Here is a 71,423-nt window from a genome sequence, read left to right as displayed (position 1 = left end):
AGCCAGTAACAGTAATAGTTTCCACATTATCTTTGTGCAGAACTTTTTTTTTAAAGAAAGAAAAAGCCTCCATTGACATTTTGTGGCTACTAGCTTTTTTTTCCCTTTCATTTTGTTTAGGGTTTCTGGTCCAGTTTTGACTTTTTGCATGTCCAGAGAACCATTACCTGAGGATTTTACTTTAGAGCAGACCAGATCGCCCTGACTGGTGAGGCTCAGTTGGCTGGGTGTCATCTCACAAAGCGAAAGGTTGCCGGTTCAATTCCCATCAGGGCACATGGTTGCAGAGTCCGACCCCAGTTGGGGCACATATGGAAGGCAGCCAATCAATGTTTCTCTTTCACATTGATATTTCTCTCCCTCTCTTTCTCCCTCTCTTTCTCCCTCTCTTCCCTTTTCTCTAAAAATAAATAGATACAATCTTAAAATAAGAAAGAGAGAGAGAGAGAGAGAGAGAGAGAGAGAGAGAGAGAGAGAGGGAGAGAGGGGAAGGGAGAGAGAAAGAGGGAGAAAGCAACCCTGGCTGGTGCAACTCAGTAGTTGAGCAACGGCCTGCGAATCAAACTGTGATTCCCAAGTCTAGGGCACATGCCTGGGTTGTGGGCCAGGTCCCCAGTAGGGGATGCACGAGAGGCAACTGCACATTGATGTTTTTCTCCCTCTTTCTCTCTCCCTTCCCCTCTCTAAAAAATAAAATTAATAAAATCTTTAAAATAAATAACTAAATAATGCAAACCAGATCTGTAGTGCTCCAGATACCTGGCAGAAGTATGTACAACATTCCCTGGAGGAATGTACCCTCAGCCTAGACCTGGGAGAAATTTCACAGAGAAATTTAAACAGAGATAAGCCAACAACCCCAATCATGTAATATACAAGGAAATACACAAGCCATCATGAAGAAGATGCAGCAAAACAAATGAACTAGTCCTAGAAAAACTTCAGTATGGGAATTACTAAATAATAGCCACGCAAAATACAAGGCACTTAGTTAAATTTGAATTCCAGATAAGTAATGAATAAATTTAAAGTAAAAATATATTTCATGCAATATGTGGGACATACACTAAAAATGTGGTTTTAAATGAAATTCAAATATACCTTGCATTCTGTATTTTTATTTGTCAAATCTGACAACTTTAGGTAAAGAGATAAATACAGTGGAACCTTAGTTCTCAAACTTAATTTGTTTTAGAAGATTGTTCAAGAAACAATTTGTGCCCTGGCTGGCGTAGCTCAGTGGATTGAGCATGGGCTGTGAACGAAAGTGTCGCAGGTTCGATTCTCAGTCAGCGCACATGCCTGGGTTGCAGGCCATGCCCCCCAGCAACCGCACATTGATGTCTGTCTGTCTGTCTCTGTCTCTCTCTCTCTCCCTTCCCTGTCTAAAAATAAATAAATTAAATCTTTAAAAAAAAGGAAACAATTTGTTTGAAAACAGAATCATTTTTTCCACAGTAACATACAGGTATCAGCACGAAAGGGTTGTCTGGTCCAGAACCAAAATTTTGTTTGACAACCAAGATGCTTTTTTCGTGAACAACTTGGTTGAGAACCAAATTGTTCAAGATGGGAGGCATTCAACAACTGAGGTTTGACTGTATGTCAAATAGGTAAGAAATAGCAGAAGAAATTGGAAAGATGAGGAATGAGCAATAAAACATTAGAAATGACCAGAAAGATGTGAAAAAGAAACAAATGCACCTTGTAGAAATGGAAAATGTAAGTCAAAAAGAAAAACTAACTGGGAGAAGTGGAGTTAAGTGTACCGGTGTTGAAACTTACTTTGATAGGCACAACGGAAGTTGGATTCTTGGATGCATCGAGGGGTGGGCAGATAGCCAAGCATGCAATAAAGCACGTGTAGTAAGTCGTCGATTGTGGAATATAGGTGGTGGGTGTATGGGATTTTCATGTAAAAGTATCTCAACTTATCTGTGTTTTAAAACTATCATAATAAAGTATTGAGGAAAAAAAACAGAAAAGTTAAGCAGCATAATGGACAAAGTTTAAACACTGAACTTGGGAGATAAATCTGGAGAAATTTCAAATAATGCAGCCCAGGAACAAGAGAGAGAGATTACAAAAGGCTAGGTAGGTTATATGTTAGCCAAGTGAGAAATTGCCATCTGTCCTGACAGAGTTCTAAAAAGAGATAAGAGACAGAAGGAGAGGCAATATTCAAAGTAAATAGGCTGAGAATTTTTTGTAACTAATGAAAAAATCTGCAGATTCAGGAATTCCAGATACATTCCAAAAAGGATAAACTAAAAGAAATTTACTTCACACTGAAGGAATTTCCAAAGGATGTGCTTCACAAAGAATGAAAGTGATCCTAGAAAAAAAATCTGAGATGTGAATAATTGTAAAAAAAACATTGGTTTTTGTAAAGCAGTAATAATAATGTTTGATTTGTAGGGTTAAAAAAATACTGAGATAAAACAAAGTGGCTGCACCACAATAATGATATAAGCCCGGAAGGGAGTTGTTGAAGTTAAAGATTATTTGGAGTTAAAGATATTAATTATACTTTGAATTTTTAAAGGTAGGTAGTCAAGTTAAAATTCAAAGCGTAACTACCATAAGAAAAAAATTTAATTTGTATCATGAAAACCAATAAAGGGCAAATTGGAGAGATTTTTGTAAAACTGTGATTTATTCTTTTTTCAGATAAAGAAATATGTCCAAATATATTAGTGATAATAAATGTAAGTAAATGGAGTAGTGCCATTAGTAATCACAGATTTTCAGACTGGATGTGGCTTAGCTGCCCCGCTCCCTCTCCCCAGCCCGCCACTCAGAGAAACGACTCCCACTCCCACAGGAACGAGTTAGAGAGGGGATGGGGGCGGGGGCATTGCTGCTCTCTCAGGGGCCCTACATGGTGGGAACTGGAAGCTGCAGAAACCCAACAACTTTTGTTGCCTTTAGGTTCTAGATATGGTTCTTTCTGTCTATATGTTACCTCATAAAATTCAATAAGAAGTGAACTTCAAAAACATTTTAAAATGGGAGGGAAGTGGGGAGGGTGGGAGAGGGGAATGGATTGGGATTAAAAAGGAGAAAACTGTATTTGAACAATGATTAAAATATAATAAAAAAAGAAAAAAACATTTTAAAAGCTCTTATAAAGGGTAAGCACTAACCATACAGAAAATCTTAGAGAAATATCCATATTCTCATACAGGAAAAAATGAAACCCTTGCCAAATAGAATAGTAAGATTCTGAATTTATGTAGTTCTAGTCTCTTCTTCGAATTCTTTTTTCCCATTCTTATTTTCTAAATTCAATTTTTATAATTTCCAGGATAGTAGCATTTAAAAGCAATAACAATATTTTCAATCATTAGTCAGAAACATTGTAATACATTGTATTTCATGATAACACTGAAATGCAAAAATGTCTTACTATGTGTTTTGGAAAATAAAACTATAGACAACACTATGCTTGGTGCTTCAGCATCTACTCACTTCACCTCTCCCCAGCAGCAATGTGGCTGGGGGAACTGAACCCAGCCTAAGGGGTGCGACTCAGTTAGCCTAAAGGTGTTCTTATTTGGCTCCATGCTTTGCTCAAGAAGCGGCATTTTGTCCCATTTTTGCCAGTGAGACACTAGGAGAAGTTGGACTGAAGGTTTCTGGGACAGTTCTTCCTCGTTCTAAGGGAGGACACTAGAAAGCCACACTCATCCCCTCCCTGTGGATGTGACAAAGAAACATTTAGTGTCAGCATTTACCAGGAACCATCCTGCTTCTGGACATCAGCAGTTAACCTAATCAAGATCTCTGCTAGTTAAGCCAGTAGAAAACCCCAGTTTTCTATTACTAGGAACCAAAAGATCCCTAACTTGTGTAATAATTAAGCCTTAACATTGAGACATTATTGAAATACTCTACTATAAAACCACTGCTGAAAGAACATGCCCACTTCTTAATGAAGTTGGAGAGCTTGGCAAAAGAACTACCTAGTTTGCATACTAATGAAATTAGAATGTAACATTCCTTTTCATGTTCAAGTACATGTGGCAATCATATGACAGGCACTGGTAGTGGCCTTCTCAATATCCGTTCTCCTTCCTTAGTAACAGAATTCAATTATGTTCTGGATACCAAAATGTGCCCCTAAGATGACATATTCCAGTTTTTCCTGAATCTAGGGATACCATCGATGAGCTGCAAGAAGTTACTGAGTAGGACTTGCAGAAAAGTGCTTCAGAAAGAGGGGAGACACTCACATGCACCCTTTTTACTTCTTGCTCTCTGAAACGCAGACATGGCGGTTGGAACTCCAGGAACCATTTTGGACCATGAAGTAAACTTGAAGGTAAAATTTTCAACATACTCTTTTAAAACCTATGCCTCTTCTCAAGAACCCTAGCCTCTCAGGATATGATATTGCCTCTGACTTCATAGAGAATATTTGGATTATTAAGAGTGAACCCCCTAAATGTCTGGTGCTATACCAACTGTCTTCTTTCCAGGCATTTTCTTTTTGCTTCAGGAGCTAATGCTTCCACCTATAATTTGGAGACAATTCCTCTATCAACCCAAAGATCTGGGCTCATGATACCCCATTTTCCACTCTTGCCTCTCAGCTTATATAGACATGCTCAAATATCAGCCATCTATAAATATCAAGACAAAACAAATTACTACCCTTCTTTGATCCTTAGTACACCTGTAGCTGTGGACCCTTTTCTGCCACCCCCACAACCAAGCCATTTACTAACAGCATATCCTACATTCATTATAGCCACTGCTAAACATCATCGGCTGCCCTTTACTAAATATTTACTATGTGCCAGATGATTTACATACATTATCTCCAATCTCCAAATCCATACCACAAAATAGGGCTATTGCTCCTCTTTGTTATGAAGCAGATAACCGATGCTCAAAGAGAATTAAGTTACTGTTTTCTAGCTCAAACAGCTAAAATGTGACGTAATTGGGTTTGGAGTCCAGGTCGATTTGAATGTAAGCCCTGTTATTCTATCAGTAGTTCTCAGGGCAGTAGTACCTGACAGGGCATCAGAGTCATCCAGAGACCTGAAACAAACCAACCCAACAAACAAACAAAGAAACAAACAAACAAAAAACAGGTTCTTAGGCCACCACCCCAGATCTACCAAATCATAGTCTCTCTTGAAGAGCCAGGGATCTGCATGTTTCAAGCTCCCTGAGCGAATCTGATAACAGCCAGTTTGATGTAGGTCTTCCTTACACTGCCTCTCACAGTTGAGTGTTCCTCAGCTCACCCCAGTTTGACCCTAGTTTCAATCCTCAAGTCACATTGCTCCTAGAGACCCCCTTGTGGCTAGTCTACTGGGAACTTCAATATTCCTCTTGCTTGACTTCTTAATAACATTTGACAAGCTGACCAATTTCTAATTTTCTTTGGCTTCCAGAATTTATTTCTGCCTTCTTTCTGATCCTTCCTTCTCTGTCTCTGTCTTTTCTGTGATTTTCCCACCTCTGGCCACCTCCTAAATGTTGGCACCTCGCACCTCAGTGTCTGACCTCACCTCTTCTCAATCTAACCACCATTTCGTTGATCTCATCCACTCCTGTGGATCTAATTGTTGTTTATATATTAATGGCTTCCAAACTGGTATTTCTAGCCTCACTCTTGGATGCTTGATCTGTACGTCCACCTATGAGAAATTGCCAGTTTAATGTCACTTAGGTCCCTTAAACTCAACAGATCCATAGCTGAATTCATGATCTTCCTCAAACAACCTTCCCCCAGATCCAATTATATTGATAATTTAAAAAATAGTGTTACGTTTGAAAAATCTAAGTTTCTGAGGATCAATAACACTTGCTTCCACTGTAAGGGTCCATAGTCTCCTTCCATTTTCCGAATGGTTGAAGCTCAATGCTCTGACTGGAGGTGCCAGACCTGCTACTACACTTGCCCTCACAGTATGATGATGGCTTCAGAGGCCTGAGTAGCCGTTGGCAACAAAGAGACCTTCCAGAGCTGCAATACAAGTGATCCATGAATGATCTGCAGCCTTTCACCTTGAGTTAGGTACAGGGCCCGCTACTCCTACAAAAGAGTTCTAATATTTCCTCAAATATCAGTCTTGTTTTGTTCCTCAGAAACTTGGAAAACATGGAACTTTTAGATAATCTAATATTCCCCCCGAATCAGATTAGAAAAAACTTTAAGCACACAGAAAATTTGAAAGAAATGTACAGTGAACACGCATAGATTCCACACACCCCCTAGATTCCACAGTCAGAACTCAATTTTTATTAGCTACAATTAGTATTTGCCTAACCCTCTGAATGACGTTGGATAGAGTGATAGCGCTGCCATAATTACATAGCAAGTATTCTGTTCCTACTGGTAAGTCCAGTGCTTCGTAAGAGTTCTGTACTGCAGCCAATTTCATGAGTGCTTTAAACAAGCCAACACAGGTCAGCTGTTAGCTGGGTGGAGGAACTTCTAGAGAGTTCTTCCCAGCTTAACGAAACAGAATTTCAAAGTCATCTGGCTTGCAGCCTAAAAAGACACCTACAGCTTCTGGCTCTTAGAAGCAGGTGCTGTCTGTAGGTATAACCTAGGACTTCCTGGTTGTGCAATAAGAAAGCAATCGCCACTGCTTTGGGCTCGGAGGTGACAGGGACAGTGGCAGAGAAGAGGGTGTAACTGGGATTCAGATCCCCTCACACTGATTTTCCTGGAAGTTCTGCTCTAAGATTAGTGGCAACTGTCCCCACAGATAGCCCAGTGCTCTTCCCCCGCATGCTCTCTTCTACAAACTCACACAGCCTTCCCTGTGTGAGGGTTTCATACCACGAAAGCCTTTAAAGGGAAAAGGAACTGTAATTCCTTGAAATCTAAGGAAAGCAGTGGCAATCATCTCTACCAAATGTGATATCACAAGCTATGTATTTCAACTCTTAATAGCTGCTTCATTCTGGCAAAACATCATATGAGTATATCCTTGGCTTCCTTCTTTTCCTGGAAGGTCTTCAGTTAAGAACAGACTCCAAAACAAAGGAAATGTGTGCTCACCAGTCAGCTAGCTTCTTCTCTAAGGAAAAAAAAAAAAGCACTGTGGCTGAATGAAACATATATAACTTTCTCAGGGTCAAAGCCCTTTGAGGCAGCCCTGAATGTACAGTTTTGAGAAGGAGTGGATCATGGGCATGGACAGGAGTGTGATGATCACTGTGGGTAGGGGGTATCAGGGGACTAAATGGTAATGGGAAAAATGTAATAAAGATTAAATTTAAAAAGAAAGAAAAGAAGTGGAATACTTGAATGGGTATAAAATAGCACTTTTAGAATGGGCATCATATTTTTAAATTATAAAAGTCCTTTCCTCTTTTGTCTGAGTGCATGACCTTAACTCTAGACCTAAACAGTTTTCTGTAGAGAGCCAAATGCTAAATATTTTAGTCTTTGTGGGCCATACAGTCTATCTTACAAGTACTCAACTCTGCCATGGTAGTACAAAAGCAGTTATAGACAACACATTAATGAATGAGCATGGCTATATTCCAGTTTTACTTATGGACACATAAATAAAGACTGCATCAGTCATTCATGAAACGAAGACCTTCTATTTACTCTGCACAACCAAGCTGCAGCATGAGATAAAAAAATTACAGGCCCACTACTCTATATACAACCAATGTTTCCTTAAATATAGTCTAACTCTTAATAGATACCTTTTATGCAACTTGTGAAGCCACACGATTAGAGAGTCATATTGAGCCTTTATTTTCACCATAATTTAAAAAATAACATGAAGAGGTTAAGAACACAGGTTTTAGAATTAGTCAGATACGAATTCCAATCCAGGCTCTGCAGCTTTCTTAGCTGCGTGATACAAGGTAAATCAAAGAACATTTCTACATTTCTTCATTTTTAAAATTGGCTGTTTGTTTGGAAGATTAAAAGAAATAATGCCTGTCAAACTCTTCATTTTATTTTATTTTATTTTGTATTGTTGTTCAAGTATAGTTGTCTTTATCCCCCCACTCCCCCCAACCCCAGCCACCCATACTCCCCACCTTTGATCCTACCCCTCTTTGGCTTTGTCCATGTGTCCTTTGTACATGTTCGTGAAAACCCTTCCCCCTTTTATCCCCATTATCCCCTCCCACCTCCCTATCAAACTCTTCACACAGTTTTTGTTAAGGCACACACTAAATGCTCAGTGGACGTTAACTTAGCATGGTCCAGTACATCATTGCTAAGTAACAATTTTTACTTTTATCTGTGTGGAAAGATCATTCGTGACATTGGGGTTCCACAGTCCATTTCACTGATTATATACCATTTTGTAATTAGGAAAATCACCCTCATGTAATGTCATAATTTGTTTAATTTGGAAGCCCAGTGATTAATTTGTTATAATAATAGATGAATTATACAGCTGGCTCCCAGAGGGGTGTATTTTCCTGTTTGACTTGCCACTGTGACTAACTTTACACATCTGGGACTCCATGGTGTTTGTGTGTACATGTATACTTTTTAAAGATTTTATTTATTTATTTTTAGAGGAGGAGAAACTTCGATGTGTGAGAGAAACATCTATCAAAACCGGGGATAGGCCCACGACCCAGGCATGTGTCCTGATGAGGAATCTAACCAGCAACCTTTTGCTTTGTAGGATGACACCCAACCCACTGAGCCACACTGATCAGGGCTGTACATGTATACTTTTAAAATATTATTAAAGCATTTTAAAATGAAAGTTCCAACACCTTATGGATAATTCCAAGTCTCATTTAATAGTGTTCAAGCAAATGCAATGTTAAAGTTCCCTTTAAAAGTTACTTATTGTTTATAGGTAATACATGGTCCACAGGACAAAATTGAAAAGGTACAAAAAATTACATGATGAAAAGGAAGTTTACTTCATGTCCCCATTAGAGCCTCTATCCCAGTTGCCCTCCTAATAAGCAACCCCTTCTGGAGATGCAAACACACACACACACCCACTGATGTGTGTGTGTGTGTGTGTGTGTGTGTGTGTAATCAGAAGGATGTGCCCCACATTGTTTAACCAGCCCCCAGGGACAGGGACAGACTTATTGGGTGTCTCCAATAGGTTGTTCTTACCAGCAAAATTGCAATGGTGCCTTTTAAATCTTTATACTGTGATTTCCTCCTTTCCCTCCCCACCAGGCTGAAGTGATTCTGTGGGGCTTTGGCGAGTCCCCTGAACCCAGACCTTAGTAAGTGTTTGTGAAGTTACTGGTTCTTCTTCCAGCATTGCTGTTGCAAGTCTCCTGCTCGTCTGTGTGCCTCCTGGCAGCCTGGTGGGAGCCGGGTGTGTCATTAACCGTGTGTCAGGGTTTGTGTGTCTGAGCAGCAGTGAGCGCACGTGCCCTACACTGATTTCTGGGACATGTGTGCGTGGGAGGGAGCAATTCTGAGTGCAAGTGGCAGCTTGTTCCTTTTGCAGTGCGTGGAGCCAAGGTGGTGTCGCGATCTGTGGTATGTGGTCCTGGCCTAAAGCTCCCGAAGACGCTCTCCCAGCTCTGGGCCACTTGTCTCCCCACGACCAAGGGAGGTGTTTAAAGGTGTCTCTTAGGAACAGGCACAACCCGGGCAGCCCGACTCCAGAACAATGGGTCCTTTCAGCCACCCCCTTTAGAAGTATGGCTCGTCACCATGACAACCACCCTATTATTTAAAGTCGGAGCGGTCCTGCCTCAGACACTCTCCCTCAGGGCTCCCCTCCCCCTCCGACCCGCCGTATGGTGTGTGTGGCACTGGCAGCTGTTGTCAAAAGAAGGCACCTCTTTGTCTCCAAGGGATGAAAGACATTTGGTTTGCATCGCCACCCTTTCTCTCCGCCCAACTTTTTTCTCAGCGCACTGCACCCTGTCCCCCGAAGGTGCCCCTTGGATGCTGGAGTCCAGCCCCGCCTACCCACCCGTAGCTTAGGTATCAGTTTCCTCTGGGGTCGCTCTTCCCAGAGCATTTCTGCCTTTTCCTCCAACTCTCTGAGTCACTGGAAGTCTCGCCCTCAAGGGTAGTGGTCCAAACTAGGGGAAATCACTTTAGAAATCCCGGGTTCCTTTTTTTTCCATTCTCTGTTCTAGTCCAAGCCACTTCTCCCCTCAGACCCAACAGCACCACCTTCTGTAGCCAGGAGCTCATTACCGAGTCTATCCCCGTTGCTCGCGCAAAAGCTCTTTGCCACGCTAGTTTAAAAGTTGGGCCTGCTGTTTAGAATAAGGACTAAATGCTTAACTGTCTTAGGGATCTCCCACTCAAACAACGGGGCACCTTCTGGCTGAAGAAAAGGCGACACAATTATATGAACAATACGACCTGTATTTTTCTGAGACTTCACATTTAAATGTACTATTAAAATATTTTTTCAAGTTTTGTATTACTTTGAATGAATACCTAAATATGGTTTACTTTATTTTGTCTGTGGAGGCACTTTATGAAAATTAAATTGAATACTGAGAAAACATCTTTGGCTGACAGTGTGTCTGGGATTTGAGGTTCAAAGACTATTGCCCCTAAGCCTGTAATCTGCACTAGGGATCCTAAGATCAGAACAGATGGTGTTTTCCAGACCTAACTGGAAATAAAAAAGGTTACAGTGGTGAGAGAATCAAGAATGGGGAGGGATGCTGTGGAGAGAAAAATGCAGAAGCCTGTAATCACCAGTTGGGACAGAAGGAAAGAGGGAGCAAAACCGGGTGCACTGAGTTATTATGAAGATAAAGACACACTTCAGGATTCTGTGTGGGTGGGGAAAATAGTAAGTATAAAATGTTATCTAGTACTAAAAAAGGTAGATGCTAGAGGCAGAAGTTTGAGAAGAACTGTTTTAGGCCTCAGTGAGTCTACCTTTAAAAAAGCTCTTTAAAAAAAAAAAAACTTTGGGAATGCTAAAAGAACGACAAGTAAAAGGGAAAGGAAGTTCAGCAGGTGACTGGCCAGAGGGACATTTTTTCTGGTCTTTGCTTCCAGTTACTAACAATTACTTTTGATAAACAGGACGCAGCCAAGTTTGGCACACAGGAAACAAGTATTTGCAAAATGAAGGGTTTTTTTTTTTCCATTTGAGAATAATCTTTATCTAAATACCTATCTAGAAAATAATAAGCATGTCATTCTGAAAACATACCCACAATCCAAGCTCCTTTGTTCCCCAACATCACTGAATAAGTTGTGGGGGGAATTTTACCATTTTTCTGTGATATTTGATGAGTATTTCCCCAGTTATTTCAAGTGAGAGTCACAACAGAGTATCACAACTGGAAACTCTGGTTATTTAAATTAATGATTATTAAAGTGCTTAAGATTGTTAACAAATAAAAGCAATTTTACCTTTCTGACAGTAATACTCATATCTGTAGTCTGATTTTTACCAGTAGATACATCGTTTTACTTTATTCAAGTTAAACGTGGAACCACGGAGAAATGTGCTCCCTGAAGCTCAGGGACCATCACGGGGATTAGGATTGAGGCCAAGGAGACAGAGGTCTAACATTCTGACCCCTGTGTCATTCACAGCAGCTCGGCCTTATCTGTTTTATCTGTGAACTTTCATTCCTCTAAAATGTTTCAGGGCTAGACAAAGTTAAGACCATTGTTACAACAGAAACTTAGAGTTGGAAAAGATCTGGGAGATAATCTCTTCCAATCTTTTCATTTCACAGATAAGGCCATTGAGATTCCAGGAATTTATCACACCATCAGTGAGATCACACCCTGTGACCACAAGCCGTCCTTCCAGCCATTCCGAGCAGGGCTGACCACAGTACTCCCCCCTGAGCTATCACTCGCTGGATCTTCTTTTTACAATGTTTTTGTCTTGTCTTCTTATTTTAATCTATCTTGTGGGGATTACATAAAAGTGATCCCTGGAGCTTTTCTGTTTTCCAGTCTGTCTTCCCTAAATCCTTGAATTCCAAACTTAATTTATTTAAAATATCCAATCTATTCATTGATTGCAGCTGCTCTATTTAACCCCACTGTCTATGGACAGCTATTAATTATCTATTCAATAACCATTCTCCTGTCTTTCTTTTTAACAGAGTTCTATTTTGGGGGTGGGAGTAGTAATGTGCCCAGCTGAAAACATACTTAAACAATAGAGCACTAGTGGGACTTCAGGAAAAGCTCATTAAAGGAAACTGATTCACTGGCTCATACCCATTTGCTCTTTCTCTTTCCTCCTTCTTTCTGCCTAGAAAATAGCTTGATGACTGGAGCCACAGCAACAATGTTGTGAGCATGAGGGTCAAAATGTCACCCTAGGAATGGTGGAATGGCAAGCTAAGAGAAACCTAAGTCCTTGATTTGAAGCTGCTATTTCAACCCTGGGTTTTCTAATTCTTGACTTCTCATATGGTAAGAGAAAAATACCTTGTTCAAGGCAATATTATTTGGGTTATTTATTTACTTTCATGCAATGGAATGCAATTCCCACTGTCTCCCATTTAGGACAAGAACAAAGTAGATTAGGACTTCAGCTTTATTGAATGATCTATTTTTGAACACTAGTATTTTTGAATACTAGTTGCTCATATAGTACTTACATACACCATCACAAGGCTGTAATACTAAACACATATTTCATTCACTTAGTCATGTAACAAAACAATCTCCTCCCCTACTCCTTACCCCTGGCTATGTGGAAACATGTGTGTATGTCTCTTGTCCTGATGCTGGGGACATGTGTTGCAAGATCTAAAACTGCAAGCGCTGCCTTGACATCTTTGAGTATCGCAGGACCCAAAGGCCTAACCCTCAGCAGCAGGAAAGCCTCCCTGCCTGGCTAGTTCCTTTATTAGAGGGGCCAGTCGTACTCCATGAATTGCTCGAACTAATGGATTTCACCTCTCTGTCAGCTCTCAAAATTATTCAAACAAGCTAATTACATAGCCTTGCAGGAACCAAGGATCATCTCATCCTCTTGTCACTACAAAGGTCATCTCTCAGAGGCCCTGCTGGTTCACTCTACTCCAGTGTACAACCTCCAGGAGGCCCTATATGGTGTGCAGTGTCCTCCTCCCTGGCCTGTGAGTATATGTCACTAATAACCTGCTGTCAGCTTCACCTGTCCAGTGTTGGGTGCCATGTGTTTGGCCATTTCATACTATTTAAAGCAGTGTTTCTCCCTTCATCAATGGGGTGATAAGGGTGTGATCAGAACAGTCCATTCACTTAATAAACTGTCATTGAGGCCTCTTGAATGCTAGGTACTATGTAAGGCAACGGCCTGCACTCAAGATGCACATACTCCAGTGGGGAAGACTGACAAAGAAAAAAGACAACAGAGAAATAAATGCAGTAATTACAAGCTGTGGCATATTACTAAGCATAGAGAATAGCTTAGGGTGACAGAGGAAGAGGAAGATGGAGGGGGTGAATTTAGATAAGGTGGTAATGCAAGACTGACTCCCCAGGAAGGTGACAAAAGTAAGACTTAAAGGAAGAAAAGGAGCTAGCTGTGTTAAAACCAGGGAAGAGCCTTTCAAGTGGAGGAAACAACATATTCTAGGGCCTAGAAGTAGAGGGGAGAAGCTGAGCAGCCTGAGATTCCACGAGAGAGATGGGAGGGAATAGATAAAAGAGGTGTGCCTTAGTCCATTTGGGCTGCTATAACAAAAATACTATAGACTGGGGGGGGCGGGGCTTAAACAACAAATATTTATTTCTCACAATTCTGGAGGCTGGGAGGTCCAAGATCAAGGTCCCGGGGGATTCAGTGTCTGGTGAGGACCTACTTCCTGGTTTGCAGACAGTTGTCTTGTTGTGTCCTCACGTGGTGGAACAGGCAAGGTTGCTCCCTGGGGTCTCTTTTGTAAGAGGTGCACTCAGAGGGCTAATCCCATTGATAAGGGCTCACTCTCATGACCCCATCATCTTCCAAGGGCCCCACCTCCAAATAGCATCCCACTGCACATCGGAACTTAACACACACATTTTGAGGGAACACGAGCAGTCTTTCACAAGGCGGCATTTGGATTTAATACCGTGGGGAGGTATTGAAAAACTCTAGCCTGCAGGTAAGTGTTTTCAGTTTTAAAAGCTCACTTTTGCTGCCCTATAAGAAAATGGATCAAAGCAGGTGAGAGGGGAACTGGGAGAATCTGTAAATTGATTTGGGTAGTACGGACATTTTAACAGTATCAGTTCTTCCAATCCATGGCCATGAAGTATCTTTCCATTTTTTTGTGTCTTCTTCAATTTCTTTTCTTAATGTCTTGCAGTTTTCAGTGTACAGGTCTTTCACCTCCTTGGCTAAATTTATTCCTCCATGTTTTATTATTTTTATGTAATTATAAATGGGATTGTTTTTTGTAATTTCTCTTTCTGACAGTTTGTTATCAGTGTTTAGAAATGCCACAGATTTTTGTGTATTGATTTTGTATCCTACAACATTACTGAATTCATTTATTAGCTCTAAGACTTTTTCCTGGAGTCTTTGGGGTTTTCTACATGTAATACCGCATCATCTGCCAAGAGTGATAGTTTTACTTCTTCCTTTCCAATCTGGATGCCTTTTATTTCTTTTACTTGGCTAATTGCTCTGGCTGGGAATTCCAATGATATGTTGAATAAAAATGGCAAGAACTGGGCATCCTTGTCTTCTTCCTGATCTTAGATAAAAAAGCTTTCAGCTTTTAGCTATTTAGAGTGATGCTAGCTGTGGACTTACCATATATGGCCTTTATTAGGTTGAGGGGTATTCCCTCTATACCTGCTTTGTTGAGAGGTTTTGTTTTATTATTATAAATGGCTGTTAAATTTTCTCAAATGCTTTTTCCTTGACATATGTCTTGGCAGTAATTTTTTCCATGTGACACCAAAAGTAAAAGCAACAAAAGCAAAAATAAACAAGTGGGACCACACAGCAAAGGAAACTGTCAATGAAATTAAAATGCAACCTACTGAATGGAAGAAAAACTTGTAAATCATGTACCTAATAAAGGGTTAATACCCCAAATATATAAAGAATCCATACAACTCAATATGTAATACCAACTCATAGTAAAAAAAAAAAACCCTCAAACACTTTGACTAAAAAATGGAAAAATTATCTAAATAGACACTTTCCCAAAAACATACAGATGGAAAAATGTACATGAAAAGATACTCAACATCATTAGTCACCCGGGATATGCAAATCAAAACCACAATGAGCTATTATTACCTTATACCTGTTTGAATGGCTATTTTCAAAAAGACAGAAAATAAAAAGTGTTAGTGACAGCACAGAGAAAAGGAAAACCTTGTGCACTATTGGTAGGAATGTAAACTGGTGCAGCCAGTTTGAAAAACAGTATGGAATTGACTCAGAAATTTTAAAATAGAGCTACCATACGATCTAGCAATTCGGCTTGCAGGTATTTATCAGAAGAAAATGAAAACACTAACTCAAAAAGTTACATGCACCCAATGTATTGCAACACTCTATTTTTTAAAAGGCTTTATTTGTTTATTTTTTGGAAAGAGGGAAGGGAGGCAGAAAGAGAGAGAAAGAAACATCAATGTGTGGTTGCCTCTCACACACCCCCTACAGGGGATCTGGCCTGCAACCCAGGGATGTGCCTGGACCAGGAATGAACCAGCAGCCCTTTGGTTCACAAGCCGGCACTCAATCCACTGAGCCAGCCACACCAGCCAGGGCTATTGCAACACTCTTTACAATAGCCAAGATACGGAAACAACCTAAGCATCCATCAAAGGATGAATGGATAAATTGTGGAGTGTATATATATAATAGAATATTATTCATCTATAAAAATAATAAAATCATGCTGTTTGTGACAACATTGATGGACCTTGAGGGTATTATGCTAATGAAATAAGTCAGAAACAAGTCCCATATGATCTCTCTTATATGTGGAATCAAAAAGGAAAAAAAAAAACACAAGCTCACAGATACAGAGAATAGATTGGTGGTTGTCAGTGTGGGGAGTAGGGGTGGAGAAGCCCCTGCTAGGGGTGAAGGGGGTTCAAATAAATAAATAATTAAATCCCAAGATTATAAACACAATTTTTTCTTTAACCAAGCACCCCAATTCCAAAATAATTGCTCACAATTTATCTTTCTTCATATGCTTGTTTACAATGGAGTCTTCAAAGGGAAATAATCACAGGCATAAAATGTTTATTGTCATCATTTGCATAGTATAGGTGTTCAACAAATATTTTTTGCCTAAATATAATAATAATAATAATATTTTTTCAGAAGAAAAAGGGAAACAATCATAACAGTTCACACATTCCATTTGTATGAACTGTCCAAAACAGGCAAATCTATAATGACAGAAAGTAGTGGTTGCCTGGGGCAGGGAGGTTGGGAGGAAATGGAAAGTGACAGCTAATGGGTAGAGAGTTTCTTTTAGGGTGATGAAAATGTGCTAAAATTAGATTGTGGCAATGGTTGCACAACTCTGTGAGTATACCAAAACCATTTTTAAAAGAGTGAATGTTATGGCATCTTTGTTATGGCTTAGTAAAACTGATTTTAAAAAGAACAAAATTCAAACAAGAGCTCACTTTTGCTGCTGTATAGAAAATGGACTCACGCAGGTGACAGTGGAACTGGGAGGGTTTTTAGTCTTTGAAGCAAGAGGTGATGGTGGCCTGGACCAGGGTGGTGACAGTGGAGGCAGAGAGGATGGTTTCCTGATCTACTTCAGAGACAGAATCAACAGGGTTTGCTTCTGATTAGACCAAGGGATGAGCGTAATAGAGGACTCAAGGATGATTTGTGAGTATTGGTCTGAGTTGTGGAATTTACTAAGACGGGGAAAGCAAGGCAGAGTAGGTTTGGAGGAGGGAATAGATTTGGAAAAGAAGCTTGAGTTCCTTCCTGTTCTATTGAGATGTCTGTGAGGCACCTAAATGGAGATACCAAGTGAGCAGTTGGATACGTTGGTCTGGAGGTCCATGAAGAGGTTGAGTCATCGTCACTGAAAGAGAACTTACACTCACGAGGTCATCTGGGCAGAGTGGAGATACACAGTGAAGGCGTGTTTAGTAAGAAGACACAGAATAACGCCACGCCCCTGAGGTGTGAGCGGGACCTCACAGTTGGATGTTCCTGGGGTTCATTGTCTAGGGAAGGGGCTTGGTGTGACGATTACTTTCCTCAGGAGACTGGAATCAGTTGGCCAACCTGCAGGTGCCGGGAGAGGGATGCTGCTCTCTTCTTGTCAGGCAGGGTTTGCATTTCAGGAACTTGAGATGGTTTTGCTGGAGCTTCTGAGTAAGAGGAGCTACAGAGAGCCTCCGCCGCCTGGGAGCGGGTGTGTATCCCAAGATACCCTGATTACATCGCATCTTGTGAGCTACATTATTACTTACATGTTACTCTTTCTGTTCATTTCCCTTTTATTATCTCCAAGTCTTTTGTATGTGTCCACCCTGGTTCTTGCTCTGTTATGGAAAATTAAAGAAAAACTAATGTATCTACCATGGTATTGAAGAGTTAAAGGGATACTGAGCCTCCTAAGTCCAGCACGGTGGAGATGACAGCCAGTAGTGGGAGGTCCCAAAGGGGAAGATGGGTCTCTTTTGAGAGTAAGAGTGTCAAGTTCAGGCTCTCCCTTTCATAATGTCAGGTTTCTTCCATGGCTAGCCTTAAAGGAGCTGGTTTTGATAATTTAAAGGGAACTGGTCTTTCTTTATATCTTTTACCACATTTCACTATAAGCTCCTTGAAGACATGCCTTAACTGTTTTTGGCCCCTCAGTCCATGCTCACGGGGTGGTAGGCCCTCCATAAATGCTTGTTTATGGTTTCCAAAGAGTTTACAATCCAGTTGTGGTGATCAGGCTGCATACATGAATGCGTGGCAGGTGTCAAAGGCACCGTAGGTTACATGAAGGAGCTGTGAAAGGCTATGTAATCACGCAGGAGGGAGAAATTACTTCCAGTGTGGGGGTATCAAGTTTGGGACAGACTTTGTGGGGGAGAAAACATATGGCTAGGCCTTGAGGGCTGAAGAGAATTCCACAAATAGGATGAGTAAGAGACGAAGGCATGCCAAGCAGAGGAGTCAGTGAGAACACAGACAGACACAAAGGGGAGGCATTCCTTTTCTCCAGTGTGTGACCAATAGAGAGGTGGCATGCATGGACAGAGCATGACATGTCAAAGCCAGAGAGGAGGGCTGGGGCCCTGCTGCAGAGCCCTGTAAAATGTCTCTCTCAGTGAGCAAGGGCTCTCTTGTTTCGGACCTGCCCCCCTCCCTGCTAAATTAATTAAATAATCATTCCCAGGGAACTCTGTTAGCTGGGACTGGTTTTTCATGGGAGAAAAAAGTGCTCAGCAATGAGAACTGTTAAACATTAGGATGGCTTACTAGTGGCAGCTTTAGGAAATCTTTTCCTAGAGAGTTTTATGCATAAAAGAGACATACCATTTGTCGATGACTTCTGGTGGCCTCTCTTAAAACCATGAGAATGTACTAGACAAGCTCCCCAATTCTATGTTGTTGGGTTCAACTTAACAAATATTTGAGTGTCAACTTGTATGTGACCCTGGGAATCCCTATGACAAAATTCATGCCATCTCTCCCTGCTGTCACTGTGCCTCTCCTCCAGTGATTCCCATCTCAGTGAATGGCACTTCTAACCACACAGTTGCCAAGTCAGAAACCTATGAATACTCTCTGATCCCTCATTCTCCCTCACCCCTCACTTTCAATTGATCCCCAATCCCTATCATTCTACCTCCAAACACACCTCTGGAATTTGTCTACTTCTTTCCAATCCCCCATCCTAGTTGTAGTCATTAGCATCTCTCATGTGGATTACTGCAATGGTCCAAACGACCTCCCTGCTCCCAAGCTTGGCCTTCTCTAATCTATCTCACATGCCTGGTCTTTCTGACATGTAAATCTGAAAGCATTTTACTCTCCCACTTAACATGTCTTCATTGGGCTCCTGGGCTTGTGAGAGCAGCAAGAGGTGTGCACGGTGAGCCAGATTGCTTTAGGCTTCCTGTGTGCATGAATTCTCAGCTGCTCACCTACTTACTTGACCTTTGCCTAGTTACTTATGCAACCACAGCAGTTTTCTCACCTATAAAAAGGGATCATAAGTAATTCATTTTAGGATAGTTGGGTGGATTAAATGAATCTGTATCTTCCTCTCTTCTATGAACTCTTTTTAAAACATTTTATTTATTTATTTTTAGAGAGAAGGGGAAGGAGGGGGAGAAATATTGATGTAAGAGAGAAACATCCATCAGTTCACCCCAACTGGGGACCGAACAAACCCTCAGCCCAGGCATGTGCCCTGACCGGAAATCAAACCAGTGACTCTTCACTGTGAGGGATGACTTCCAACTAACTGAGCCACACAGGTCAGGGCTCTTCTATGGACTCTTACATTTGGAGTGCTCTAGGCTCTATTTCTCCTCTTTCTCCATGCTGACTCCCTTAGTCATTTCAACTGGTCTTGTGGCTTTAAATATCCATATAGTATATGGATAACTCCCAAATCTACATCTCCAGTTCAGACCTCTCTTCTGATCCCTAGACTCACATATATCCAGGTGCCTTCTCAACAGTTAGTACTCCACAATTAGTACTATAATGTCCTTATTTGAGAAGTGAGGGGCTTGAAGTTTAGAGAAGTTAAGGTACATTCAGGACGTAAGTGTTGGTGCACTTAAAACGCAGGCAGTCTGGCACCAGAGCCCCTAAGCTTGCTTACAAGATGCACATCATTCAGCCATTTTGATCTGGGGTTTTCTTTTTTACTTAGTTCAAAATTAGCGAACAATCTGCCCTTAGATAGGATTGCAGAGAACAAGCCACTCCATCTTTGACAGACATTTACCATGGTCCTGGATAATGAGCAGCCGCCACTCATGCTCCATTTTACCAACATGGAAAGTAAAGCACAGCAGGGTGATACCCTCGTGGCCTAGGTAGACATCATTACCACCATCACCATAGTTTACCATTTTACTGAACACCTACGATGTTCCAGGAACCGAGGCAAACACTTTCTACACCTCCTCTCATTTGTTAACTAATTTTTCGTTTAACTGAAGTTGAGACTTGTGTTCTGACTTCTCCACGGTTTTCTGGATCACAATGACTCAAATCACTTAAAATAGTAGTATCAAAGTCATTAGCGCACCAATGCAATTTGGAGAGATACCTGTCTAACACCCTACCCTACCCCCAATTTCAGGTCTGGGAACTGAGGTTCTGAAAAGTTAAGTACCTTGCCCAAGTCAAGCAAGTGGTGGTTTAGCTGGGGCTGGGAGAAGCCTCCTGAATCGAGGTCCTGAGCTCTGGATATGAGGCAATACTGCTTATCACCTTTTCTTTACCCAATGCACATAAATGAAAGGGCATCATGCCTCTTTTTTAAAATGGAGGGTAGTTATTACTGTTCATGATTTATTGTTCATGATTTATTGTCCATGATACGGTATTCGATAAATCATGATCTGGAAGTTACACTCTTTAGCATCCCTTCCAGGCACATTCCGCGGTTACGGTTACACAGGTGACAGCCACAAGCGGCCAGGCCTTTTCGTGACTGGCGGCCAGGGACTGTTCGCGACAGCCAATCAGGGCTTGGAGTCACAGACCTGCACCAATTGAAGATTTACGAAACCTCAACAAGGACCAGCTGGAGGACAGTGTCGGAAAACGTGCTGAGCCGCAAACTGCGATCAATCAGAGGGGAGGAGCGGATCACTGACGCCCAATCCGCAGCTTTCAGACCTTGGTCTCTGGCGCAAGGCCCGCAGGCCGGCCAATCAGCGAGCGTGCGGCGACAGGCTTGAGATCAGGGGGTTTGGGCGGGGCGGGTGGGGTGGGGAAGGGTGGCGAGGCGGGGCTTGTCCGCGCTGTGGAAAGGTGGGCACTGCGAAGAGCAAGGCCGGGTAAGGAGGTCTGGCGACCTGGGTCTGGGAGGGGGGATGGAGAGCTCTCGCTGTCGACCGGGGTGGGGGTGGGGCGCGCGGGTTGAACGGGGGCGCGCGCGGGTAAGGTTACGAGAAACCGACAGACTTAACCTCCGCGCTGCGGGAAACGGTGGGGAAAGGTTAGAGATCGAGCACGGGGCTGCGGAGGTGGCCCCCTTCGGGCGGATGGCTGAGGGAGGAGAGGATACTGTTGCTATGGCAACGCACGTGCGCAAACTGGTGACTCTTCACCTCCCAAACGTGCACGCACCTTAAATCCGCCCCCTTGTCCACCTTGCCCTCAAACGTTGTGGATCATCTATGGCTCACAGGCGGCTGGGCTGGGACCAGCGCAAAAATAACCCATTTCGGAGGCCGTCTCTCCCTCATCCACATCCTAGCTAGTCTCAGCTTCCCCTCCCTCCGCCTGTCTTGTCCACCCGCAGAAGGATTAAGCTCGCGCTGGGGCACTTGGTAGACAGGCCTTTGCGGTATGTATAAAACCTCCTGGGCCAGTTCGCAGAATGGACACAGTTGGGGTACAGTGCGGCTGCCTCATTCTGGAAACTGGTACCATAGAGATGCTGTCGCCTGAAGAATCAGGGTTATTCCCCAGAGAGATTTTTTTCTTTTTATTGATTCTAGAGAGAGGGGAATGGAGGGAGAAAGAGAGGGAGAGAAACATAGTTCCATTGCGTCTTGCATGCTAACCGACTGGGGACCAAACCCGCAACCCAGGCGTATGCCTCAATGAGGACTGAACCTCTGTCCAGGGCCAGAGGGATTTTTCTTTTTTAAGGCATCCCACACAGAACCTTGTGCATAATATATTTAGAGAATGGGAATTGACTCAATGACTAAAGATTACAATGACAGCTTTCCATTCCATGGACAAGCACTGTCCAATAGAAATATAATGCAAGCCACATACTGTTTACTAATTTTACATTTTCAACTAACCAAATTAAAAAAGGTTAAATAAATTGTAATGTATTTTATTTAACCCAATGTATCTAAAATATCAATATTAGTATCAAAATTAATTTAATTTATCAATATTAAATTATTGGTAAGAGATCTTAAAATCTCATTTTCATACAAATCCTTCACAGTCTGGCATGTATCTCACACTTACAGAACATCTCAGTGTAGACCAGCCACATTTTAAGTGCTCACTGGCCATAGCTGGCTAATGGTTACCATATGAGACTGCACAACTATAAATATATATGTGTGTGAGCTGTGACCAAATACATGAATTTCATTAAAATTCTTTGAAGCCCTCTTTATGTAAGAGAGCACTGTGCAGTGAGGTAACAAAGAACATGAAGCATGTTATTTTTCTCAAGGAGCATAAAGTCCAGTTGAGAAAAATGCACATCCACAAATTAAGTTGAATTTTAAATAGACATGAATCAGGCACTAGTACAGATAACTGGGCAGTATGTGATTGATTGGCAAATAAGATAGCTGATAATTATCCTTAGGAATTCAAAGGAGGGATAATTCAATCTCACGTGATAGAGGAAGGCTTGAGTCTATTCTCGAAGGATGGATAAACTTGGATTGATGGAAAAAAGGTGTTTTGGTTCAATTGAATTGATCATAACTTCTTTTGTTTTGTTTAGGGTTGGGAATTTGTTGAGTCCTGAGGTGTTCTGACTGAAAAAGACTTTCCTCTTCTATTGGCAATCTCCACCATGATTCATAGCCTTTTCTTGATCAACTCCTCAGGAGATATTTTCCTGGAGAAACATTGGAAAAGCGTGGTCAGCCGTTCTGTCTGTGATTACTTTTTTGAGGCACAAGAGAGAGCTACTGAGGCAGAGAACGTACCACCAGTTATCCCTACCCCTCACCACTATCTCTTAAGTGTATACCGGCACAAGATCTTCTTTGTGGCTGTGATCCAGACGGAGGTCCCGCCTCTATTTGTCATTGAGTTCCTTCACCGAGTAGTGGACACATTTCAGGTGCGTGAATGTGACAAGGTTCATACATGTAAACGATAAAGTATCTTTCTTATTCTGTCTCCACTGTATTTAGTCCAATTAAGAAACATTTTTAAAAAATTGAAACTCTGACCTTGCTCACTTCCTCCTCATCTGGTAAGATTCTTGATTCTACTTATTGAGTTGGCTGCATCTAGCATGATAAATTGAGTACTTTTGAACTCGTTGCATGAGAAAGCCACCCTACTCTGTATGATTGTGTACGGTCATTTTAGTTCTGGAGATTGGAATTGTCTTACACTTTGTTCACAAATCAGAGGACTTTAGTTTTTGGAGGTTTTTTAAAATAGTGGACTTGATGCTAACCATTGTTAATTACATGCTTTAAGTTGCATCAAAAAGTGATGAGTGTATATATATATATATATATATATATATATGCTAAGTAAGGCTTGTTTTCACTCTCCCTGGCAAGGTAATTTGTGAACATGCACTTCATTATGGGTTTAGGGTGCTTATTCACAGCATAAAAGCTCCTTGTTGCAAACTTGATATTGAAAAATCTTCTGTACCCAAAAGAATTTAAGCAACACACTTTACAAGACAGTTTTCATTGTGAGTTTTCCCTTGAGGAATAGATTTGAAGATCTTGGGGAGTGGGATGTCAGCACCATTTATAGCACAGATTTTGAGCTTTGCCCAGACTCTGGTTTTAGACAGTGGAATCCTCTCCTAAACGTCTTGCTCAGCTTCTAACTGTTGTGGTATTTGTATAACTCAGATGATAAATGAGGAGCAGGGGCTCTTTGGTTCAACTTCAATGTCATGTGAAGTCTGGAATTAGTCACATGAATATAGAAATTGTGGAACTGGATGAGAAGAGAAGGAGCACCCAAATGTTATGATAAATAATGAAGAATAAGTCAAAGAGTTCTTTCATTTGCACTTATGTCTAAATCACATGTTTGAAACAGCTTTCATTCCAAAGGAATTATATTTTATAATTTTTCCACAAATACTTTCTGGTAGTGTTATTCTGGGATTCCAGTTTTCACATGGTATGTAGTTCCTTCACACAGTGAAAACCTGAGAGTTATGAAGCCCATTGTGTGGAGGAACTGTAAGTGAAAGAACCCAGTAGTTAGGAACTTAAACCGCTCTGACTGGGCCCTGTTATGATTTCCACATGTGATTCTTTACTCCATCCTAAAATTAACAGTCCCATTGATGAAACTTAATGTCAGCTGCATATTGCCATGCTGATCTTATGTAACTAATTATAAGACAGGAAATGAGAAAAGTTGTTCAATCTAGTTGAAACCACAGAATAATTTGAGAAAATAGTGAAGTTGCTGGTTTAGAAGTTTAGAACTTCAGAACTTGTTATTTTTGATGCATTTGTTAAAAGTCAATGGATATGCCCTGGTTTGGGTATCTTTCTGATATATGTTCTTTCTGGCTGTATTATATTTCTAGGACTAGAAGATAACAGAAGAGTTTCAGCTATAGAATTGCAGGCACTTTTGCTCTAGCAATCCATCATATTTACAAGTCTCCTTTCCAACTGCTGAGTTCACATTCTGCCTAATTTATAAAATATAGTGATATGTTTTATTTATATTTCAAAATAAAATCACTCTTGGGAAGGAAATGTGTAACTTTTTTGCCCTTAACTTCTTGATTTTAAAAAAGAAATCATTTTGTTTTAGAAACATATTTCTAAGTGCGCTTGGATATTGGAATGACTTCAGTAATTGACATTATCTGATGTAATTAAATCACATCTGGAGTCTGTCATCAATTTTGAATATCACAATATGAAGAGAATACAGGAAAACTGGAGCATATTCAAAGAAATGGCAAGAGGGTAAAACGACCTAGAAACCATACCATGGCACGAACAGTGGAAAAATCAAACAGGAAGTTTGGCCCTGAGTAGAAATACTGAAGCCCTGGCTCCTGTGGCTCAGTGGCTGGAGCATCATCTCATAAACTGAAAGGTTGTGGGTTTGATCCTGGTCAGGGCACATGCCTAGATTGTGGGTTCGGTCCTCGGTCTGGGCATGTACCAGGGGCAACTGATTGATGTTTTTCTCTCTCATTGATGCTTCTCTCTTTCCCTGCTGTCCCTTTCTTTCTCTCTACAAGCAATGAGAAAATGACCTCAGGTGAGGATAAAAAACAATTGAGAAAAATATATTGAAATGAAATCCTGTAGTTGTCTTCAAATAGCTGCGGGACTAGTCTATAAACTTGTTCTATTAGGAAGATTTGGGAAACAAATGTTAGTTTAGCAAAAGAACTTTCTAATACTCAAAGCTGTCCATGAATAGAATGGGCCTTCTCAAAAAGGAGTCAGTTTCCCTTCAGTGGATGAATTCAAGAAGGTCATGTAACCATCTCAGAGGTCTAGGACAAGGCATGATTGGCATTGCTCAAAGTGTGCACCAAATGACCACAGATATTTTTTTTCTAAATCATTTTAGCATCATGCATTGCATTCTACATAGTGCTTTATAGTTTATAAAACACTTTCACATGTTATCATTTAATCAATCATGCTGAGTTCTTACAGCATCCCCGTGTGTCCAAAGGTATTATCCTGATTATTACTGTTAAAGAAATCAAGATCCAAATTAGTTAGCATGACTTAATCTAGTAATCTAGTAAGTGACCATTGTAACCCAGGTCTTGATTTGGAATCCAGTGCTTTTTCCACAACCCAGATAATTTAGTATCTACGTTTAGCCTTTGGTAATAAAAGGACAAAGCATTCTTAGAATCATAGCATCTTAGAGTAGAGATGATACAAACTGATTTTCTAGTGTGCTTGCTCATACCCCTCATTTTATTTTATTTCCCTCTGAATTCTTATTTGCTGCATGAATGTTAAGCAGTAGCACACAGAGAGATTAAGAAGATTTTCACTTCCAAATTCATATCAAGTATTATAGTTTCAAATTCTTGTTCATAAGCACATATAGTAGTTTAGATTCAGTTTTGTATTCTATATATATTTTTTAAAGGTTTTATTTATTTATTTTTAGAGAGGGAAGGGAGGGAGAGAGAGACAGACAGACAGACAGACACAGACATCAATGTGCGGTTGCCGGGGGTTATGGCCTGCAACCCAGGAATGTACCCCGGCTGGGAATCGAACCTGGGACACTTTGGTTCCCAGCCCGCGCTCAATCCACTGAGCTACGCCAGCCAGGGCTGTATTCTATATATTTTATGTAGTTGAAGAAACCAACCCAAAGAGGCTAAATGACTTACTCTTGTTTATAAAAGAAGCTAGTAATGATACTGGTACTACAAGTGTTCTTTTTAAGAGAACGACGGTTATGCCTCATTCCCTTGTTGTAGAAGAATATCCTAAACATTGAGAAAATACATACAGGCAGAACTAAATCCTTATTCTCTGGGAACATTCTCTGACTTAATGACAATCCCTGAGTGATAAATGTATACACTGTCTTTTCATCAGGATTATTTTGGAGTCTGTTCAGAGCCGGTGATCAAAGACAACGTGGTTGTGGTTTATGAGGTTTTGGAAGAGATGCTTGATAATGGGTTTCCATTAGCTACCGAGTCAAACATCCTCAAAGAACTGATAAAGCCTCCCACCATTCTTCGAACGGTTGTCAACACCATAACAGGTATGGACAATGGGCAAACCCACAGAAAACTGCTGCCATTGGGGGTGTGGCTTAGTCTGGTCCCTGCATTGTTTAGAATGCTTATCTTTGGGGATCTCAAGTGTCCAGGTGATTTAATTTTGTTCTTTATAGTCTTGAAGTATGACCTGAGAGAGATTTTAATTATGTAGAAAATACCCTGATTTCAAAGACAGAATGAAGTAACACAATTGAAAAACAACTTTTTTCTGATTTCAGAAGAAACACATGATTATTGTAGAAATGTTGGAAATACAGAAGAGCACAAAGAACATGAAATTAATTCTTAATCCCATCACACTTTTAACATACTTGTGTATATATTTTTATCTTTTCTAGATAGATAGATAGATTATAGATGGATGGATAGAATTTTTTAACTACTCTTGTACATAGATTAAAACTTACCTTTTATCAATATTTTGTGAATACTATTTCATTATGATAACTATCCTTCTACATAATTTTTGGTGACTTTACAATTTCCTGCCATATGGAATAGACCCTAAATTATTTACTCAGTCTCTGTTTATGTTTCTGAGTTTTTGTTCTTTTAAATAACAAGAAATCGCCCTGGCTGGTATTAGCTCAGTGGATTGATTGAGCGCACATTGCAAACCAAAGCATCGTAGGTTCGACTCCCAGTCAGGGCATATGCCTGGGTTGCGGGCCATGGCCCCCAGCAACCACACATTGATGTTTCTCTCTCTCTTTCTGCCTCCCTTCCCTCTCTAAAAATAAATAAATAAAATCTTTTAAAAAATAACAAGAAATCAGCATTCTTATACTTAAATATTTGTGCACATCTAGGATGGTTTCGTTTCAGTGCTAGAAATAGAGGGGCTGGGCCAAAGCATGTGCACGTTTTATGGACTTGCATACATTATGCCAACTTGCCTTCCAGAAAAGTTACACCAATTTATACTTTCAGTAGCAATTTCTATGTACCCTAGCCAACCCTATCATCATCATCACCATTATTATTATTAATTTTAAAAACCTTGGATATTTGATAGTTTAGTGATATCTTGTAATTTACACTCATTTTTATATTACTAAGGATATAAAAGCTGTTCAAATGTTTATTGACTGTTTTTCCTCTATAGTGAATTACTTTTTTGTGTCCTTTGCCCATTTTTTTATGTTGAAATGCTTTTCTTTTTTACTCTAAAATAATTCTTTCATTTAAGGATATTAAACTACCACATACAGGGTCTAGCACAAATAATACTCCTTTTTTATTACAAAAACATAACAATATCACACTCAAGCACACCATATGACATTTTAGGTGGAATGTTCAAATTGCTTTCCATCTCGTGCGAGACATTCATGTACCCTACTAACCACACTCAAGCAGGCCTTACTTCTGTTGGACCCTGTATATTGGAAATGTACATGTTGGTTTGTGGGAGTTCTTTATATATTTTGAATATTCTGTTACAGGTATTTTCTCACAATCTGTCTTGTCATTGACATTTTACATGGCATTGTTTGTATAGCCACATTTAAAAATTTTTGATTTAATGAAGTTAATCATGCTTCATTAAGGCTTTACCTTTTGGATCTTGCTAAGTATATAAATAGGGTCTATAAGGAATTTGACAAACCAATTGAAAAATACATTTTAAAAGGAGTAAATATGCACAGTAGCCAGGATGATTTTGAAAAAGAATTACAAAAGGTTGGAAGGATTTCCCTGTCAAATAGTATCAAGATATACTAAGTTCATATGGTACATGAGACAAAAATTTATAGAATAGATTTGAGTTGTAAAAACCAAGACAGTTTTGAAAATAAACATTAAAAGAAGAGCAAGAGAGTGTGTCCTATCAGGTACAAGATATATCATGAAGTTTTGATCATTTTAAAAATATAGTATTGGCCCAGTAATAGGCAAATATGATTGGCATAAAATAGAAAGTCCAGAAACAGATCCTTGTATTTATAGAAATTTGGTATATATAGATGTAGTCATATATCAAATCAGTGGGTCGGGGGCCAGTTGTTAAATATATTCTACTAGGGGAATCAGCTTTGATATAGAAAAAAAATGAAGTCTCCCTGCTTATTCTATACAGGAAATAAGTTCCAGCTAGATATAAACACAAACTCTGTAACTGTTAGAAGAAAACATAAGAATGTCTTTTTTTTTTTTGCCTCCCCTCACCCATACTAAGAGAATGTCTTTTTGATCTTGGACAAAGGGAAAGTCTTTTTTAAAAAGTGTATTTTCTTCTAATTCTTTTACAGTTTTATTTTTGGATTGAATTACTTAATCTATTTGGAAATTGTCTTGGTAATCAATATAAAGTAAGGCTCTATGTTTATTTCTCCAAATTATCAGTCACTTTTCCTAGCACTATTCCTTGAATAATTTATCTCTTCCCCTCTGCTTTCAAATGATATTTTTATCTTGTACTTAAATCATTGTGGATTCTTGGTCTTTTTTTTAGGCTTTCCTGCCTTATTATCATGCTTATTTAATTATTATAGCATGATGACATGCTTTAATATATAGCACACTTTTTAAGAAAACATTTGTTGGGTTTTTCAATATTTTGAGCTCATTTTAAACCTTACAAAGCTTTATTAGCACCTGATCATTTATGAATATTATTAAGTCATTTTCCAGAATTGAACTTAAATCTAAAAAAAGGTATCTGAGAACCATTTTGAAAAGCTGAAATGTTTTGGAAACATGATGAATATGTGTGGGTTTAATGTTTATTTTCTTTAGATTAAAAAGATCCAGGTTACAGGAGAAGGAAATTTTGAATTAGTTATAATATTTCATAATTTGAGTATAGAGCCTTTGAATTAAAAATATTTTTGGTGCTTTTGAGGGAAAAACAAGTTGAAGAATTTATTTATAACTCCTAGAGATTGGGGAAGATGTAATTTGCATTCTTTTTCTAAGTTTCAGTATCAGTATGAGAGATATTATGTTGATGTATACATTTTAATATGTCAACATATGCCATATGTATTATGCTATAATACATATAGCATAAATGTACTTAAGAATCTACCTCAAACTAGAATACTGTTTTTACCCATGAAAATTTTATATCAATATGTAGATTACCATCTCTGCTGAAAGCCAATACATTATTTAAGCTGCAAGCTATTGTGGAATTTGAGAGACCAAGTTCAAGTTACTTTCAAAACCAAAATATGATATCTGTTTCTCAGGTAACTATTTTAACCTTTATTCTGCTTGAGAAGGCAGACCAGATGGCGACAAGTTTTTAAAGTAGGCTAGGATGCCCATATAGAACTTGGGAAAACTCCTGTCTGTTTTTTTGAAAAATTCTTTAGTTGACTAAATGAATAGTGGAAGCATAGAAACATTTAGGGAAGTATTCTATGATTATGAGATAATTGATTATATCTAGTTATCAAATTGGAAATAAATTACAGTAATATTCGTTATCTCAGGAAGCACCAATGTGGGTGACCAGCTTCCCACTGGGCAGCTGTCAGTGGTGCCATGGCGACGGACTGGGGTGAAATACACCAATAATGAGGCCTATTTTGATGTGATTGAAGAGATTGATGCCATCATTGATAAATCAGGTAGGTGCTTGTAACCTGTTCTCTTAACTACGAAAATAGAAAGAAGCCCCTTTCATGCAATGCTTGCTATTAGCAAAATTATCCCCCAATTCAAAATCATTCATTTTAACTTAGTGCCTACTTTGTGTCAAGTACTGTGCTAGGTACTAGAAATGGACTTAAATGTAATGATGCAGGTGACATGATCATATATGTAGAAATCCCTAAAGATTCAACAAAAAACTCTTAGAACTAATACATTCAATAAAGTTGTAGTATAAACAATCAACATACAAGAATCAGTGGCATTTCTATATGCAAACAACAAACTATCCTAAAAGGGAATTAAGGAAACAGTTCCGTTTATGATAGCAATAAAAATAATAAAATATTTAGGAATAAGAAATAAACTTAACCAAAGAGAGGTGAAAGATTTGTGCATTGAAAGTTATAAAACATTGATGAAGAAAATTAAAGAAGATGCAGATAGATAAAGAGTCACCTATATTCATGGATTGGAAGAATTAATATTGTTATAATGTCGATAATACCCAAAGTATTCTACAGAATCAGTGCAATCCCCATCAAAATCCCAATGACATTCTTGGTAGAAATAGGGAAAAAAATTCATATGGAACCAAAAGAGACCCCAAGTAGTCAAAGCAGCCTTGAGCAGGAAGAATCAAGCTGGGAACTTCATACTTCCTGATTTCAAAATATATTATAAAACTACATTAATTAAGACAGTATGGATTTGAAATAAAGACAGATATAGAGACACGTGAAGCAAAATATAGAAAATAAAACCACACATTTATAATCAACTGATCTTCAACAAGAGTGTCACGCATATACAATGGAGGAAGGATGGTCTCTTCATTAAAAGTGTTGGGGAAGCTGAATATCCACATACAGGCCAAGCACATTGAACTCTTACCTCACCATATACAAAAACCAATGCAAAATGGATTAAAGATGTAAGCATAGGACACGAAATCATAAAACTACTAGAAGAAAAGATAGGGAGAAACCTTTTTGATATGTCTGGGCAATGATTTTTTTTAGATATGACACCGAAAACAAAAGCAACAAATGCAAAAATAGACAAATGGGATTACATCAAACTGAAAAGCTGCACAACAAAGAAACAATCCATAGAGTGAAAAGGCAACCTATAAATGGGAGAAAATACTTGTAAACCATGCATCTGAAGAGGGATTAATATCTAAAACATAAGGAATCCATGCAACTGTAGCAAAACAATACCAAAAATGAATAACCTGATTAAAAAGTCAGCACAGGACATGACTAGACATTTTTCAGAAGACATAAAAATGGCCAGAGGGTATATGAAAATGTGCTCAACAATTACTAATCATCAGGGAAATGCAAATAAAAGCTATGAGGTATTGCATCGTACCAGTTAGAATGGCCATTATAATAAGACAAAAGATAAGTGTTGAAAGGATGTGGAGGAAAGGGAACCCTTGTACACTGTTGATGGGAATGTAAATTGGCACAGCCATCATGGAAAACAGTATGGAGGTTACTCAAAATCTTAAAAATAGAACTACCATATGATCCGGCAATCCCACTTCTGGTTATATCCAAAGAAAGTGAAATAAGTACCTTGAAGAGGTGTCTGCCCTTCCATGTTCATTGCAGCATTATTCACAGTAGCCAAGATTTGGAGACAACCTGAATGTCTGTAGATGGACGAATGGGTAAAGAAAAGGTGAGCTAGATCTGCACACACAATGGAAGATTATTCAATCGTAAAAAAGGAGGGACATCTTGCCATTTTCAACAACATGGGTGAACCTGGAGGGAATTACACTTAACTGAGATAAACCAGATACAGAAAGACAAGTACTCCATGGCCTCACTTACGGGAGCAGAGAGAGCAGAAGGGTGGTTAGCAGGAGTTAGGAGGAGGGGCAAGTAAGGAGGTGTCAGTGGAAGGGTACAGAGTTCCAGTTATGCGAGGTGAGTGAGTTCTGGAGACTTAATGTACAGCAGTGACTACAGTTGCATTGTTAAAGGATTCCCCTCTAGTTAAATGAACACAACTTCACTTCACATATGTTTTATATACTTGAAATCTGCAGAGAGGGGAGATTGTTAGTGCTCTCACCACACACACACACACACACACACGCGTGCAAATAACTGAGGTGATGGATATGTTAACTGGCTTGATTTTGGCGATCATTTTACAATGTATATATATATCAAAACCTCAAGTTGTACAGCTTAAATATATACAATTTTTATTAGTTAATTATACCTCAGTAGAACTGAAAAAGGCAGTAAAAACATGGCAATGCAGACCAATGTTTGTCTCATACTTATTTATTTTATTTTTCATTTACTTTTTTCCTAAGTACTTTATTTTTCAAATTACATTTTATTGGTTATGCTATTAAAGTTGTCCTGATTTTCTCCCCTTTGCCCCACCTCCACCCAGCACCCCTCACTCCCTCAGGCAATCCCCCCACTTTTGTTCATGTCCATGGTCATGCATACAAGTTCTTAGGCTACTCCATTTCCTACACTGTACCTTACATCCTCATGGCTACTCTGTAACTCCCTATTTGTACTTCTTCATCCCTTTATTTCTTCACACATTTCCCCCACAACCTCCTCCCATCTGGAAACCATCAAAACACTCTCTGTATCCATGATTCTGTCTCTGTTCTTGTTTGCGTAGCTTGCTTTTTAGAGTCAATTGTTCATAGATTTGTATTTTTGCCATTTTATTCATAGTTTTTTGATCTTTTTATTAAGTCCCTTTAACATTTCATGTATTAATGCTTTGGTGATGAACTCCTTTAGTTTTTGCTTATCTGGGAAGCACTTTATCTGCTCTTTGATTCTAAATGATAGCTTTGTTGAGTAGAGCAATCTTAGCTGTAGGTCCCTGCTTTTTATGACTTTAAATATTTCTTGCCAGTTCCTTGTTGCCTACACAGTTAACCAATGCCACCTCAGTAAATTTAATAAAATTTTTTAAAAAAAGATGAGATAGACAAACTCTCAAAGAGAAAAGTAAGCCCAGTAACTAAGTCCCTGAATACCTATTATATTCCTATTCTGAATAATATAGGAAAACAACAATTATTTGCAAATAATGAAGAGAGGCATGTCATTCAGAGGGACAATTGGTCATTATGGGGCTGTCACTCAACATGGTGGTGGGGATCTCATCTTCCCCATGATGAGTCTTCAGAGATTCTTGTCAGTAAATGTGGGTGAGTGGCAGCTGGCTTTTGGTTCAGTGATGGTATTTTCAGCATTTTTTGACTAACAATTTCTGAGTTTTGCCACTAAATCTTTTTGAAACCCTAATTGTGTTCTGAATTGTGTTCCATATATAAACTTATGGACCTCTTTATGAAATACCTTTGTTGTAGCTTCTGCTGTTGTTGATGATGATTATAATGTCATTTTGTTGTTGACAGTGAGGTTATACAAATAAAGGAGAAAAGGGGGGTTACAAAGAGAAAGAGAAAGAAACACAGTCCATGACTACGGAAGCTTGCTGAAAGTCTAGTGGAGGAAAGAAAGGTAAAAAGGTGGACGATAAGAGAGGTATCCCACTCACACAGAACAAAATCTAAAGAGGTAAATTATTGGGAACTACTGTGCCTGGTTTCAGAAACCGTAACCCCCCTCTCACTCAGCTAAGGCTGAGTGAGAGATCTTGAGACCCTGAGCCACTAAGGAGACAAAGCATATCCCCCTGGCAGGAGCACCACCTCTGCCTACTTTACTTCAACCTGCCTGGCCCCCAGTGCATGAGCGCTTAGCCAATGATGGGTAAGATTCCTCAAGGAAGGGATGACCTAAGACAGGCATGGTCATGAGGGGGCCCTAAAGGAAGGACTTGGAGCTATGGAGAAAGGGGGTGATGGACCCTCACCTTTTGGCTTTGACATAACCTGAGTCCACATTCTGTCTGCAAGAAATCTCCTAATCTCTTGGCTGCCTTACTTCTCCTGCCTAACTTAAGCCTGAAACAATGCTGGAGGTGGGTGCAGCCCTGTGCTAGAAAGGGTGGGTTCCCCTGGGCAATCAGGTCTAAGAAAGAATACATAAAATCCTGTGAAACCTGCTTTGCTAATACCCTCAATTTAAATGATAAGGGTCCAAGCATGAAATGAGTTTGTTTCCCCCAAGTTTTATGGCCCTTTAGCTATTTGACCCTGGCTCAAAATAAGCCCTCAGAGTTCTTTGATTGTTATCTGTTTGATCACTACTGCCCAACAGTGATTGATGAGCTTTCCATATACACCCTATATTCCTATGCAAATTAAAGCCAATAAAAGCCTGTCAAGGCAAGGGTCTGGGCACTCTCCCCTTGAGAGAGTGGCTGCGCCATCCCTTTTCCTCCATAGGACTCGGTAGTCTGCATGAATTTGTCTCGTCTCAGCCACAACACCACAGACACTGCTTGTCAGTGTCCATGTCAGTGAATGTTTATGCTTTATCAGTGGAATGAGTAGAAGTTATTAAAATGTTCATGTATTTTGGAGCTAAGAATGTGCAAACACTTAAAGATAAGAAAAATATTGTTGGGAAATAAAGTAGTTTAGTATGACTGGATTGAGAAGCACAAAAAAAGAAAAGTGTTGAGGCTTTAAAACTAGGCATAGCAGCTTTTCATATTAGTCCAAAGCTGAAAATATCCCAAATATCAATTAGTCATAGAAAGGTTAAATAGATTTTGATATGATCTAACAATGGAATACTATACAATGATGAAAAAGGGTAACTACTTATACAGCCAACAACATGAATGAATCTCACAGTGTTGGGCAAGAAACTTGGATGTGTAAGGTTATGTACATTTACATGAAGCTTGAAGACAGGTGCAACTTCATCTAAGTTAATAGAAGTCAGAATTTTAAGGACTTGGACTAATTAGGTTGGGCAAGAGGAACACAGTAGAATGCTAAAAAGGTTTCACATCTTGATGTGGGTGATATTTGCATAGGCATATACATATTTAAAAATTCATTGAGCTGTACATTTAAGATTTTCACATTTTACTGTAAGTTTTGCCTCCATTAAAAAAAATAATCAAAAGAACAACTAGATGGCTAGATCATGAAAAGACTTGTATGCGTTTTTAAGGAGGGTTATTTGGAGCAATGAAAAATTTTTAAGTTGGGGTGTAACTTGAACAGATTTGTAGTTTAAAACTATCAGTCCAGCCACAGTGTGAAGAAGGGCTTGAAATGGGGTAAGACAGAAGGTGGGGAAAACAGGAAGCTGTTACTTAAGTCACAAAATACAGATGTCCTCAACGGTAGTGAGGGTGGAGGGGAACACACAGATGAGTTAAAAGGTAGGAGTCATACAAAAGAGAGGAAATGATCATTGATTGGCTATGGGCAATGAACAATTAGAGGTGGTTGAGGATATTCTGGCTGAGCAACAGGATGGATGGTATCACCATGAAGATATGGAAAATAGAAAGAGCAGGTCCAGGAATGAAAATAATGAATTCACTGTCACGTGTAGAGTTTGAAGTGCCTCCAAGACATCTAAGTGGAGCTGTCCAATTGGCTGAACTGGAAAAAAGATTAGGAAATAATTAGCCATCAGTGAAAATTGAAGCCTGGAGCAGTAGGTGAAATAACCCAAGGGGAGCATGTTGAATGAAAGAGGAGAAGTTCAGAACTGGAAAGTCAGAGACATTTAAAGAATGTGAAAAGAAATTAGTCTGCAGAAGGCACTGAGGGAGACAGGTACAAAACCGGGAGAGAGGACGATTTGGAAAAGAAAGAAGGGGGTCAATGACGACAAACGCTGCAGAGGAATCCCATGAGATAAAGGCCAAAAGTGTCCATTCAGTATAGCAGCAAAGCTCATCGGTGGCCATAGGAAAAGCAGTTTCTGATAAGGAATTTTCTGAACCATTGGTTAAGATTATCATATTCTGTGTGATTCTGGTACTAGATTGAAAACTCTTTTAGGCTAATTATCTCATTATTTTTTTTATTCCCATTACTTCATCTAAGTATCTCATACTTGATACATAGTTGATAAATGTTTGGAAGGATGGTCAATGTTACGTAGATTAATTGGATGGATAGAAAGAAGGAAAGAAGGAAGAGAATGAGGGAGGGATAGAGGAAGAGATGGAAGGAGGGCAGGAAGAAGGAAATGAGTTGGGAAGAACAGAGGGGAGTTCAGTAACCTCCTACCTTCCTTTTGTCTTGCTCCGGTCTCAGGTTCCACCATTACCGCTGAGATCCAGGGCGTGATTGATGCCTGTGTCAAGCTGACTGGAATGCCAGACCTTACGCTGTCCTTCATGGTAAAAGCCTGGACCACAGTTTTAGTTCTTGGGAGGGGAAATTAAATGCTTTTGGAAAGACAGAGTTGTGAGAATGAAATGGAACAAAAAGGTATAATTAAGGCCCTGGCTGGTGTGGCTCAGTGGATTGAACACCAGCCTGTGAAGGTCTCCAGTTCGATTCCCATGCCTGGGTTGTGGGCCAGGTTCCTGGTGGGGGGTGTGCTAGAGGCAATTGGTCCATGTTTCTCATCTAGATGTTTCTCTCCCTCTCTTTCTCCCTCCCGTTCTTTCTCTCTAAAACTCAATAAATAAAATCATGCCCTGGCTGGTTTGGCTCAGTGGGTTGAGTTCTAACCTGTGAACCAAAAGATCTCCTGTTTGATTCCCAGTCAGGGCTCATGCTTGGGTTGTGGGCCAGGTCCCCATTTGGGGATGCGTGAGAGGCAACCAGTTGATGTTTCTCTCCTTCTCTCCTTCCCTTCTGTCTCTGAAAACAAATAAGTAATCTTTAAAATAAATAAATAAATAAATAAATAAATAAATAAATAAATAAAATCTTTTAAAAAAAGATGATTAAAGACATACACACAGCTGTGTCAGGCTTGACTTTTCTATAAGTAACTACAGAATTTGTGTGTGTGTATGTGTTTTAGTAAAAACAACATCTAAATTGCTCCCAAAAGAAAGATGGCTATTTAATTACTACTTTTTGCTTTTCCTTGCCTGGGAACTATAGAACCCCAGGTTGCTGGATGATGTCAGCTTCCATCCTTGTGTTCGTTTCAAGCGCTGGGAGTCGGAGCGTATCCTCTCCTTCATCCCTCCTGATGGAAACTTCCGCCTGCTCTCTTACCATGTCAGTGCCCAGAAGTAAGCAGCCCTTATAATTAAGAATGGAATGTGTGTGTGTGCGTGTGCGCATGTGTGTGTGTCATATCCATAGTGATAGAGCTCTGGCTCTGGAGTTACCTGGGTTCAAATTCCAGCCTCTGCACTTACTAATCAGGTAACCTCGGCTGAGTTGCTTACCCTTTCTGGGTCTGTTTTCTTATCTGTAAGTTGAAAATAATGAAAGTGCCTTGTTATGAGTGTTAAATAAGAGAATCTAAATAGTGCTTATCACAAAGTTGGTGCTCATGAAGTTTGCTGCTGTTATTTTTGTTGTCACTACTATATGTCTAAATAAGAACATTGTTTTTTCCTCAAATTGGAATCTGAGTACACCTGTATTCAACCCCCCAAACCAAAAGAAGCATTAAATTATGCAATGAAAACCATGAAATGCAGCAGTTTTTGGTCTTGGACTTTCTCTGCAATGTGAGTCTAAGGGTTTTTAGCAGCAGGAGGTGTATAGTAGAAGGTGTGTGGACTGAAGAGAGCTACAAGACCTCAGAGCCACCACTACCCTTCTGTGTGATTTGGAATAAATGGTTTATAAAGCTATCTGAGTACTTGAGAGCAAAGGCTCTGGAATCAGACTGCCTAGACCTAATTCACACCTTCAGTATTTATGATATGTGACCTTGGGCAAGTTACTTAATGAGGTTAAGCATATCAGTATTCATCTGTGAAATCAGGACAATAGCAGTACCTACCTAATACTTATTGGAAGATTAAATGAGGTAACAGAGATAAAGCATTTAGCATAGTGGCACTCAGGGAGTGCTTAGTATATGTTAGGAACTGTTACTATTCTCTGACTTTTCTGTTTCCTCTTCTGTCAAGCCACCCTACTTCACAGGGTTTTTATAACGATCACACAAGGTCAAATGGTAAAATGTCTCTCTCAAGAAATTAATAAATGTGCATGACGTATGAATATTACTCTCCCAAGTACAAATAATTATCAGTTACATGTCACAAAATAAAACAGAAATATGATGACTCCTAATTTTTGTTTATAATGCCTTTCTCAGAGTAGACTTAGTATACTCTTTAATTTTGTGGATATTATTCAAAAAGTCATTAGGAGAATTAGTTTACTTACTAGACAGCATCTTAGCTTTACAAAAAGAAACACATAAAAGATTATTAGGGGCTTTTCCCTGGGCGTAATTTTTAAGATGAGTAAGGAAGTAGACAAGGGAGGGAAAGTTGCCAGCAGGGCAGACGAGGAGGAAAGGGTGCCATTTGGGCAGCACATTAATGAAATGGGCTTTCGTCTATCTCTTTTCCAGCCTGGTGGCAATTCCAGTGTATGTCAAACACAGCATCAGTTTCCGGGACAGTAGTTCGCTTGGACGCTTTGAAATAACAGTGGGACCTAAGCAGACTATGGGGAAGACCATCGAGGGAGTGATCGTCACCAGCCAGATGCCCAAAGGGGTCCTGAATATGAGCCTCACGCCATCTCAGGGCACACACACGTTTGACCCAGTGACCAAGGTAGGAGAATAAGCAGGAGGTTTTGAATTGCTGATCTCGGATAGAAGTAACCTGCTGGAGCTCTCCACATAGACTTTATACCTTGTTGAAAGGGGTGATTAGTCAAACGGACCTTGTTTTTCTCTTGAGACAATTTAGGGTAACAAATAGGGTTCTTTGTTGGGAAACACCCTAGAGGCAGGCTATAATATGTGAACTAACGACCTGAGGTTAGAGCTCAACAGCTGTGCATGAAAGGTTCCGCTGTAACTCTTTCTTTCTTTGAAGATGCTGTCTTGGGATGTAGGAAAAATAAATCCCCAAAAGCTACCAAGTTTGAAGGGGACCATGAGTCTTCAGGCTGGAGCTTCCAAGCCAGATGAGAACCCCACAATTAACCTGCAGTTTAAGATCCAGCAGCTGGCCATTTCTGGTGAGTGCCCACAGCAGAGGTGCCTTTGAAGAGAACGGAAGTGACTCCCTGCTTATCAAGTTTGGTTTCATGGCCTGACATGTAATCTTCAGTGAAACCCTTTCCAGCACATTTCTGGGGAAAGTTTACAGTCCTTGCTTTAAAGTTGGCTTCAGGGCCCTGAATAAAAGTCTAAGACACCGATGAGAAGGCAGAAGTGTTCCCCGGCAGTTGTTGAGTCTCCTAGGCTTGCCGCTTTGAGGTTTCCTAGGTCTTCAGTGTGGAAACGCTTCTGCTCTCTCAGCTGGTGGCTAAAAAGAATAATTTCCCCTCTTTTCCCTCAATTTCAGGACACTTTCACATGTGTTTTTATTATCGTGTAGAACCCTTGGGCCTACACAAGTTGGTTGGCTGTAGTCTACACCTACCTCAGGATGACAGCAATAATAGTTACCACTTACTGGGCATTTACTGTGTACTGGGCACTGTTTTAAGCTCCTTTCATCTCTTATTGAATCCTTTGAACAATTCTGTAAGATAGAAAGGAGATTATGTGAAGTTCCTATTTTTCTTTACCAACAGGCCTTGTCTAAAGTACGTGATTAAAATTCACTTAAATTATAAACCCTTTTCATCTTAAAATATTTAATAAGCTTCAAATTTTATATGGTATAAGATTTTATAGCTTAGTATAGTGAGAATAGTTGGAAAGCATTCATTTATTAATTATTTTCCATTATTCATTCACTTGACTATAATTTATTTCATTATTAATTTGTTGATTTGGCATCATTAATTCATATACTCAGTACAATAAGTAGAGAAAAACATACAGTGGTCTTTTTCTTTACCCTCATTTCAGTCTGTGTATAACTTTCTGATGCGGACACCAGCCACCAGTGTCTGAGCTGTTATGGATGAGATAAGACAAATTCATGTGGACTACCGAGTCCTGCGGAGGAAAAGGGTCGGTGCAGCCACTCTCTCAAGGGGAGAGTGCCCAGACCCTTGCCTTGACAGGCTTTTATTGGCTTAATTTGCATAGGAATACGGGGCATATATGGAAAGCTCATCAATCATTGTTAGGCAGTAATGATCAAACAGATAACATTCAAAGAACTCTGAGGGCCTATTTTGAGTCAGGGTCAAATAGCTAAAGGGCCATAAAACTTGGAGGAAACAAACTCATTTCATGCTTGGACCCTTATCATTTAAATTGAGGGTATTAGCAAAGCAGGTTTCACAGGATTTTATGTATTCTTTCTTAGACCTGATTGCCCAGGGGAACCCACCCTTTCTAGCACAGGGCTGCACCCACCTCCAGCATTGTTTCAGGCTTAAGTCAGGCAAGGGAAGTAAGACAGCCAAGAGATTAGGAGATTTCTTGCAGACAGAATGTGGACTCAGGTTATGTCAAAGCCGAAAGGTGAGGGTCCATCACCCCCTTTCTCCATAGTCCCAAGTCCTTCCTTTAGGGCCCCCTCATGACCATGCCTGTCTTAGGTCGTCCCTCCCTTGAGGAATCTTACCTGTCACTAGCTAAGGGGTCATGCACTGGGAGCCAGGCAGGGTAAAGTAAAGTGGGCAGAGGTGGTGCTCCTGCCAGGGGGATAAGGTTTGTCTCCTTAGTGGCTCAGGGTCTCAAGGTGTCTCACTTAGCCTTAGCTATAGGGGGTTACAGCTTCTGAAACCAGGCAGGGCGGTTCCCAATAACTTTTTGCCCTTTCCACTTAGAAATAGGTCTTCTAATAGGATAGCTTTTGGTTGCAGAAATTTTTTATTATCAGTATATATATTAACAATGAAGAAACTATCCGTTTCATGTAATTGATGTAGTAAATGAAACTTTTTCTGGTTCATTGCTACTACTATCTTTATCCCACTGATCTCTTTGAATGGAAATGAATTTGAACAGCTATGCTACCTGCTTCCATGAATTTTGCTTATGGCATGTTCTTTCTTCCTTTCTCCCAGGACTCAAAGTGAACCGTCTAGACATGTATGGAGAGAAGTACAAACCCTTTAAGGGCATAAAATACATGACCAAAGCTGGAAAGTTCCAAGTTCGAACCTGAAGGGAGAGTTTTGTGAAGGAAACAGTCACGAACACTTATTCCTTTCTTACTTGTCTAAAAGTAAAAAAAATATCAGCCTGTCTCCTAGGTCAGTCCCCTTCTGGACCCACCCACTCCCTTTTTTCCTTAGCCTTCAGTGCCTGAAACTAATCAAGGGAGAAAAGGGTCGCCAGGGAGGATGGGACAGAACTGAAACACGGTCACCACCAACTCAGTTCTCAACGAGGAGCTGTGTGACGGAGGCCAGAGATACGTGATACCATATTTAACTATTTTTAACATGGTCACCCTAGGAAAACACTAGCACTTGTTACGTGTTTGGCTTTATTATCTAAAGCCAATAAAAGACTTCTTTGTTATTATTTTTTAAGGTGGGTAGGTAGGTAGGATGGAAAGAAGGTAGGAAGGAAGGGAGGAAAAAAGGAAGGAAAAAAGGAAGGAGAGAAGAAAGAAGGAAAGAAAGTTAGTTAGTTTGGAAGAAAATGAATGTCAGTGAAGCAAAGGCCAGCTCCAGATCTGATCTAGGAGGGGAAGAAAGTAGAAACAGTGTTAAAGAAGTCTGAGGACCCAAGGTGAAAGTGGCAAGGAAAGCAAATTGCACATGGAGGGTTTGGAAGAATACAGCTGAGTTTGTTTATTTCTGATCCCTCTACTTTCATATATCAAAAAAAAATTGTACTTCTAGAAATGAACCGGAAAATTCTAAATTCAAGCCCACTATTGATATGGAGAACCCCAGTAGAATCCGATTTTCCCTTGAAGGCCGTGACTATCTGACCAGTTTCAGATACTATCTGCTACTTGCCTTTAGGACTCGGTCTGTCATCTTCAGTGAGAAGGTGACTTGCCCTTTTCCTGGTGGTGGCTGCCAGGAACTCCTCTTTCCCTAACCCTAGAACAATTCTACTCACTTTACAGAATTCACCAGCCTTTTCCTGTTACCTGAGGTGTTTCGGGAAAGCCAGTCCAGGGCAGCTGTATTTTGTATGTCATAGTATTGGAGTGTAGACGGCCAGCTCATTCCTCACGAAGGTGTAGCCCACATGTAACCCAGTGATTCCTTATTTTCCTTGGTCAGTGCTGTGCTGCTCCGGGGGTCCAAGCCACCCTGTCTGAGACTTTTCCATCCATAACCCGAAGTAAACAGAATGTTTACCATTGAGGGTGTGGTTGGTTCATTCCTGAAGCTGCTCGGTAAAATTATTTCCTCAGTCTTTTTTTCTCTATAATATATTTATTAAAAATAGATATCTAACAGTCCATTTTTCTTTTTAAGACCACCCCCCCCCCCGCACAAGTCCCCCAAATCTTTGAATGAATCTTTGAATGATGCTGTAGGAAGATGAGCCATGTTAATAATGTGTAACCCAATTTCAGAAACATGGCAACTAGAGGATTACCTCGGGCTTTCCCAGTGCGTGATTTTTATTCTAGTTTAGTGGGTCTGCTTACCCATTTACACGTTTATATAAAAGACAGGTTTTTAAAAATTGTAGCTTAAGTAGTGATAGTGTGCTCTACTTCGTGCATGGAGAGAAATGAAGACCTATAGTCTCCAAACCCTATGATCTTTCTCCAAAGCCTTATTTCCAAAATACTTAAGTGATTTGTTTTTTCTAGTTTTAACTTCCTACTTGCTGGACTTGTTTTTGCTGCAGAGTCATGTTGCTTCGTGGTTTTCCTCTGGGATACACTGTGTTTCAGATTCCGTCACTCCAGAATTGGTCGTGATTACTGCGCCCCATATACTCACCTACTGTGGTAGGGAAACATCTTTGCCTGCGGGTTGTAGAATACTTAGCATTACTTCTCCCGAGGGCTCTGGAGGATTTTAAACTTTCGCAGAAAACAACCAAGTCTGTCCCTGAATATTTTTAGTGTTTTGAGTCCAGCTGTTTTAGTTCCTCCAGGGTAACTCATCCTAATCTCAAGCGGAGAAGTTAAGGAGGAAAAAACGTGTCTAGGGCTACGGGACCTGCAGGCCTTAGCACAGAGGTAACGATCACAGCGCCTGGGTAGCAGACCTGTGCAGTGCAGCGGAGCCACATCGCTACCACCCGCCACGTGTTAGTGTAACGGTGCAGGGTGTCTGGATCGAGCTGTGCAGTTGCATGTGTTTAACATGTGCAGAAGCATCTTCTCTGTTTAAAGTCTTAATAAAGTTGAGTTTTACCAGTCCTCCGTGTGCTAAGTGTTTTGTTATTAGGACTAACAATGATGCTGTGCCACATGTGCCTCTGCAGAAGCAATAGGGAATAATTCAGGAGCACCTTACTGTTGTGCTTTTCAGCCAACAGACCTAAAGCCATATGTATAGTTTGCTTCCCATATATGCCCTGACCAGGGATTGAACCTGCAAACTTTTGGTGCATGGGACAATGCTTCAACCAACCGAGCTACCCAGAGAGGGCCGTATATACAACATTTTTAAGCTTGTGAGAACAAAGGTCCAGATCAAATTATTTTTCCCCAGTGTGTGAAAGACAAAACCATTAAAGCTGCTGATGTCTATTCTAATGCTTTCTTCATTCTCTTCATCACCATTGATTAATTCTGACATGAACAGGGCTTCAAGGTCCTAAACGTCTTAATCATAGCAGAGATTCCAAGGAAGGTAAGAAAGACATTGGGAGTTTTGATCAAGTGTGGAACCTAGTGGTTATTCCATAGTTGTAATCATTTCCTTCTGTAAGTCCCTCACGGCCATACAGAGATTTTAATACTTCTTTCTGTGCACTTACCACGGTATTTAATTTCCATTCTAGCTAACTGAGTCATTAATATCTCTTCCCTTGGCCTGGCTCTTTGCCTAGCTTTGGGGTGTGACCAGGTATATTTTATACTTGTACTTTGCTTTCTGACCAGCAGATGGTGACTCAGTGTCAGCAATGAGATTAATTTCTTCTTAGAATTTTGAAAGGGTAATTGAATATGAAACTAAAAATTTCCCAAGGATTTTTTTTTTATAGGATCCCAAGTACTGGAGATTGTGTGAGTCTTTGGCTTTCTAGGTAAACCTGGAACCAAGCATTTCTGACACTTTGATAGCCAGCCTTAAGGGTGGGGCCCTAGGAGGACAGCAGTTTCAATCATCTGAGATCCTCAAGTCTTTACCCATTTAGACTAATTACACGCGATTACCTAAGAGTCTGTCTTGTTCTTCCAGTCTATTAGCATCTATTTCTTTTGTTAACTGGCTGGGGATAGCGAGGGGAATATTACATGATAATCCTATTTGATTTCGTCTTGTGTCCATTTCCGTCCCCTGACAAGTTCCAGACATTTTATCCTGAATTTCCCAACCCATCCTGGTTAATGATGCACTGCTCTTTGAGTGTATTTTAGCAGAGTTTAAACGAGTCTGTCTTGCAAGGCGGAAAGCCTGCCCTGTAGCTCAGTCAGTGGCCTCTTCTGAGCAATTGTCTTTATCCAGTGTGCGGCTTGTTTCCAGGACTTCGCTGGAGGAATGTTAACTTTGCATTTCTATCCCAGGAGGCCTGACTGCCTGGGTTCATTTCATTAACCGGACTCCCTGCAGGAAAGCTCCTCGCACAAGGGGGAGGGGATGAAACCAGCTGAATTCCTGCCAGAGATTCAGGAGCTGGGAGTCTTGTTTACTGGTGTCCCCTAGGCCTGTTTTTCTGAAATGGCTGAATGAAAGACACATCTATCTAAAATAAATCTGCTGCTTGTGCAGGGAAGCGTGTAAGCAGTCAGAAGTCAAGAAACCTGTGACTTAGTTTCTGTGAACTGCATTTATTTAACTGCTCCTGGGACTTTGGCATTCAAGGGAAGTGGGTCCCCCTGCCACCCACCCCACCACTGAATCCAGCTCTTGGGCCTTATAGTGTCTTTCTTTCAAGTGTTGAAACTACTTTTCTTCTATAAACCTCTTTAACGGAACAGTCTTACAACATCTGAGAGAGACCTACAATCACATTTTTCGTCTCCAAGAAACTGTCAGCATGTGCAACAGCAAGCATTGCATCAGCAGATTTATTCTTGGATCTGGGTTGCCAGCAACGACTGCTGGGCAGCAGCCAGGTGTATGGGTTGTATCTCCACAGTGGCTGGGAAAGCCGTCTAAGAGATGCAGAAAGCAGCATTCCTTAGGTAACATAATTTGTGTGGATTGGTCTGAGAGTTTATTCTTTCTGATGAACAGGAAAGCAAAACAGGGGGAAATGGCCCAGATACTGGTTTCTAGTCTGAACCAACAGTTGGCAGGTTGCTGTGTTAGCAGGTCATGCGTAGGTTCTTCTTATCCCTTCATTTCTCCTTTATGGTACTGTGGTTGCTGTTCAGGGAGCCTCCCCAGTTCCGGGGGCTCCTCTCTCCCGAGCCACCGCTTGCTTAATATTCCTAAGGCTCAATTCATCACTCATCTGGAGCAAAAACCTCAGTGCCTCCCCATGGCCTACAAGGTTAAGTCCAGACTCACTTTGGCTTTTAAAGTCCCCATAATCTAAATTCCAACCTATAACCCTGGCTGGGTGGCTCAGTTGGTTGGAGAGTCGTCTTGTACACTAAAAGGTTATGGGTTCGATTCCCAGTCAGGGCACATACATAGGTTGAGGGGTCAGTCCCCAGTTGGGCAGCAACCAATTGACGTTTCTTTCACTCCCTGTCTATCTAAAATCAATAAACATATATTTAAAATAATAAAGAAATCAATTCCCACCTACATTCTTCATGAACTTCACTTCAAACTGTATTACTCAATTCCTCCCCATCCCCCACTGCCATTTTTGCTAGATCTTTATGGTTTCATGCAGTGGTATTCCTTGCCTTGGGAATACCTTGCCTACACCTCTCCACCAGTGCAAATCCTGCCCAATTTTTGAAAGCCCTACCGAATTCTATTTTTTCTGAGTCCCTAATCCCTCCTGCAACTGAACTTCAGTAAAAGTTTCTCTCTGTCATTTTGTGGTCCATCTCTGTTCTACCTCGGTATTTCTCTCAATACCTTATTGTTCCCTTTTTACTGCCCAAAGCACCTAGCACGTTGCCTTGTATGTAGCACGTGTTCAGTATTTGTTGAAAGGAAATATTGTAAATGATGTTAAAATGTGAACATGAATAAATCAGCTGTGGGATACTGTGTATGAAACAACTACTCCACTCCGAGAAAACATGTGAAAAATATACCTGAATTTATTTTTCTAGTATCGTAAAACACAGAATAGTGGCAACACAGAGTAGACACTACAATGGATTGATATCCAAATGCTAAAGCCTAGTTCATCAGTTATCAACATGATACAACTCTTCTATTATAGTTTATAAAGAAAAAAAGATTTACACTGTACACAAAAGGAATTCCTTCCAAGAGCTGTAGCCCAGAGAAAGGGGACAGTCTAATAGTTAACTTAAAGGGTGGTCTGAGGAACATGGTCTGGCCAGCCAGCCCATTCCATGTTAGGAGGCCCTGGTCCCGGTGGGCTTCCTCGTGATTATACGTGGACATTCTATTTCTAATGCAATACTTCTTTCCCGAAGGATCTAGCTAGTTTTTACTAGAAACAAATGTTCATCTTTGCAGTCCCATTTCTAAAGCTGCTCATGTTGACAGATTAGGAGGTTAGGCTTTTGTTCAACCTGTTGTCTGCCCTCGATGGTGGTGTTCTGGGAGGGGTTGGCATTTTTCTGTTGTTTTGTCTGACAGAAATACATTCTAAATCAGACCTTAACTCCTGAAAACTTCCGAAGTGGGAAGTACCTGTGAAAACACACCCTTTCCCCCCTCCTATCGGTTCTCCCTCACTAGTACTGTGTGCAGGCTCTTGGAGAAATCTGTCAAGAAGCTTTCTGCCTTGGTGTGTCTTCTGACGTGGAGGGAGGCAAAATCTGCCATGATTTCAGGGAGCTACGTGTTCTTGGTCACGGGCGCATATTGTCATGAATCCAGTCTAGGTAATTAGTGACCTTGGTGTATACACCTGGAACGTCTTTCTCCCCACAGCCAACACCCCAACTGATGATGCCAACCAGAGTCATGTGGTTGTCCTTCATACACACCAAGGGGCCTCCGGAGTCTCCCTGCAAAGGAGGGAATCGGTTAGTTGTTTGTAAAAATTGCAGACTCTGTGGGTAGAAATTAGGGTTAAGGTTTGTGTGTTACTATTGTACTGTTCGTAGTACTTGGTTTGCAGAGGGAAATTTTATCTCAATGATCTTGGTCCTCTAAGAGATTTAGGCTGTCTCTACATTGTAAAGTAGAACTGAGGTAATTGCTCAGGCGTTTCAGGCTGGGTGACAGGGGCTAACTGTGCTTATCTGTAAAAGAGAGATACTGCCTATTGGATGAGGTTCTTATGGGAATCACGAAAAAGCTTTAAAAACTCTGAGATTAATGTATGCAGGACATTTAGTAAACTCTTTGTACTTGTTAGCTGTTACTGTCTTGCTGAATCAAACTGATTTTTGTTTTTAACCTGAAGCTTGCAAATAATCATGGTTTTACTTTGCATTCAGCCTTTATATGACTGTCGACAATGGAAGTGTCTGAAGAAATTCTTCAAAAAGAGACCACAGGCTGTCAGGGAACCAAGGGCTGGGGGTTGCTACGATCACTTTATAAGAGCAAAGTCCACAAAGTCTTCAGTGCAGGAGCCTGGCTGACCTCCTTCTTTTTGAGGGCACGAACATTGCGGGCATGAACATTCTCGTCAGTAAGGCATCCTGGGTTACGTTCAGGCCCTACCTCATGGTTATTCTGTGTCTCACAAACCAGTGTCTTGTTACCATGAAACAGAAGTGCAATACTGACTCCAGTAAGGATGCTAATACAGAGAACCTGAGATGATTCGCTTTCCCAGGTTATTAGGGCTGAGTATACGTTTTTAAACCTCACTTCTCACAAATCATCTCTATCCTACTTCCCAGCAAGTTTCCATCCCTCTTTCCCCTGCTCCAAAGCAGACTGCAATCCCCCAGCACCTACAGAAGTCAAGAGTTTCTTAAATTTGTGTTGCCTTATCCACCACTTCAGTAGTCAGTTAATTGCTTGGGCTTACAGGAAATCCTGTACCAGGTGGGGTTTCCTGTGCAGACACTGGGGAAATTTCCTGCAGTACAGATTTCTTAAGTTTGGGTACCTTTGATCATTCTCCAATTGCTTCACTCTCTGAGGCCAGCGCCTCAGTAAAATCCCCAGTGCCTCAGCAAGATGAAATCACTCCATTCTGGCTGGAGGTTTTTCCCTTGGTTAAGGACCTGTTGGCCACGGGACATTTTTACCCTTGGAGAGACCTCATATTTACCTGGCAGGCATCGTGCAGGTTCGCTTGGTTCCCTCCGCTGCGTGTGTCTCCAGCACACAGCATGTTGTGGGTGATGGTTTTGTTGGACACGTACTGGGGTGCACAGCGGCTGGAGGGGTACAGCCTGACATGCGCTTCCTTCAGCCGCTCAGAATAGAAAGGAGAAACTGAAAGAGAGGAGAGAAAGTGTCTTGCGGTTTTAGGGAAAGTTGTCAACCTTTTGGAGGGAGAAGGCCAAATTTTCTAATAATAGCTAATAAGTGTCAAGCTTTTACACATATTGGTTGAATCCTATGAAATTGCCAATATTTTATTACTTTGCCCTATAAAGACAACAGTTTTATAGACCTGAATCAGGGTTTCTCCATAGCAGCATTGGTGACATTTTAGACCAGTTTTTTTTTACCAGATAATTTTTGTAAGGGGCTGCCCTGTGCCTGCTAGGTATGAGGCAGCATCCCTGGCTTTCCTCACTAAATGCCAGGAGAAACCTCCATCCTGAGTTGTAACAATCCAAAATGCCACCAGACTTTGCCCGATGTCTCCTGTGGCACAAAATCACCCTCAGGTGAGAACCACTGGTTTAACCTAGTATCTTATTTAATCTTCATCACCTAAGGAGGTAGCTAGTTCTGTCCCCATCTCACCAATGGGGAAACTGAGGCTTGGAGCAGTGTCAAATAGAAATCCAAGCCAAGGTCACACTGCTAGCGAGGAGCAGAGCAAAGACTTGAACTCAGGTCCACAGGATTGTAGCCCAAGTATCCCACCCTTCATTACAAGCTTCACTCTGATCAGAACATTCTTGAAATCCTAAACTTTTCAAAGCACTGGTGCTATTCAGACCTTTCAGCACCTGCACAGTGAGCCCACGAGGTAGGGAAGGGGACGGTGGGTTCTCTCTAAGCAGGGAACTTGCCCACAATGACACAGGGTCACTGCATGACCCGGGGCTGGAACCACTCTCATGGCCACTTTTCCTCTGTCTGGTCAACACCTACACACCCTGCCGTCCTGCAGACAGACAGGATGGGCCGTGGCTTCCTTCCACTTACACGCATCATGCTTGCCGTAGCCAGACAGCTCACACTCTGTCCAGTCGGGCAGCTGCAGGTCGGCTTCCGGGAGACAGACGGCGCGGACGCTGTCACTCTCTTGGGCACACTGTAGCGAGTCCGATTTCAGCTGCAGCAGTGCTGGGAGGGAGAGCGAGACGGAGAAAAAGCCCTGTGTGAAAAGCTGCTTCTGACTTTAGGGGAGGAAGATGAAGGAGAGGGCGAGGGTTTGGAAAGTGGGGTGCGAGTGCACGTGTGGGTATGTGTTGAACAATCCAGAGGTTGAACTGGAGTAGGGAGAATGACATCTCACCAATGTCATTGTCGTAAGTGTCGTCATCAAATTCCTTATGGACGATGTATTTTTCTACTTCAAATTTCTGTTCTTCCCTTCCAGGTTCCACACGGTATGTTCTGCCCAAAACCACCCTAAGCTGGTGGGGAGGATACCTAATGGAGAAAGAGTAGGACATTTTTGCGGGGAGGTGTCCTCTAAGCAGCCTGCTTTCAAGGCCTTACAGAGTAGGAGGACCTACTGGGTTTTCCAAGTCCCTACCTTTCCTGGAAGCAGTGGGCAGCAGACAGGACCCAGCAGGAACCGATCAATATTCCCCCACAAAAGAACCTTTCTCCTGGCGACCTCCTGTTCTGGACAAAGAGGGCAGCCTGCCACGGATGAGAGGTGATGTCTGCGTAGAGTCCTCCTTTAATGCGAAACTGCGGCCGCTTGTACTGTCTCAGGCCACAGGTGGCTGGGTGAGGAGAGGGCAGAGAAGGGAGATCAGATCTGTGGCCTTGAGGTGAAGTCCTTGGGCACCCATGTTGATTTCTTCTCTTGGAACCCCAAGTGTCTACAGGTTTACTGCATCTCTACAGGTTGGCACAGAGTGGTGTAAGTCTCCATAGCGACAAAAAACACAACTTTCATTTGTTGCGTACATAGTACAGGCCAATCACTACACACACACACACACACACACACACACACACACTATCTTTAACCCTCGCAACCCTGAACTTCAGAAAGGCTGAGACATTTTTGATCAAGGTCACAATGGAATCAGCATTAGAACCCAGATCTGTCAAAATCCAAAACTAGGCATCTTTCTGCTACACTTCATGGCCCCTAGTTTTTCTCTGCCTCTGCTTCCCGGTTTAAGAAATAATGAAGCATTCCAATTTTCTCCTGGGGAATGTCTACCCTATTTCTTTTCCATCTGCTCACTACACAGACCTTGGTGGTGGGTTCACTGATAGTTTGTGTCTTACCTGCCCAGTTAACCTCTACGTTTCTTAAGGAACATTCTGGCTAATCTGTGTGTTCACAGGAAGTGCGTAATAATGATCTCTTCTCAGGTCATTTCCCGGGCATGGTAAGAGAATATCTGCCCAAGAGCGTTGCCACCCGACCCTTGCTTCAGTCCTGGAAGCGCCTCCCCAACAAGGCCTGACCTTCCTGAAAATCCGACAGCTACACAGTCGGAACCAGACAGCTGTGAAGACTCAGGAAATGGCATGGCAGAGGGAATGGTCAAGAGAAATAGGGCAGTGAGGCTGGGCAAAGGGAGGGGGCCAAGGGCCGGTCCTTACAGCACTGGGGAATGTCACAGTATTCCCACTTCAACTCGCCGTCCTTCTGCACGTGGCACCAAGGCTTGGCATCCCCATCTGGATTCCTAGATGACAAAGAGAGTTTAAGGCTTTCAATCACATTTTCAATCACATCTCAAGCCATGGAAAAGAGGAAGCGGGCTCAGAGAACCAAGGGCAAAAATACTGAGCTGGGAGTGAGCATCCCCAGTTCTGGCTTGGCTCTGTCGCAGACCCCACCATAGGAAAACAGCTTTAACTTTAGCAATATAGCCTTCTCATCTCACAGGGTGGTTGGGAGGAGCTGTGAGCTGTGCTGTGAGGGAACTCTTGCAATTTGTTGGAATAACAGTTCCATGTGAGAGCGGAACAGATGAGGAAAAATGGCTATGGGACAGGACCTCTAACTTGGGATTTGGGTTGGAAAACTGTGGACTTTGCTTTTCATAATAGGTGTTATTATAGCAAATGAGCAGGTTGGGCTATGTAATCGCCATGGTTTCTTTCCACTTTCTGGGTCTTCTGTATAACTTTGGGCATTAACTCTTCTCCCATCCCATGCCCCAATCTTGCCCTTTACGCAGACCTGAGCCCCCCGAACCCTGCACTGCATACCGGCAGTAGTTGTGTTTGCCCAGGCCCAGTGTCTGGGCGTTGGTCTTCCATGCCGTGTAAATCTTGCCTATCAAGGCCTTGGAATTCCACGGGAGGCAGGAGGCACCAGACGTGGTGAGGCTGCGGGTACCACGGTACGTTAACCCTTTTCCAAAGTAGCAGTCCCCATTTTTTTCTGGAACAGAAGAAATCTCACACTGAAACAAAACCAATAAAATGCCAAAGCAGGCGGGCTGGAGTATGTGACAGGACGTGCAATGGAGCTCCTGGCCTGGGGAGCTGAAGGCCGGCAGCCCCCCAGCGAGAAGAGTGTGACACCATCCCATCTCCCCTTTTTCTTCTTCTTCAAGCCCTTTCACCTGGGGACAGCAAATGGTTCTCTTTTGGCATGTCAATTCCCATCGACTAGCTACAACTTCCTAGGTTACTGTGTTGAAAGAGATTCTGAGGGTATATTCAGGTTTAGCACGTTGCTGTATTCAGTTAGTGATGATTATTTCTGGAGCTCTGAAAGTAGTTACGGGTTTCCTTGCTTATAGTGGACAACGAACCAAGGTACTTCAATGCAGGGACATATGTGCAGATCCTTACTTCCTAGATTTTGCCTGCTCTGAAGGACTCGTTGGGCTTGGAAGAGAGAGTGCTGCCTCTTTTCTCATATTTGTCCCTCTTTTCTCCCCATCTGAAACTGACAAAAATATACCAGTGCAGTAAATAGTATATTAGAAGGGATCTTTAAGATCATGTAGACCAGTGCGTCCTAATTTAGATCAGATCCTGGGAGATGGGGAGGATGCTTTAGCATTTCAGTAGAGAGTCCTCAAATTCACAGGCATATCAGCATTACTTGTAGACTGAATGCATGTTATTTTATATATGTATATTTAGAATTTAAAGTATGTTTTTCATACTACCGTAGTAACGTAATTATTTGTGAAAGTACTGCTGAATTCAGAGTACCTTTCATAAGATAGTATTTTTCAATCAGAGAAATTTTCTCACATTGTAAGTTCAGAGAGAGAGAGAGAGAGGGAGAGAAAGAAATAGGCCCAACAATCAAAAAAGGGAGATTCCCCATGCATTCTCAAAAGGGATGGAAACCACAGACGCAGCCCCACCTTCCCCTCCGCAGTTGAGGAAACTGAGGGTCAGAGGCATGAAGAGATCAGCTCAAGGTCAAACAAACAGCTAGAGGCCAAGCCTGGGTGAGGAACTAAGTCTCATGACTTTCTTCCTTCCACAGCCCAAATGATTAACTCTCATCCCAATCTTTTGTCCCCCCAGTTGTAGAAGGATCGTCAGCTTGTCCTTCTAACTTTTCTCCCTGTGACACCACAGTGGAAGGTGGGGAGGCCGCACTTACCCTGGGAGCAGACAGGCGTGCTACAGAACTCCGAGCTGTACTTCCCTGCCTTGAAGACATAGCACCAAGGTTTTGAGTCTCCATCTGGGTTTCTGAAAAAGCAGCCAGGGAAAGCCAGGGGTCATTAAAAGTGGAACTTCTGTCTCTGGCCCAAGGACTTTGCACGCGCTTCTGGGGAAAGGGTTAGTGTGCTTCTGGTTGTGCACGGGATAGTTGTATCATGTTAGGTTGTATCATGACTTGGATGTTGTTTTCACTGGAGATTAAGTGTGGCTTAAGGAGATGTGTATGTGTGCCAAGTTGACAAAGGGTGGACTGTGATGATTAGTTTTGTTTGTTTACTTGGCTAGGCTATTATGCATAGTTCTTTAATCAAATACCAATCTAGGTGTTGTTGTGAAGGGAGCTTGTAGATGTGGTTAACACCTACAATCAGTTGACTTTAAGTAAAGAAGATTATCTTTGATAATGTGCATGGGCCTCTTCCAATCAACTGTAGGCCTTAAGAGCAAAAGCTGAAAAATTCTGTCTACGTTATCAACTCAGGTCTGAGTTTGCAGCTCGCTGGCCAGCCTGCAGATTTCAGACTTGCCAGCCCCACAATTGCATGAGCCCATTCCTTAAAATAAGTCACTTTGTATATACATAAAGATTCTCACCAGAGGAAAAACTACTCAACAGGGAAGGCAGCCCTCTCACCTGCAGTAATTGTGGTTCCCAAGGCCCAGCTTGATGGCATCTGGCCTCTGCCCATTGTAGGGCTTCCGGACCAGAATGCTGCTGTTCCAGTTGACACACTCAGCCCCACTTTCCGCTGTGCTCCACGTGCCCCTGTAGGTGACACCCTGGTCCTTGTAGCAGGTGGCACTGGCATCTGATTGAAAGCAGGAAACGCAACATCTAACATGTGAATCCCCTCTTCCATTTCGTTTCTCAGAGGGGTCTCCCATCTGCTGCTGCCATCACCCCAAACCAACGAGGCAGGCTGGCTGCTGACGCTACTGGCACACAGGAAGTGAGTGGGTGGCCAGGGTCACCCAGCTGACTGGTGGCAGAGCGACTCCAGATTTGCACCCACTGGGCCCAGCACTCTGGTATTCTAACCAACCCTTAGATGACCCTTCCTGTCCCCAATCTCCACCCATGCCCCTGTCACCAGAGTAGATTTCCTTTCTGAGTAGATTTGGAAATTGGGGTTTCAGTTCCTCTCTCACATCCACATCCTACCACTCACCTACTTCACAGAGTTTCCCCGTGTATCCTTCAGGGCACTGACAGACAAAATCTGAGAAATATAGAGCCTGCCAGCATGTGCCCCCATTGAAGCACCTCGGTTCACTGCAACCTGTGAAATAGAAATAAGGAAACCATTCATTACTTTCAAAGTAGCTCCAAGAATAATATGAGTTAAAATATTAACAGCACTCTCTCTACATGTCAGGCACTATTCTAAGTCGTTTACAAAATTAATTCATTTCATTCTCACAGCAAACCATGAAGTATGTACTATTGTTCTCCCCATTTTACAGAAAAGGAAACTGAGGCTTGGCAAGTGAAGGCATTTGCCGAAGGTTACACAACTTTGCTCCTTTTTTGCTCAGCACCTTCACATTTGCCTAAGGCAGGTCATGCCCGGAATCACTGTTTGAGGATCTGAACACGATGGGCACCAAGAGACTGGACCCTGAAGCTCGAAGCCTCCGTCTGAAGTCCATACGTACTTCTGATGGGCACGGAGTGGCACTGGGCCCGGCCGCTGTCGCACCAGCAGTGTTCTACCCGGTTGCTCCTGAGCATGGGGCGCAGCCACGACTCGTGTTGCTGGTATATCATCTGGGTTTTTTCATCTCTGCAGGTCACTACGGCAAAAAAAACAGGCTGGTCTCTTGGGGCACAACTCACCAAAAACTGATGTCCCACCTCCAGTCTTGCTGAGAAAATGCCTGTCTCACTTTCTATATACTCCCTCCTTTATCGCTTTCTTGCTGTTTACTGGAAGTTGAAAAAATACCTAATATGTTGCCTCCAAAGACCCCCTTGGTTGTTGTTTTGGTGATGGGCCCTCATTTCAAAAGAATTTATCTATCAAAGTACGTTTATTAAGTAGCACTCCATTTTTTTTCATTTTAATTCATCAAAACTATACACACATAAGTGATTACCTACCAGAGTTTTTGAGCCACATGTGTAATACCACACTGACATGACGCATTTCTGGCCCTAAACAAAGAAAATTGGCATTTTGGTCTGTGCAGAAAATGTGCTGCTTCCGCTAGTATTGTTGAAAATATAATGAAAATAGTTGAAGTACTCCCACTAATGTTCTTTCCCTCTTTCTGTTTGCAAACCAGAATGCCAACTTAAAAAATCTTTAACTTTTAATTAATTAGGAAGTAACATATGCTTGTGGTAAATAGTGCTATGCTGTTGGGTCTTTCTGAGCATCCATCGGGGCCAGGATACCCTCATCAGAAATGCTGTGCTCTCCAACAGTGATGGCACTGGGAGGTACAGAGTGACTCACTCTGGGGAATCTTCCACTTTAAAAGGGGTGTTGCAAAGTCTTCCAGAGTCAAAGGAACTAGCTCATGAAGGATAAGAGATGAGGGCCCCAGGTTGGCAGTTTTGGACTTGAACCTGGGCCTAGAGTTCTTCAAATCAGAGGCAAGACAATCAATCTGGCTGTTATCATTTTTTATGCTTAGAATCCTAACCGGAACGTTCCTCAGGTGTCTAGAATTGGATCTAGACTTGGTCTTAAGGACAGAAGTCTTTTCACACTGCTCTGTGAGGCGACCCGGGCTAGTTATCCCAATTTTACTACTGAAAGAACTGGAGGCACTGGAGGCACAGAGATGTTAGTTAACAAAGGTGCAGAGTGGACTCCAGAGGGATGGGGATCTCAGCCGAGATAAGATCCTGGAGGATCAGGACAGCACCACCTGGCGGCAGTGTGGGCTCCGGCCAGTCACTGAATCTCCGGAGCATTTTCTCAGCTGTGTAACAGGACTTAGAGCCACTGACCTTGCAGGTTCCCACCAGCTTTGTGACTCCCTGACAGTCTGACTCCTTGAGGGCACACCTGTCCCTGTCCTCTCAGATCCTGGCTCACTCGCTTTGGCTACCTGGGTGCATGGTGAGTGAGTGACTGGGGAACACAGGCATCTTTGCAGAATTGCCCTGTATAATTTCACATTCACATAGCTTAAGTTTTCAGGTGGTGGGCGGAAGATAAATCCCCTAACAGAGCCTAAAGCACCCTGAGCCCCTAGGCCCTAACCTGCCTCCTACCTCCATCAGCCCTTCCACACCTCAGCTTCATCTTACCTCTGTATGGTCTGGCTCCCCTTGCCCATCGCTTGTAGGTTTCCTGCAAAGAAACCAGGGGTGGAGAAAGGATCAGCACATGCTGGGCGTCTTAAGGAGAAAGGTAGCCAATCCAGAAGACCACCCATCAAGCTGCCAATCAGATGCCACCTGCCAGAGAGTCCCCTCATGTTAACGGGCCCCATGTGGAATGTCCATTTCCTGCCCTCTTGTCTAATTCTTCCTCCACTTTCAGATTGGCGCTCTCCAAAAGAACTTTCTGAACAATGGACACATTTAATAGATGTGCTGTCTAATACACAGCTACTAGTCCACGTGGCAACTGAGTACTTACGATATGGCTCGTGTGAGTGAACTGAATCTTATATTTTATTTGATTTTAATTCATTTTAAATTTAAATAGCCATAAGTGATTAGTGGCTACTATATTGAGCAGTGGAGCTGTGGTCCCCATCTCCTCCACGTAGCCATCTCCACCTCCCCTCTACAGTCCCCCTGCTCCGGTATAGCTCATTTGGCCTCCCATGATGCCCTCTGCTGCTGGGCATTTTCAGAGAGCATGTGTACTGTATAGCTTCGGTCCTAATTAGACAGTAAGCAGCACGAGGATAACTTGACTGCTTTGATGGCTCTCAGTGCTTACAGTCTTTTATAAATACTTTATGGATTAATTCTAATGTGTTCTTTAAAAAAATAGCTCCAGAGAAGGTGTTCAGGGGCAGTAGAGTGGAATTAAGAACTGTCCCCTCAAGTCACAATATGGACCTATGTCTGCCCCCGGAAGCCTGAATCCCAAGCATCCATACAGAGGGGACTGTGTACGTGTGTTTGGCAGCTCTGCGACCCTCTGTCCCTTTGTCTCTCCACTCTGACACCATCCCTGCCTTGGGGCTCCTGGGTACACTGACGAGCACCTGGAAGGACCGCAACCTGGAGGGGCAAGGCACACAGACGTGAGCTGCACACCCACCTGCCTGGGCAACGTGAAGACTGCTCCACAAAGCAGCAGTACACACAACAGCTCCGTGTGCATTGTGTTCATCATTTCCTTGGTGGCCCTTGTATTCTAGAAGAATGGGGAACAAAGCTTAATCATGTGACATGAAAGGTACAACAAAGTTCAAGAACCTGCACCATTACCATGGCCGAGCCCTGCAGAATCAGTTCCTGTAGCAGGAAATGCAACAGCAAGCGTCTGAGAGATGATGTGAGTGTGTGTGTGTGTGTGTGTGTGTGTGTGTGGTAAATAATAGTACATGTATTTTTTATTGTGCTAAAATACATATAACATAAAATTTAGCACTTCAACCATGTTTAAGTGAATAGTTCAATGGCATTACGCACATTCACGTTGTTGTGCAGCCATCACTGCTGCTTCCAAGCTGTCACCTCCCCACACTGAAACTCCGGGCCCAATAAACAATAACGCCTGCTCTCCCTGCAGCCAGCATTCCACGTTCTGTTTCTACGACTTCCAGGCATCTTATATAACTGGAATCATACAGTATTTGCCCTCTTGGGTCTGGCTTATTTCACTTAGCATAACATTCTCAGGGTTCATCCATGTGGCAGCCTGTTAGCCAAGCCTTCATTTTTACGCTGAGTGATGTTTGTCTGGAGGGAGCACATTCTGTGTATCCACTCGCCCACAGGCAGCCACAGGTTGCTGGAAGATGATTTTGTCCAGAGATTCCTACGGGCTTAAGGGTGAGGCCATCTCTGGCACTTCTTGGCAGCCCAGGGACCGTGGCGAGCTGGCTTGGTTTCCCTTGAAGGGAATTCCTGGGGTTGACTAGATGGAGCCACAGAAATGTCCCCTTGCTGACTTTTTAGAGGAAACTGTAGGGATTTTATTGCTGGCACATCACAGAGCCAGCCCACCCCAGACTGCCTCACGACCTCCAGGTCTCTTGGCCAACAGGGACAATGCTCCTGCAGGCCGCCCTCCCCTCTCCCCACGGCTCCGTCGGCATGTCTGTCTCTGTCTAAACAGGCCTGATAAAGTGCAGATGTGCAGAAAGAAGCAGAGGTGTCTGGTATTATTAGTCATTAAACTCAGATATTCCTGGACCCCAAATTCCCAGCTTTCCTGTGCCTTTCCCCAGAGATCTTGTTCAGCAGTTTAAAGTAGGTTAGTTGGTCGGGGTGTTTGTTATTCTGTGGTCTGGCAGCACCCCCATTCCTTCATCCATAAGAATTAAATTAGGGCATTTAATTCTTAGTCTTCCCTTGACTCATTTCCCTGTAGTCACAACAACTTTTGGTCCCATCCCTCCCCCTTATGCCAAGGATCCAAAGCATCTGGTCCCTTCAGGGGCTTCTGGGACTTTCATTCTGGCCCAGCTCTGGCTCCTGGTTTCTTCTTTATTTGCAAAAAACTGCCTGCGCTGTAGGAGGTACCATTCCCCCCTTTCACATGGCCCCAGGCTCCCTTGAGAACAGAGATAAAAAAATAAAGGGTGGGAAGGGTGATGGGAGACTGTTTAAGCTCCAGTGATTCCTTCTGGGGTGCGGGTGACAGGCAGAGGAAGGAAACCAGAGCTGAGGGAACAGGGAGAGTGCAGCAGGGCCTGGTCAATGATAAATCCAACTCAAGGAAGCCAAGGCTGCAGGCTCAGAGGGAGTCTTGCCAACAGGCTCACCCTTCCCACGCACCTCCCCTTGCCCATTGTGAAAGAAACAGAAAGAAGCTGGGGTCTGGGCCTCCGCTCAGGTTTGGATGCCCCAGGCCCCCTTCCCTCAGCAGGGTGGGGTGTGCTCTTAGGGGACCTTTGCTCAGAGGAGGAAGCTAGCTGCTATTCACTGGTTTCAGCCAGTTTCAGAAGAAAGAAGTACACCATCTGAAATAGGAGCCCATGACAAACTCTTCTGAACACAGGGAGTTGCTCTGGATTTTCTTTCTCAGGTGTCCTTAAACTTCCCCTTTCTCAGAATTTCCCAAAAATTCCTCTTAAATCCCCTTTCTTAAATTTATCTCATTATTTACAACTTTTAAAAACAGATCTTCTGATCTGTTTTCCCCCCTTTACTCCTGATTTTAATCATTCTCACATATTTATCGATGCGAAGCCTGGAGGAGACAGAGATCTCTGAACTCCAGGACTTGATGAAGAAATCCCACATGAAGAAATGAATGAATGAGTAAATGAACCACCAGCCGATCAAGGAAGTTAACCTGCATGCCAAAGCAACCTGTCTTTTTAATATTCTCATTCACCCAAGTCCAAGGGATTGGTATAATCTTTTCTCTGGATGCCTGCCAAGTTACTGTTTTATTTCAAGAACTCACCGTCCTCTTAAGTGGAACACAGCTCTAGATGTTGGAAATTGCAAAGTGAAGTATTCCACATTCGCATTCCCTGGACAAAGGGAGGGAGGGGGGCCGAATGCGAAGCAGGGGCCTGACTTAGGGCTGCAGGCACAGACTCCAACCGCAGCGTCACGTTAAACCCTTTTGCAGCTAAAGAATCTGCACAACCGGGAAGGGAGTACATTTTTGTCTTCTGCTCCTGGGAGAGTTGGAGACTGTCTCTCTCCCATCAGTCCTTATCTTCGTCCGCCTGTCTGGCCTTGCTGGGTTTTGAGCTGATCCAGTACAAATGTATCACATACAGAAAAACAATGTGATAGCTCCATCCTCACTGCACAGAGGCAATGAGAGCAGCTGGACAGGCTGAAGGGGAAAGAGGATGACAAAGGAATTAGTCACCCTGCCAGCAGACAAGCAGCGCAGTGTAAAGACAGGGGAGAAAGAGGAAAGGGAGGATGTGTCCCTGTTTTGCCTTTGTTAGAGAGGTGGGTGTAGAGGGGTGGGCAGTCCCGGGACAAAGAAAGTAAATGCCAGGAACGTGGACTCAGACTCAGGGCAGACTCCCATGCAGGGTGCACAGGCTCCCACCGAAGGGGAAGGTGCCAGGAGCTGGCGGTGAGGCCAGGGTGGGAGGTGAGATGTGAGGAAGAAGTGTAAGAAGTCCTTCTGAGGCTCACTTGATAAATAAAAAGACTTATAATTTAAAATATACGAGTTCTCTTTCTTTTGCTATATTCCATGGTTTCCCAGAAACAAAGAACTAAAAAGGCAAGGAAGGAGAGAAGGAAGGAAGGAGAAAGGAAAGGAAGAGAGACAAGAGAAGAGAAAAAGAAAACTCTTGGGGAGTCTCACTCTTGTTAGACTGGACTCTGAATCACGAGAAGAATCGCCATGTGACTCGAGCTATGGGACGGCCATAAAGCCCGCCACCCCCAAGGTCCCAAGGTTGCAGCCCTGGCAGGCCCACCCTGGCACACAAAGTTGATTTTTGTAGATCTGCAAGAGGCACCCTCTCTGGTGGATGGAGTTCAGCAGATACAGGGCTTGGCAAGTTGGCAAAAACTCCACACAAATTAGAAAAAACAGGGCACATGATTGGCAAATTAAGCGTGGCCTGGATTCCAACAACACAAGGGCAGGCACCCCTGAGCAGGCCACAGCCTGCATGGCTCCACCCAGTGAACTCACTTTGTCTGCTTCCACAACATCTCTGACCTTCCTGCCTGGAAGCCACATTGGGTCCTACTGGCTGCAGCAACTGAACGACTCTGTTCACTGGTCCCTCTAAACAAGTGTGAATGGTGACTGCTCTAGGGAACAATGGGGACAGTGGTCTGGTAACAAGGGGGTTACTGTCTTCAAGCCCAGGATGTGTGCCATTCTGGCTGAGAAAACAATGATCACACCAAGCAGAAACTCAGTGTTCACTCCTGCAGGGGTAACAACGGGGGCATGCTGATTGGCGGGCTGGGTGAAGTCACTGAGGCAGCTAGAGAAAGGAGCTGGGGGGCAGCAGATGAGATGAAGTGTTGTCCTCAGTGCCTTTACATTCCCTTTGCTTTACCTTTTCCCTTCCTTGTCCTCCTACCTTCTCTGTTTGCTCCCAGAGAAATCTGCTCTCAGAAAAGGAACTGATATACCCCATCCTGTAAGGTTAAAGGGACTGAATAAAAGTTAACACACTGCCCTTCCAAAAGCATCTGTATTCTGACACATGAAAATCTATTCCCAGGAATGCAAAACCATGTGGGCTGGACTCCCAGGTTTTCCTCCAGGGCTAACATTCTGTGGTTTCCGCTGTGAGGAGAAACGATATAACGAGTGTACACAAGGCTGTGTACACTGTAAAACACTCATAAATGGGTATAAGTACTTTTACTGAAACACTCAGCCACCTGCTATGAAGTGATTTGCAATAAAGAAACTGTACAGCCCTGGCTGGCATAGCTCAGTGGATTGAGCGCGGGCTGCAAACCAAAGTGTCACAGGTTCAATTCCCAGCCAGGGTACATGCCTGGGTTGCAGGCCATAACCCCCAGCAACCACACATTGATGTTTCTCTCTCTCTCTCTCCCTCCCTCCCTTCCCTCTCTAAGAATAAATAAATAAAATCTTAAAAAAAACTGATCATTTAAAAAAAAAGAAACTGTACAAATGCAGCCACTCGATCAGTCAAGTAATATGATTCTAGGTAAAAACAATGCAATTGCTCCAGATGTTATAGAACTGGAGGATTTTAGTTTCCATTTTTGCCTTTAAGAAAGAGGCAGACACATGGGCAAGGTAGAGGAAGGAAATTGCAAGGGAAGGACAAAAGTAACTTGATACTGTGATCAAATTTAACATCATGTGCAAGGTTTGCAAACTGAATCTTTGGTGAAGGAGATTCTTGGGTTATTATTGTGTTTCTCTCTGGAAATCTGAGTATGAGAAAGTCGGTCTATAAGACTTACCAAATACCCTAAAATGACTCATGCCTTTAAAACCGACAACAGCCTCCCTCCACCCTCCAACCACCGTGGCCCAGAATGGATGCCAAGAAATTAGAAAAGAAATGGTCAGAACTCCTTGGAACAGCAAAGGCACGCCTCTAGAGTAAGGACAAGAGACGAGGTGAGGTGGGAGGAGGATACAGGCCTTGGAGAAGGCGGTGAGCTTGCACGAAAGCCCACTTTTGTCTGAACCAGAGTCAGAGGCTGGGACAGGAACCACTAGCCTGGTAGCTCTGGCCCTGTTTACACAGACCCTGCTTTTTACAGAGGCCATGATCTCAGAATAAAAGTCGATTTCAAAAACGGCCATCCCATAAGCAATTCTTAACCTTTAAAACAGGTAATTTTCTGTGTGTCAAAGCTTATTTTCTCTCTTCTTGGACAGAACTCTTTATAACTAGGGGACAGAAGAGGAGGAGTCTGTCTATTAGTTCATTTTGGTCAATTCCAATGAGGGGAGTAGAATAGCATCCTCTCCCGCTCCCTGCCCATCGCCACTCCATCCCTCGGGGCAGAATTCCCTCTAAAGCATTTCCAAAATATAGACCGTGACCCGTGTCTAGATCAGATGACACTTCCCTGGCCACTCAGAAAAATCTGTACTGAGCACTGAGCATTGTTACCTCCTCAACATTTCACCCTCTGCCAGGTAATCCGAGTTATCTGGGGGAACCAAGGGAGTGTCGTTTGTGGGTCTAGGAAAACAGAAGTCCATTCTGCCTCTTCACAGATACAAAGAAAAAGAAACTCTTTTCTAACAAACTTAGGTCCTTGTAAAGAAAAAACAAGATTCAGCTGGCAAAAGCTAACTCAATTAGTCAGTGCAATAAAATGCTAACCCCAAAGCCTGAATCTAAATGAACTCTGCAATCTAATGTTAATCTAAAAAAGCCTCTTGTTAAGCAATGAGGGGAGTTCTGCTGGTTTCTTGCATCTCCTACAGCAAACATCACTGCATGGTAATTAAATACAAATAATTTGGTAATTCTTCAGGTAACCTCCACACTTCAACACACTGAATCAAGCAAACTGATGAGAAGCTTTTTCACTGCATCATTACAGAAATTTGCCAGCAATTTACTGGACTCACATGAAAGTGATATTAGAGTATATTTTTGAGAAATGAGTGAATTAATGCTACTTGCTCATCATATCTTTGAGTAAATGCTACTGGCGAGACAAAGAGTTTACAAAACCCTTTTACATCCACTGAGTCATTTAAGGCCATATTGTCTTGTTTCTATGGAGAAGATAATTGAAATTCAAAACAGTATGTGAGGCTTGGCCCTAAGGTGACCAGCCTTGTTAGAGGTGGCGTGGAGACTCAAAGACTGGATACCCGGTTGTAATATCCAAAACCTGACACCCTTTCCTCTGCTCCTTACTGTGTCCTGATGCTGGATTATAACGTTTTCAGTGTGGTCAGAGTTGATATTTGAGAGGAGCCATATGCCCCAATGCAAGGAGCACAGCCTCTGGAGTCTTCACACTCTGCTTACCACTTAGAGAGACTGTGCGTGGTTGCCTGGTTTTTCTCAAGGGCTGGTCATTTCCACCTTGCTGAGCTGTTATGGCGATAGAGAAGAAGCAGGCAAAGCCCCTACTCAATGGCTGGTGCACAGTAGGGTTAACTATACTTACTGTCCTGGGCGTCCTTCAGAAATGGGAGCATCACAGTTTACAGCGCCCCCCCCCCCCCCCAACAGAAACTAGAAGCTGCCAAGGCAGAAGGGATGCCAAGCTCTATGGGGTCCTCATCCTGTCAAGTGCTAATACTGAATACTTTTTCCTAGATCATTTGGACATCGGGTGATGACCTGTAACCAGATTCTTCACAATTGAGAGGCTCATGCCTTTCATCTCTGTGATCTGTATCAGAATTAGCATGAGCCATTACTTCCTGCATATGGGGTGGAGTCTTTTATCCTGTCTTTAATCTATGTTTTTATTTGTCTTTCCCAGGCCTATTTACTCCACACTTGTCTGGGCTGCCAGGGACTCAGGTGAGCCGGAATCAGTCAGTGGCTAAGACAGCTGCGAAATTAGGCTCAAGCTACTGATAAGACCCATCTCATACAGAACACACGGATGTTTGACAACCGGAGACAATATGTGAAGAAAATAAGGAAACCGGAGCTTCCCAGAAAAACAAAACTATACAGAAAAGCCTTCCCTTTCTCTCTGTAGTCCAGGTAGCAGGCACTGGCTCTTGCTACCAGGGGGCAAAATAAAACAAGTTTCTCTTTTCTTGTGAACATGACAGAATGTGAATAGCCAGCAAGAAGTTGACTGGTAGGCTTTTCTCTTTTGGATTATTCATAGTGGGCTACTGGTTAGCTTCCCTAACCAGCACCCTGTCCACTACCTTCAAGGAACCCAGCTGACAGGCAAAGATCTCTAACAAGGGGGCTTGCAAACATTTTGGGGGCCATCCTCCCAGTGTCTGTCAGGTCCCTATCCCATCCACCTTGACCACACTGAGTCTAATTTCCTCCTTTTTTGAATTCATAGGTGATGACTTACTCTTTGTATTCACTATCAAATATTGATTGAGCATCAACCAGGCACTAGGCACAGCCTTTGATATAAAGACATACATGCCCTGTTCTCAGAAACTCATAGTTTAGAAAGGGACAGACAAGTAACTAGGCAGTCATAGTAGACTGAGGTTGGTGCTGTGATATCTAGGGCAGAGGTAAGGCTAGAAGGTGGGAATAAAGAAGAAGAGATCCTACTGGAGTGTGGAGGAGGGGGATCTATCTCACTTTTGTTGATGCAGAGGGCAGGGCTGGTCAAGGTAGATTTTCTGGAAGGGATGCTATATGAGCTGTTTATTGAACAGAAGTGGGAGTGAGCCAGGCAATAGCGTAAGGTGTTCCTGACAGAGCATATCCCCAAGATGGGCCCATAGCTCGGGGCCTAGGGTACTAGCACCCAGAGCGTCTTACTCTTCAGTACAAATACTTTTCTTTGGGCAAAGGAGTATAAGTCACACAACCCAGGGCCTCCCTTCCAGGGTGTCCCTAGAAAGAAGGGTGGTTTGGAAAGCCCAAGAGATCTAAGGATGTTGGAGCTTTTGGGGAAAAAGCACAATTCATATTCCCTAATGCCTAGTCATAAGTTGATAGAATATTTGTGACTATATAATAAACAGAAAAGGCTCTTAATGCAAAGGTCTCCCAGTACCTGAGTTCAACCTGACCTTGAGTGATCCCAAATAGACCTCTCTGAGCCACTGGTGTATAGGTCAGCAGCATCACATAGCCATCCTGTGCACCTGTGTGGGGCCTGTTAGCCAAGAGTTACTTTCTGTATCAAGGCCATTGGCATGGATGGTGCTGGTCACCTGCTAGGAGACCCAGTTGTATTCGTTCTATAGGAAGGCAGCTGGTTAGCATTTCCTGGGGAATCATGATCAGCACCAGAACTTGCCTTCAAAAAATATTTATGAAATGCCGGCTGTGTGCCCAGCACCTGGTTCATTTTTGCCTCCTGTCATAGGTCTTAATTTTCAGGTAGGTGATCAAGAGATTTATCTCTTTGGCTACCCTCTCCTACAGAAGTCTATTTCTCAGGAAGGAGAATAGAACATAAAATGTATAAAACATCACTAAGAAAATATACTGTTCGTATGTGTAAGAAGATGACTAAGCCAAAGTCAGGAGACCGTGTGGCAGGACTTGGGGGCGGTGGTGGACCAGAGTGGATGATCTCTAAGATTCTGTCAAGCTCTAACTTTCTCTGAGTCTGAATTATCCTCACTTTTTTGTTGTTTTTTTTTTCACTCTGATTTGGTTTAACATGGTTTCATGAGCTGGTTGACTAGGCTGAGACTTACAACCTGAAACTACAAACAGAATTTTTCTCCATGCATAGCAAATGGTCCAAAGAAGGAATAAACAGAGTATTCTTTGCTCACTCATTATTTGTACTAGCCATCTTATCAGACGGACCCGAAAATCACAGAAAATAGAAACTTTATTCTGAGATTGCAGATGCACGATGCCAAATAATCAAGTGAAACATTTCAGCTCAATACCCAAATTTTTCCTCGCAACCACCAACTCGGTATCTCAGAGCACTATATAGATTTAGAATTCTGACCGAAGCTAAGTTCACCATCATTGCCACCGCAGCCGTCTGGTTGAAAGTAATCTGTACACACCCTGGAAGCTTTGGAAGTCCCGAAGCTAGCACTGCTTTTCCCAAATGATGTTCCTAGCCAAAGGGCCCCTTAAACTGCTATAAAACCCCATGACCAGAAAAACTCCTGTTGCAGATTAGTAACAGGCCTCACCTGGACAGCAAGTTCCTCCAATTGTTCTGTGGTCCCCACCACTCATTTACAAAAGCCTTATGGTTACAGTCATGTTTCGAGTCACACCACCAAAGCTGCCATTGGTGGCAGAGCTGCCACCAACCACTTACAATGGTTTGAAATGCACTGAACGTCGGCTCTGCTCATCGGTGTGTCAGGCCCTGAGGAAACAAATGTCCTAGAGGTCTGCCTCGATGAGCACAAACAAATAACCGCAGCATGGCTATTCTTCAGCTACTCCCTGGCTGCGTGGACTGTCCTAGCCTGAGATGAAGCAATTGAGACTACAAGACACTGGGAGAATCTGGTACAAGCAAGGCTTTTCAGAATCAATGAAATGCTCTGAGAGAGTCTGGACAGAGACGGAGGCATTTGGACAGAGGGTAGCTATCATTTACCCTTGATAAGATCTAGAGATTTGAGGCTGGTGTCTCAGAACATTTTAGGTAGAAGAAATTGATGGATAGGACAGAGCTCTTTCTATTTCAGCATTCACTGCATCCCTGCTGGTGCCCCAAGTCTGACCCTGCTCTAACAGGAAGCTCGCACCCAGCAGCTCACCCCGATCGTCATATATTGATTCTGGACAAGCCAGTGTCCAGATCCCAGCATCGGTCTTCCTGCTTACAGGCAAAAACTGCTAGGAAGTCCTCTTGAGGGAACTCCACTCAACAGCTATATTTGTAGAATTTCTTCATGGGATTGCAAATGTACACACACACGTAATTTTTTTCTGTCATCGAGCAGCTGTAGGAGACCACCGTTGTTATTCTAACTTGGTCACCAAATAAATCATCCTTACCACACTTTATTGCACTTGAGATTGTCACTAGTTACCTGGGAGCTCAGCACGTTTTCTTCTCTCCTTCCCTCCCTCCCTGTGAGCTTAAGAAAATAAAGATAATAAATAACTGAAAATCTAGAGAGACTTGACATGCTTCCTGCAGAGTGCTTTAAGAATAAAAGGCATTGATGTTATTTTTTTCTCTGTAACTGAAAACTCCTTCAAGAGGACCTCACATTTGCACACTGGGCAAAAAGCCAGAAGACAAAGCCGTCCAGTGGAGATGGTGGGAGGAAGGGGGAGTTCAGAGGCTTTTCTCTGAAAGTCTCCTCCTTCTCTTTCCCAGCGCTTCCTACCTAATCATGCTCTGGAAATAAGTGACTCTCCCCCCAAACCCTACCCCATCCTCAGCCTCAGTTTCTCCGTGGGCTCACTGAGGAAGGCTGCCTAGTCAGACCACCCCCTCCCAAGTGTCCTGTTGGCAGCTGATTGTACATTTCTTGCCCGTTAGTCATGAAGTGTTCATATTGTCTATTTAGAGCATTTATGCATATTTTTTCACTTTCCCTTTTACTCTGCAAGCAGAGATTTCTTATCCAAGATATAACCCCTCTATTCTCTCTCTTCCCTTGCCCAACTCTCCTGTCCAAAACACTGCAGCCTATTCCAATTAAATGCAGATTCAAAAAGAAATCTCCCTTTGGGTGCAACTCTAGCTAATCCTCTTTTTGCCTGGAGTACAAAGTTTGTCCCTCATTTAGCCACTCCTTTACTAGCCAGAAAGACCTTTAAGACAGAGAAGAGGAGCCAGCTGGACAGAGAGGCACAGAATTCAACCTACCGCCACTCCTTGCTTCTCTTCGCTCCTGGAGAGGATTTTCCGTTGGCTCAGCTCTTGCTGGACTTCAGCGCCAATCTCTCTGCACAGCTCCGGCCTCCTTTATATTTCAAAGCAGGGGGTGGGGTCGGTGGCCCCAAGTGGGCGGGTTTCTCTGCAGCAAAAGGATGCCCAGTGGATGGAGCTCTGAGGGAGCCAAACCCGGGGGCGGGGCTGTTTTTATAAAGAGGGGGAGGAAGTTCACTATGGAAGCTGCACAGCCCATCTTGGCTTTGGGCCATCCTGATTATTCCCAATCCTGATGTCATCGAATCACAAGAATTCGGGACATTCAGAGTCATCTGTCTTTAGAATCCCAATCTCAGTGACGTACAAGGAACCCTCAGGATCAGATGGCTGTAAGCCTCTACCAGGAAAAGAGGTCTTTACAATCCTAAACAAACACACACTGAGGAGGCGGAGGGGTTCTTCTGGAATCTCCAGCAGTAACTACGTCCTTCTGGACAGAGATTGGAAGGACTGGACAGATGGACCAGCTGCCTTCCAGGCGGAGGAAATGCCAGGGCTGGAGCATTTGGGGGAAGGGTGGGGCATTCAGGGACAGGTGGGGCTCACCTGCACACCTGCAGTGGGAAGTGCCCCTGCCAGTGGGAAATGCCCCCCTCACCGGGCAAGCACCCTGCCACTCCCTAGCTCTGCAACCACAGAGAAAATCATTTCACCTCTCTCACAAGGGAACCAGGCAGGGCTCACTGAGGTCTGTTCAGCCCCACCATTCCCTGAGTGGCACTGTGGAATAAAGGGAGTGAGCTTGAAACTCTGTCACTACCATCCCTCCCTTAAATCAATGGAAGCTTTTCAGTGTGCTAGAGTTTGCTCTTACATGTAAATGCTCCTGGAAATGGACAACCTGTTTGACTTGTTAACACCTTCCAGATGACTGAGGAAGACAGCACCATGTAGGGGAAAGGCTTAGGCTTGAATCAGCACTACCAGTAAGGAGGGATGTGACCTCAGTCAAGTTTTTCAGTTATGCTGAGCCTTTGCATCTGCAAGATACGTGCAGATTAGAAAGAATGTGGATAACATCCCTGGCTCATCACAGGGCTCAGTAAGTGGTGTGTGTTACTATTAGTTGGCGTCTGGCTGAAACAAGGCATTTTGAAAGTGAGAGAGAAGTAAGAGAAAGAATGCCAGGAGAGGGCACAGGTGGGTGGCAGAGGAAACTGGATGACCCGCTGGTCTAGGGAGGCCAGATGTCATATATTCTGATTCTAAATATGCTTATGTTTGTCAAACAGCAATAGCTGATTTTGAAGTTGGAACATAAGGCAGCTGTGGCCAAAGTCAAACTGTTTTTCTATATTTTTATGAAGATGTAATTCTGCCAATGGCCGTCATTAGAAAAAAGGAAGTAAAGGACCAGTTAGCTACAGAGCATTGGGGATACGACATTGGATAAGGCACAGCAAAGGGTGGCCCTGTCTCATGGAGACATGTCTATTTGCCTGTGACATGGTTTGCCATGATGAGAGGCAGGGAATTTTTCTGGCATTTTGGTTCAGCAGGAGTGAAGGGGGTGGTGGTAATGAGATTTTAAGTTGAACTCCTGGAGAGGATGATTTGCTCCTGAATGATTACACTCAAATCCTCAGATCACACAGAGAGTGCGGTCTGGGTATTGGCTCTAAAGCCCGGTGGCAGTGGGGTGAGGGTGTTTCCGAACATGATTGAGGGGAGGGATGAGGAGAATCCCTCCAGTCCCCTACCTGTCTGGTTGCCTACAATTCCACCTTTAGCAACTCATTCCCTTTGATTTCAAGCCCCCAGTTAAAATGCAAATTTGATCAGTTAACCTTCAAAGTAGTCTCCAGTGAAGGGGGGCTATCTGTTGCCCCCTCCCCTACGGTTTGTGTTGGAGGGGGAAGGCCTGGGGTCTTGAAAAAAAGAGGGATGGACTTAGAGCAGGAGATCAAGAAGAGTTTGCAGGTCACTAACAGGTGCCCCTGAGCTCTGCTGAAATACTCCCAAATGACTCACCCCAGATAATAGCCTGGTTCTACGCACTGGAACCTCTGTGTTCCTACTAAATATGAAGTTGTTTTCCTTTCATGGACTCTGGGGATCTGGGGAAGCCTGAGAAGGAGGGGGTAGGTGTAGGGAGGTTAATAGGAACACAATGGGAGCCTTGATTTTAGTCAAGGGATTGCTGTGGGGCGATGGGGGGAAATGAAAATAAATCTTGGTGAAACCACATCCTGGGAAAATTGTATCAAAGCCCTTTGCCTTCAAGGAAGAGAAATAAAACCCAGGCCCAGATAACACAGAGACAAAGTGGGCACAGGGACACTGGAAGAAAGCATTCTTGCAACGCTTTCCCAGCCTGCCACTGCTCCTGAGGTGGGGGGGCCTCTCCTCCACAGGGTGGGCAGAATGCGTGAGTCACCAGCGGGGGCACCTTATCACCAGAGTGGGCACGGGGATGGGGCAGGAGAACAAGGACCACACTGAGACCCCATCAGCTGAGTAAGAAATGATGTGAAGTCTGTGGAAACCCAAGCAAAAAGAGACAGATGAAAGGCTATGTATGACAAAGCAATTCGGGAGCGGAAGACAGACGTTCTGTGTGTGATAGGGGAAGGTTTAATTTGGGCAGCCATCTGGTTTTTCAGACGCTAGGGTGAAGAGCACAGTGATTTGGAAGGGTGTTATTGTGACATGCACTCGCTAGGCCTTCATCTAGACTGGAGAGTACCAGGTGGGTCAGCTGCACCAGTGAGTGACCTGAATTCTGCACAAACACCCAGGAACTTCATTTCTTGGGGTTTTTACGTCAAGTGCCTGGGAAACGCCCTTAAATACGGTTGTCCTTGTTAAGAGTCATTCACCAGGTTGTACGGGAGCTCTTTGTACTGTTCTTGCAACTCTTTTGTAAATTTAGAATGACTTCAAAATAAAAGGTAAAAACTGGGTTATTCTCACGGCGTAGTAATCCTACTTCTGAATATTTAGCCCAATGAAATAAAAAATTTAAATTCTCATACAAGGCCCTGGCTGGTGTGGCTCAGTGGATTGAGTGTCAGTCTGCAAACCAAAAGGTCACCAGTTCAATTCCCAGTCAGGGCATATGCCTGGGTTTCGAGTTAGGTCCCCAGTGGGGGGCACATGAGAGGCAGCCACTCACTGATGTTTCTCTCCCTTTCTTCCTCCCTTCCCTTCTGTCTAAAAATAAATAAATAA

General features: G+C 42.5%; 2 protein-coding genes across 7 annotated transcripts; one reads left to right on the top strand and one right to left on the bottom strand.

Moving 5' to 3' along the window:
- The first annotated feature begins 20,740 nt into the window (after positions 1-20,740).
- Positions 20,741-43,407, top strand: AP3M2 (adaptor related protein complex 3 subunit mu 2). Of its 2 annotated transcripts, none has more exons than XM_028527006.2 (9): positions 20,741-20,863; positions 22,513-22,857; positions 26,324-26,495; positions 29,955-30,092; positions 36,311-36,396; positions 37,115-37,248; positions 38,556-38,763; positions 39,031-39,175; positions 41,129-43,407. In XM_028527006.2, exons 2-9 carry the CDS (start codon positions 22,585-22,587, stop codon positions 41,227-41,229), a joined length of 1,257 nt encoding a protein of 418 aa, XP_028382807.1. In that variant the 5' UTR covers positions 20,741-20,863; positions 22,513-22,584; the 3' UTR covers positions 41,230-43,407. The 2 variants fall into 2 exon arrangements, with proteins under 2 accessions (XP_028382807.1, XP_035867452.1); XM_036011559.1 differs by having other exon boundaries at positions 20,848-20,871.
- A 2,952-nt stretch (positions 43,408-46,359) lies between these two features.
- PLAT (plasminogen activator, tissue type) lies at positions 46,360-68,371 on the bottom strand. Of its 5 annotated transcripts, none has more exons than XM_036011557.1 (15): positions 68,187-68,371; positions 57,412-57,507; positions 56,442-56,496; positions 55,281-55,334; positions 54,836-54,973; positions 54,349-54,459; positions 53,814-53,988; positions 53,115-53,206; positions 51,752-51,926; positions 51,137-51,222; positions 50,103-50,298; positions 49,860-49,996; positions 49,547-49,687; positions 48,492-48,658; positions 46,360-47,268 (listed from the first exon to the last, which is right to left on the bottom strand). In XM_036011557.1, the coding sequence occupies exons 2-15, from the start codon at positions 57,484-57,486 to the stop codon at positions 47,110-47,112; spliced, it is 1,761 nt and encodes a 586-aa protein (XP_035867450.1). In that variant the 5' UTR covers positions 57,487-57,507; positions 68,187-68,371; the 3' UTR covers positions 46,360-47,109. The 5 variants fall into 5 exon arrangements, with proteins under 5 accessions (XP_035867450.1, XP_028382655.1, XP_035867451.1 ...); XM_028526854.2 differs by having other exon boundaries at positions 56,442-56,484; positions 68,187-68,370; XM_036011558.1 differs by lacking the exon at positions 55,281-55,334 and having other exon boundaries at positions 68,187-68,370.
- Positions 68,372-71,423: the final 3,052 nt, after the last annotated feature.

Source organism: Phyllostomus discolor, chromosome 11, assembly GCF_004126475.2.
Source record: "Phyllostomus discolor isolate MPI-MPIP mPhyDis1 chromosome 11, mPhyDis1.pri.v3, whole genome shotgun sequence".
Classification (NCBI taxonomy): Eukaryota; Metazoa; Chordata; class Mammalia; order Chiroptera; family Phyllostomidae; genus Phyllostomus; species Phyllostomus discolor.
Note: the sequence above shows the minus strand (reverse complement) of the source record. Positions and strands in the feature narration are given on the sequence as shown.

Coding starts and splice junctions, on each gene's coding strand:
- AP3M2 (XM_028527006.2), top strand. CDS start 22,585: ATGATTCATAGCCTTTTCTTGATCAACTCCTCAGGAGATATTTTCCTG. Junction 37,249..38,555: donor TACCATGTCAGTGCCCAGAA/GTAAGCAGCCCT, acceptor TCTCTTTTCCAG/CCTGGTGGCAATTCCAGTGT. Junction 39,176..41,128: donor CCAGCAGCTGGCCATTTCTG/GTGAGTGCCCAC, acceptor CCTTTCTCCCAG/GACTCAAAGTGAACCGTCTA.
- PLAT (XM_036011557.1), bottom strand. CDS start 57,486: ATGATGAACACAATGCACACGGAGCTGTTGTGTGTACTGCTGCTTTGT. Junction 55,335..56,441: donor GGGAGCCAGACCATACAGAG/GTAAGATGAAGC, acceptor TTCTTTGTTTAG/GGCCAGAAATGCGTCATGTC. Junction 47,269..48,491: donor ACCTGCACGATGCCTGCCAG/GTAAATATGAGG, acceptor CCTCCTTTGCAG/GGAGACTCCGGAGGCCCCTT.